The sequence below is a fragment of the Arachis hypogaea genome, chromosome 2 (assembly GCF_003086295.3).
Source record: "Arachis hypogaea cultivar Tifrunner chromosome 2, arahy.Tifrunner.gnm2.J5K5, whole genome shotgun sequence".
Classification (NCBI taxonomy): Eukaryota; Viridiplantae; Streptophyta; class Magnoliopsida; order Fabales; family Fabaceae; genus Arachis; species Arachis hypogaea.
Genome location: NC_092037.1, coordinates 100,731,387 through 100,803,130, shown reverse-complemented (window position 1 = coordinate 100,803,130; position 71,744 = coordinate 100,731,387). Strand labels below are relative to the sequence as shown.

At 35.3% G+C, this 71,744-nt stretch overlaps 8 protein-coding genes and 2 pseudogenes across 9 annotated transcripts in view; 8 read left to right on the top strand and 2 right to left on the bottom strand.

Annotated features, from left to right (window-relative positions):
- The window catches only part of LOC112729853 (putative disease resistance RPP13-like protein 1), a 5,309-nt gene extending 1,561 nt beyond the window's left edge, over window positions 1-3,748 (top strand). The window contains exons 1-3 of one of the 2 annotated variants that reach the window (XR_003814661.2): window positions 1-2,967; window positions 3,163-3,233; window positions 3,338-3,748. The exon at window positions 1-2,967 is cut by the window's left edge and continues 1,561 nt beyond it. Coding sequence is in view for 1 of the 2 variants with exons in the window: in XM_025779998.3 (XP_025635783.1) it covers window positions 1-2,971 (2,971 nt within the window). In the remaining variant the exon portion in view is untranslated. Of the gene's footprint in view, window positions 3,075-3,162; window positions 3,234-3,337 lie in introns of those variants that run through there. The other variant, XM_025779998.3, reaches the window with a different exon arrangement.
- Window positions 3,749-12,500: 8,752 nt separating this feature from the next.
- LOC112757566 (putative disease resistance RPP13-like protein 1) lies at window positions 12,501-17,520 on the top strand. Its single transcript, XM_025806126.3, has 3 exons — window positions 12,501-16,595; window positions 16,725-16,917; window positions 17,007-17,520. The coding sequence occupies exon 1, from the start codon at window positions 12,871-12,873 to the stop codon at window positions 16,576-16,578; it is 3,708 nt and encodes a 1,235-aa protein (XP_025661911.1). The 5' UTR covers window positions 12,501-12,870; the 3' UTR covers window positions 16,579-16,595; window positions 16,725-16,917; window positions 17,007-17,520.
- A 1,562-nt stretch (window positions 17,521-19,082) lies between these two features.
- On the top strand, window positions 19,083-23,396 carry LOC112757558 (putative disease resistance RPP13-like protein 1). The gene is made up of 2 exons (XM_072222051.1): window positions 19,083-22,915; window positions 23,017-23,396. Coding segments are annotated over exons 1-2 (3,708 nt in total). The 5' UTR covers window positions 19,083-19,208; the 3' UTR covers window positions 23,018-23,396.
- Window positions 23,397-35,420: 12,024 nt separating this feature from the next.
- On the top strand, window positions 35,421-40,206 carry LOC112757583 (putative disease resistance RPP13-like protein 1). Its single transcript, XM_072222128.1, has 4 exons — window positions 35,421-39,024; window positions 39,086-39,434; window positions 39,548-39,635; window positions 39,858-40,206. The coding sequence occupies exon 1, from the start codon at window positions 35,693-35,695 to the stop codon at window positions 37,916-37,918; it is 2,226 nt and encodes a 741-aa protein (XP_072078229.1). The 5' UTR covers window positions 35,421-35,692; the 3' UTR covers window positions 37,919-39,024; window positions 39,086-39,434; window positions 39,548-39,635; window positions 39,858-40,206.
- LOC140173016 (putative disease resistance protein At3g14460) lies at window positions 38,086-39,964 on the top strand. The gene is made up of 2 exons (XM_072210765.1): window positions 38,086-39,328; window positions 39,858-39,964. The coding sequence occupies exons 1-2, from the start codon at window positions 38,086-38,088 to the stop codon at window positions 39,962-39,964; spliced, it is 1,350 nt and encodes a 449-aa protein (XP_072066866.1).
- A 752-nt stretch (window positions 40,207-40,958) lies between the features above and the next one.
- Window positions 40,959-45,832, top strand: LOC112729847 (putative disease resistance RPP13-like protein 1). Its single transcript, XM_029293605.2, has 3 exons — window positions 40,959-45,067; window positions 45,304-45,415; window positions 45,497-45,832. Exon 1 carries the CDS (start codon window positions 41,364-41,366, stop codon window positions 45,048-45,050), a length of 3,687 nt encoding a protein of 1,228 aa, XP_029149438.1. The 5' UTR covers window positions 40,959-41,363; the 3' UTR covers window positions 45,051-45,067; window positions 45,304-45,415; window positions 45,497-45,832.
- Window positions 45,833-47,121: 1,289 nt separating this feature from the next.
- LOC140180822 (putative disease resistance protein At3g14460) lies at window positions 47,122-50,387 on the top strand. The gene is made up of 4 exons (XM_072222122.1): window positions 47,122-48,554; window positions 48,657-48,833; window positions 48,990-49,200; window positions 49,638-50,387. The coding sequence occupies exons 1-2, from the start codon at window positions 47,418-47,420 to the stop codon at window positions 48,735-48,737; spliced, it is 1,218 nt and encodes a 405-aa protein (XP_072078223.1). The 5' UTR covers window positions 47,122-47,417; the 3' UTR covers window positions 48,738-48,833; window positions 48,990-49,200; window positions 49,638-50,387.
- Window positions 50,388-52,277: 1,890 nt separating this feature from the next.
- LOC112757548 (nuclear transcription factor Y subunit A-2-like) lies at window positions 52,278-55,357 on the top strand (annotated as a pseudogene).
- Window positions 55,358-55,827: 470 nt separating this feature from the next.
- Window positions 55,828-60,483, bottom strand: LOC112729836 (putative disease resistance RPP13-like protein 1). The gene is made up of 3 exons (XM_025779983.3): window positions 56,546-60,483; window positions 56,257-56,346; window positions 55,828-56,152 (listed from the first exon to the last, which is right to left on the bottom strand). Coding segments are annotated over exons 1-2 (3,699 nt in total). The 5' UTR covers window positions 60,244-60,483; the 3' UTR covers window positions 55,828-56,152; window positions 56,257-56,345.
- A 7,530-nt stretch (window positions 60,484-68,013) lies between these two features.
- On the bottom strand, window positions 68,014-70,835 carry LOC112757538 (pentatricopeptide repeat-containing protein At2g02980, chloroplastic-like; annotated as a pseudogene).
- Window positions 70,836-71,744: the final 909 nt, after the last annotated feature.

The following is a 71,744-nucleotide window of genomic DNA, read 5'->3' as shown; positions in this document are numbered from 1 at the left end:
AATAACTTCAAGTTCTTGTAACTTGACAGATTTGAATTTACTTCAGCTTGATTTAAAAGAAAAGTTGTCCAGGCAAAAGTTCTTTATTGTCTTGGACGATGTCTGGAATGAAAACTATGATGATTGGAATACACTTCTAAAACCTTTTCAGAAAGGGGTTAAGGGAAGTAAAATTCTCATAACTACTAGAAATAAAAATGTGGCTTTTGTAGTGCAAACTGTGTCACCTTATGAACTAAGTTTATTGTCTGACGAAGATTGTTGCTCAGTGTTTTCAAAGCATGCACGTCTTTCAACTGTTTCTGTGGAGAATCTAGCCCTCGAAAAAATCGGCAGAGATATCGTAAAGAAGTGTGATGGATTGCCCTTGGCAGCTCAAGCCCTTGGAAGCATATTGCGTGGAAATTCTGATATCAGATATTGGAATCATTTACTGAAGAGTGAAATCTGGGAACTCTCCAATGACAAAATCAATGCTGTTCCAGCGTTAAGGATAAGTTATTATTTTCTTCCTTCATATTTGAAGCAGTGCTTTATTTATTGTTCCTTGTATCCTAAGGACTATGAATTTAGCAAAGATGAATTGATGTTGTTATGGATGGCAGAAAATTTTTTACAAACAGTAGAAAAAAAGACTATAGAAGAAGTTGGTGGTGAATATTTTGATGAATTAATTGCGAGATCGTTTTTGCAACCTCATAGTACCAAGGAAAATAAATTTGTGATGCATGATCTGGTGCATGATTTAGCAATGACATGTGGTGGAGAATTCTATTTCAGAGCTGAAGAGCTTCGGAATGCAGTTGAGGTTGATATTAAAGCTCGTCATTTGTCACATAACGCCAAAGGCAATTATCCAATGTCAAATCTTTTGGGAGTTTGTGATAGACTAAAACATACAAGGACATTTCTTGAAATCAATTTGAACAAGCGGATTCCATTCAATATGGAAAATGTACCTTGTATCATGTTGTCACAGTTGAAGTACCTGAGAACTTTGTCGTTCAAAAGCTTTCCTGTTGAGTCAATGCCTGATTCAATGGGTGAGTTGATTCATCTGCGTTACTTGGATCTCTCTTGGACGGACATTGTGGCATTGCCAGAGTCATTGGGTAACCTATACAATTTGCAGACCTTGAAGTTGTATTCCTGTAGCAATCTGAAAATGCTACCTGTTGGCATGAAAGACCTTGTCAATTTGCGCCATCTTGATATTAGAGTGACTCAGTTACGTGAGATGCCGAAAGGCATGAGCAATTTAAAAAGTTTGCAGTTTTTAAGTGATTACATTGTTGGAAAGCATGAAGAAAACAAGATTAAAGAATTGGGAGCACTTGCAGATCTACACGAATCAATTTCCATTGGCAAATTGGAGAATGTGGTGAACAGCAGTGAAGCTTTGGAGGCAAGAATGTCCAATAAGGATGGCATTGATTCTATAACGTTAACTTGGTCATCGAATGAAGAGGAGAATACAGTTGATTCCGAAATGGAAAGAGATATACTTGACAAGCTGCAACCTCACATTAATTTGAAAGAGTTACAGATCAAGGGTTACAGGGGTACAAGATTTCCAGACTGGGTGGGACATTCTTCCTACCACAACATCACCAAAATAACACTGGTTGGTTGCAGGAGTTGCTGCATGCTTCCTTCGCTTGGACAGTTGCCCTCTTTGAAGCACCTTGAAATTTTATATTTTGAAAGTGTGGGGATTGTGGGTGCTGAGTTTTACTTTTACCTGAATGGTGAATCTTGTTTGAAGACACCACCATTCCCATTGCTTGAAAGTCTTTCGTTTTATTCAATGCGTTGTTGGAAGGAGTGGCATTCATTGGAGTTCAATGCGTTTCCTCGACTTAAGCATCTCAGCATAAGTGAGTGTCCGATGTTGAGAGGAGATTTGCCGAATCATCTACCATCTTTGCAATCACTTGAGATTAGCCAATGCAAGCAGCTGAGTTGGTGTGTTCCAAGATCTCCTGGAATGACCTCTTTAAGGATAAAAGGCCCCAATGAAGTGAGAATTGGGGAGCTACCTCCTTTACTGCGTGAGCTATCAGTTGCAGGAAACCATCACGTGGAGTCGGTGGTAGAGGCCATAATGCACATGCAACTGATTTGCCTGACGTCTTTATCCATTTTAGGTTGTTCTTCCCACATATGGTTTCCGGTGGGTAGTATTCCCGCATCACTTCAAAAGTTGACGATTCAGAATTGCAGAAAATTAGAATTCCAAATGAATGGCCAACATCACTCGCTGCAGGAACTATTTATAGAGAACAGCTGTGATTCAGTTACATCCTTCTCGTTGTTGGATTCCTTTCCGAATCTCGTGCGTGTTAATATCAACTTCTGTGACTACATGGAGTGTATTGTAGTGTCACGCTCTCTTCCATGTCTCCGTTCTTTATGTATCTTCGGGTGTGGGAGGTTGAAATATGTGTCAACGCTATGGATGGCAGCACCTCAGCTAGAGCATCTCACATTACTGGGTTGCCCAGAGGTTGATTTGTCTCCTACTGGGGATGGGGTTCCACACTGCAGCCTCAGATCTCTTGAAATCAGCTACAGCAAGAAACTGGTGAGCTCTGCAGCATTCAAGAATTCGCAATTTCATGGGCTTACTTATCTTTCCATTCATGGTGAATACTGCGAGAGTGTGAAGTCCCTCCCAAAGGAAGGTTGGTTGCCTGCCTCGCTTGAGTTTCTCACACTGTTTCACATGAAAAGTGTGGAGACGTTGGAATGCAAGGGACTTGCCCACCTCACCTCCCTCCAGAAACTACGTATTGAGCATTGCTCCAAGTTGAAGAATATGGAGGGAGAAAAGCTGCCTGCCTCTCTAATACAACTCATCATCTTAGGAAGCCCTTTGCTGGCCAAACGATGTGAGAAGAAGGATCCACAGCTTTGGCCCAAAATCTCCCACATCCCCGCCATTCAAGTTGATGACACATGGATTTGGTAATCCAACAACTTCAACACATACACACAAAACATTATTCTTATTTATGTTTTTCATCATGATTTATACTCTGCATATAAACTGACTCACGACTTTTCATTCTTCATTCTCTCTACAATTTTCTTATTCTTCATTTTTAATCATTCTTATACATGTGCTATACCATTCCTTAACACTTGTACCTTCTCATACAGATTATCCATCCACCCAACAATTTCAATCATTGCAATACACCGGCTGATTGCTGAGAAATAAGACAGTAATAGTAAGATTTTTATATACTTTATAATGTTCGAATAACATTCATTACTCAAAAAATATGATAACTTATATGTGGTGGTAACACGTGAGACTGAAACTTTCATGCAGAAAGCAACTGAGCAACAAGGGAGACCCATAATCATGGATACAATTGAGCAAACTGACCATTGCATTGGAAAATTTAATTCATTAGCTTCTTTATTTTCTCTTGGAACCTACCCTTTTGAAGATTGAGACTTTTGGTTTGGTTTCTACTTTCTAGAAACCTCATGGTGATGCTCCTTTTTGGAAGATTCATGTTAGCACATTCTTTTGCAGACATATATTTACTTTTTGGGATTTTTGAATTTTTTTTTAGATGTATCATGTCAGTTATATTGGTGACTTACCTTGGCGTTTATGTATTGGAGGAGTGTGATTATTGTGTTGCACCATTGAGCCTTTGTGCACCTTTTTTTCTGTTTTATTGTGTATTGGTGACAAAGAATTGCCTCTAATTAATAACATTATTTTCCCATATTTTTTTTGTTAGTATTTCGTGAAACTAAAAGTCTTTGCATGACAATGTCAATTTGAAATTATCAAATGATGTCACTTTAACTAAAAAACAATAAACAATTTACAAGTTATTATAAACATATCAGTATAAAAAAAATTAAAAAGCAAAACATTACCTTAGCTTTTTGTGTAAAAGTACTAGTTTTTTATTGGAAATATTCAATCCATTTCAATTCTTTGTGTTTCTGTTAATTATACAGAAGATATGTATGCTACTATAGTAAGATTAATTAATTAATTAGAAATTTTCGTGTAATATTGTAATTCACTTTCGAAGTGTTTCTGTTAATTATGCAGAACGGATAAATAAAGTAGAAACTGAAAAGAAACTAGTTGTAATGTGTATTTGTCAAATGTCTTATTTTTATTTCTAACAAAGATGGCATTATATATTATTTGACAAAGTCAAAAATCCATAAATAGAATACCAAACCTAGGCATGATAGTAAAAAGCACACCAAATAAAAAAACTACAAATTCATGCTGTTATTTTAACACAATACACACATCATAGTTCATTAGTCTTTCTGCTTCAAAATATCAAGCTTTTGCAGAAAGACAATTACATTACTATTTATATTTTAATATTATAATTATATAATTATATACTCCATCTATTTCAAAAAGTCTGTTACTTTAGAAATTTGATATGTTAATAACTCATTGTATCTAGATACAAATTGTACTCAGATACATTGAATTGTTAATGTGCAAAATTTTTAAAGTAACAAATATTTTTAAAGCTGATGGAGTATATAATTGAGTCAAAGATGAGTTGCCTGAGTAAGAAAATAGCATTTTCCATCTGGCCTGACATGGATACGAGGATTTTGGTGCAATGCTACACCAAGACTCGCTTAATATCCTTGCCAAATCAAACATTAAGGTTGCAGCAGTTTCCGGCGGCAGCCGAAACCCATTTCGGGGGGATGATCGTGCCATGTCCATGTCCAGTGTCCATCATATTTGCAAGAGAGTGCACAGTAGTTCCAATGTGTACATCAATTCCTCCTTTTCCTAGAAAGGGAAAACAAGAAATGAAACTTATTATGTCCATGAATAATTAAATAAGTTACCAAATAAGAACATGAATTTCTTTTATTTTTGAGAACTTTGTACCATAGGCTGAGTGAATCCAAGCTCAAAAATGGTTCCGAGGGTCAGCAATTGATGGCTGCAAAGATAATGTTGCTTGAGACTTTTGTGCGTCACCTGAAATTTTGCAAACTTCTGCAGAAGATTTTTTCATTGGTTAGCCAAAGATAATTTACAATATAAAATAGGACATGTTTATCTGATATAATTTCATTCAATCAAGAATTTCCCTGATGGCTTGAGCATCTATAACTTTAGAATCACAATGAAAAGTTGTTTCTACTTTGTAGAATAATGCATAATTATCTCAATTTTCAATTATCCTAAATCCTAATTAAGATTTAAGTACATTTTTCTTCATTATCTGTCTCTTACTGATATGGCTTCCTCCTAAGGATTAATTAGTGGAAGCCGACCACTTCTACACTATTTCCCTAAAACAAGTGAATTGTATAACACCTATTTACATATTTAGTTTATCATAATCCAATCTAGCATGATTATTATATAGAGAGGAGCCACAATCATGGACACAATCCAAGAGATTCAAGAGAGGCATGACAAAGTGACTGATATAGAGAGGAGCCTCAATGAGCTTCATCAAGTGCTTAAGAAACCTAATGTCATAAGTGGTATGGATGCCTGAACTAATGATGTTTTTATTTCAAGAAAATGAAAAGTTCATTTCATGAAAATTTGTATACTCCCAAAGAAGAAATATATACTTCATCATGTTGGAATAGGTAAGAGTGAAACTTTCTTGCAGAAAGAAATTGAGCAACAAGGGAGAGCCACAATCGTGATCACAATCCAAGAGATTCAAGAGAGGCATTATACATGACTATTGCATGGGAAAATTTAATACCTTAGCTTGTTTTTTTTTTTTTTTCTTTTGGGAACCTACCCTTTTGAAGATTGAGACTCTTGGCTTGGTTTCAAGTTTTTAGATACCTCCTGGTCATGGTCCATTTTGGAAGATTCATATGTAGGTACTTTCTTTTGCAGACATGTATTTATTTTTTTGGGATTTTTGAATTTTTCTTTAGATGTATCATATGCTATATTGGTGAATTGTGGCCTTGGCGTTTGTATAATGGAGGAGTGTGATTAATTATTTTGCACCATTAAGCCGTTGCTAATTATATAGTAATAGAATTTCTAGGTAAATTTTTTTTTGCATACATATTAAACAAGTTTAATTAGTTTTCAAAATTAGCTAGTTACTAGAATGGAATTTTGGAGCGAAAATTGATGTATAAATATGATGAAAAATATATTCTTTTTTTTTAACATCTGTGTTGGTATATATAGTTTACCACCCAAGACTTCTGATGCTGTCTCCACTCTAATTAAGACTTTTTTTTTTTATTTATCATCAAATCTTGTTGGCATGTTAAATAGGCACTTATATACACATTATAATTAGTAACATAATTAATCAACAAATATGATAATTTTTATGTGGTGGGAACAGGTGAGAGTAAAACCTTGCAAAAAGCAATTCTATGAACATGGACGTTGTTGGTGTCGTCCTTGTCTCTCTTGTTGATTTTGCTGCCATAAATAGGTGTTCTTTTATTATTATTATTTTTGGAAAACAAATCTAAAATAGAGAAAACAAAAAAGTGTGAAGATGAAATGATACAGAGTGATGAAATGAGAGAGAAATTGAGTGAGAGAAGCATGTGAGTTTGATAAAGTGATTTTGTTATAATGGTGAATCACACATTTACACTATGCATTTAGACTATATATAGTAAAGGCATAACAGCTATTTCTGCTACTAACAATGTAACTAACTAGTCCTAGTCAGCATAGAGAAATTACAAATGAGTCCTTAATAAGGATATTAACTTAACTAACTATAGATCAAGCTATGTCAGTAAGAGTGAATAGTAAAAATACTCTTACTCCCCAATACAGAGGAAAAGAGAAAAAGAAAGAGTATAAAAATTGGAAAAAGAAAAAGAATAATTAAAGAAAGAGTATAAGAGGTTTAATAAGAAAAGAAAAATTGTATTCGGAGAGAAAATATTATTACTAGTAAAATAGATGATAATTAAAAACGTATGTCTGAAAAGTTATTGTATCTTGTAAAATAATAATTGAGGTGAATTTTTTTAATTTTAAATTAGAACTAGAATGTGACCCGCGCGATGCGCGGGACAGTAAATTAATAATAGTATATAATAAATATTAAAAATTATTATGTTTTGTAGAATTAAATGAAATATGTATAAACTAAAAATAAATTTAAATGATATTTTATTTAAAAAAAATGGTAGTACAAAGTATTTGGATGTTAGAATTGATTTTTGTATTTGGTTTAATTGATGGAATTGGTCTTCTTATGTGACACTCGTCTTCTTTTTTTTATTGGTTGCTGTTAGAGTTGTTGCTTTCTTCTTTCTGTCATAGGTTGTTGTGAAGGCATGTTCCTTATGAATTGGTGAGTTGTGTGCACTTCCTTTTGTGTTGTTTGCTCCCTCTTTGCATGTATGGTCTTCTTCCGAAAATGTGTCTTGAATTTGTATCGTTTTTTTTTCTCCTCAACCTCTTCATAGGTATGTGATCTTCGTCTAATGATATTAGTGTTGGCGAAGTTGGTTCCTATAATCAATGAATAATATAAATTAGAAATAAAAATGATGTTTTAAATAAGTGATTTTTTTAGTATTACTTGTTTTACTTGTTGTAATGGGTGTTGCTGTTCAGTGTTTTTAGTTGAAACAAATGTCTTGGTAACAGTATATTGTTGAGAACCTTCTTTGAGATTAAACTCATTTAGTTTGACTTCAAAAATAAGTGTGAGGTTGCACAAGTTTTTCAATTGGGGTGGTGCTTCAAGATCATTACTTTTCGGAGTGTGATTAGATTTGAAGCAGTTGTGTCCAAAAATTTTTTTGCTTCGCCATCAAATAATACAAAAGTTGCTGTAGCACTTTGATCTGAAACCTTTAATTGAATTCTGAATCTAAAATAAGTATTGGGTTAATAACTAATAATTTGCTAAATGAGATTATGAAAAGTATATAAAGTTACCTTATGGTTGGATATTGTGGTGTTTGATTACATGTGCCACAGATGTAGTTGTCTCCTTTTTTATATGCTTTCTTATGATACTTTTCACATTCAACATAGTTCCATCCAAATTTGTCATCAATTCCGTTTATAATTGCTAAAATTGTAAAGATCTTTTCCTATTCCAATATTCCATTTATGTTATCATTAGGTATATTGTATTTGAGTAAGAATGAATGTATGATGCATGTTGTGAGTTTTTTTGTCATACCTGATAATCAGATTCCCATTGCATAGCCATTAGATCTTGAATAGTTATTCGATTTCTAATCATTCTACTCTGAAGATTTGTATTGGCATTGTCTTGGCTTGGTATCTCTATTACTTCTTCATGTTGATCAGTCCTGTTTAGGAATTTTTTTATATTTATTAAATTGAATAATTAAATAAATGAATTAATTTTTGAGAGATTTATTAGTTATGAAATACCCATAAGTCAGCTGTGTGAATTCTTCAATTTCTGGATTGATATAGATTTTTGTACTTGAAGTTGTGCTAACCTAATAATCACCTAATATTATAATATAATAGGTTATATAAAATAAGATTGTGTTGTATTGTGTCAATTAATGTATTATATAAAATATAATTCTTTGAACTAAAAAAAACAATAAATTAAAATTTTTTGAAAAAGATCATACCTTTATATTCACTAACCAATGTTGATGTGAGTGTAACAATTTTTTGGCCCTTAATTTGTGTTGTAATTTCTTTATTTATCTGATTTGAGAGATTTCTCCACAACGTGACTTTCAACACGATGTTCCTAAAATTAATAGTATTTTATTAATAACTATATATCTAAATGAAAAATGAATTGGTTGTATATTTTTTTACTCTTTGAGTATCAATTCCATTCTTCGTATTTTTGTGGGTTTTCCTTTAACATCTACTTGTTCTTCTTCTCCTATTACATGCAGTTTTTCAATGACATCTATAATAAAAAGAACAAAAATGTGTTGATTTTTTTTAATAAATTATTTTTAATAAGAATAATTGAAATAATATAAAATAAAATTACCTGTTAAAATTTGTCTTTGACCCACTCTGTCAGATAATGTTTCAAGTGATGCAAATTTAAAATAGTGTTGGAGAATGTTCAAAATTAGATCTTTGATTTCTTTCACAATAGTTGTTATTAAAAAATTTGTTTTTATAGTACCTTTAATTGCTCTATACAAATCATTTGCATCTTCTATTTTCAATTTTTTTATAGTATAAACTTTTCCTTCTTCTAACAAAATTTTGAATTTGTTTATCATATTTTTCTTCACAATTACATGAAGAGGTGTTCTCTCCAGTGTTAGTAAATCATTGTTAACAATTAGTTAAAAAAAATGATTGCGTTTATTTTTTAAAATTATTAGAAAAGGAACAATGATTATCAAATTGAGAGAAGTTTAACTTTAACGATATTAAAATACAATTATATATAAAGTATTATAAAATAATATTAAAAGTATAAAAAACAAAAATAATTAAAAAAATTTTTAAAATTCAATTTAAAAATAGAATAAATTTGTTTATTTTGTACCTTTTCATCTAATATAATCATTTCTAAGAAAATAGGCTCCTCTTTATTTTTGGGTGTTAATATTTTTCATAGACAAACTATGCGAACTTTGATAAACCAATTGTCCGTATGTTTGGTTATATTGTCCAATGAATGATGCTCCATTGAGTAAGTTTGAGATGTTGTATAGTTTGGAAAGAAATTTCTTATGGTAAATTTGATGTTATTTTAAAGAATAGTGATTAGAGACTTATATAAGTAGTTCAAATAGTATATAATTTAAATATTTGTAACATAAAATTTATTATGATTAATAATATTATTATGACATTTATTATATGGATATTTATTACATTTAATGATTGAGTTTATAGAAATTAATAAATTAATTATTGGTGTTATAAAGTTATTATATTATTTATAACGGTAAGATATAATAAATATAAGAATATAGATTTAATATCTTTATAGGTTACAAACTTAAATTCAAAATTTATAATTTAAAAAGACTTGGTTGAAGAATATTTGTATATTATATGAATTTAATAAAAAACTTCTAGATTTATATGGATTTAATATAAAACTTTTAGGCTATTTGCAAATGTTTAAGTTTTAGGAAGTTTTAGAATACTTCACCTACATGAATAAAATACACCCGATGCTTGATGTGACTATATGATACTCTTTTTGTATTGTAGAGATCCAAAGTTGAGACCTATGTTCGCTGAAATAATGGCAGTAGTGAAGTAATATGCAATAATAAATTAATTATTAGTATAATAAATTTATTGTATTATTTATAACGGTAAGATATAATAAATATAGGAATATGATTTCAATGTCTTTATATGTTACAAATTTAATTTCAAAAATTTTAATTTAAAAAGACTTGATTAAAAAATATTTGTATATTATATGGACTTAATTAAAAATTTTTAGACTAATATTAATAAAAAATATTAGTCCTTAACGTTTCTCTTTGAACAATTAATATATACTAACGTACCGAAAATGGTAAAAAGTTTATTAGCAGTAATTCAAAATTAATATTCTAATTACTTAATTAAATGATTTCATAAAATTTTGCAGTTAAAATAGAAGCCAGTACATCTTCTTTCTGCCCATTTTTTCTTATCCCACTTTTAAAGCAATTTATTAATTAATAATAGTATTTTTATCTGTAATCATGAATAATACCAATTATTCCTAATAAAATACATAAATTAGCAAGTTGAATTAGATAATATCATATTATTAAATGTTATCGATTCTTGGTAGATCAAATTGAATGCCGATGTCTTAATGCTAAAGATGACCAAGCATTCCACCTAATATAATATTGTCACATTTAAATATATATGTTTTAGTGAAGTAATATGCAATAATAATGATATAAATTTATTTACTAACTAATAAATTATTATAAGCTTTAAAATGTAACTTTAACCTATTTAAATTGTTATATGTGATTAAGAATATTACATAAATTTCATAGACCAATTTTAAGTGGTTTAAATTATGATTTATAAATGATATGATTAAGAATTTTGTAAAAGAAAAAAAATAAAAAACTGTAGCATAATATATAAATAAATTTAGAAGTATACAAAACTAAGGAAAAAATATCCTTAAATTCAACCCATGGTTATATGTGTAATGTCTAAAAAGAAGTATTGAGATTTAATTTTTGGACCAGTTAGAGCATTGTAGAGGTCGACCTTATTCCGAAGCGTGTTATACCTGTAGATACAATCATTTTCACAAAAATTATGTATGAAAAATTTTAGAAGAAAGAAATATAAATATTACTCTAGACGTAAGAAATTTATTACTTATGAAGAAATATATTATCGCAAGTTTTTTCAAAGGAGTTTGATATGAAATTACTCATCGACTCACAATGTGTAAGAGATGACTTACTTTATAGAAGATATATTCTCATGAGTTTGTTGAAATGCCATTGATATGGAATCAAGTACTGCAAACATAAACGACTGGTAAAGAATAAGTTTATGAATAAAAAAGATAAAAGATAGATTAAGTATATCTACTTTTAATTTCTTATATAAAATTACCTCAATGTTGTAATCCTTAGGAAAATACTTGGTACGAATTTTCTTTGTTAGACGAATTTTCTTAGTTGGCCTGGTTTCTGCAATTGATGCAATGCGGAGAGGTGCCAAGAAGAAGAGGGTTTCGAGAAGCATGAGAAGAGTAAAATTTGATTCGAGGAAAACACAATGGCTCATACCGGAAGAGCATGGAGGAAATAGGATACTGGTACAGAGAGTGCCAAGAAGAAGAGGGTTTCGAGAAGCATGAGAAGAGTAAGGAGTTTTCAGGCGAGAAGCACGAGAAAAGTAATGAACTCTTTGGTTTTCAGAGGTTTTTTTGGGGTAAATGTTAATTTGTGTTTTTGTTGTTTTTTATTCTGTTTTTTAGTTTTTTTTTTTAATTTGAAAATAGAAGTTGATTTGGCAAGATTTGAGTGGTTGAAATTTGGCAAGATTTGATTGGTTGTTTCTAAAATTTTGCCATGTAAGCAATATTGCTGACATGGCGTTAGTAGAATAAGAGGAATAACTTAGAAGTAATGTGGTGCATGCTTATATATCTACTTTTATATATTAAGAATAGATTCAATTTGCTTTGAAGAATCAAAAGATATTTTTTAATTCTCTAAAAAGTGAAAAAAACTCTAGAAAATACCAATAACTAATACAGGACATAATAATTGACGGTAGAAATAATCTATTCAAACATAAAAACAATGAGAGATTGCCAGCTAATAGAAATTTCTTTGCAGTGACAATATAATTATATCATCAGTGATTAATGATATAGTAGAACTACAGCTTGTTTTTAGTTTACTAATTGGTAATGGGCTACAGCATGTTCTTCAACTACTCAAATAATTCAACAACAAAGCTTATCTACTCAATAATTATCAGGGAACAGTTAAATACAAACAATAAAATAAACAATAAAATCCTTGAGAATCAATAAACTTGAAAGTTTCCAGCTCAATCCAATAAAAAAAGAGAAGGCAGCATTAAGTATCATGATTTGATGAAGAGTTAGTTACATAGACTTTCCTAAGCATGTGACCAATTGTGTATCTTTATTCTTTCCCCATTTGACAGCTCTTGTTATAAGTTATATCAGATCTTAAACAAAGGAAGCAGATCACAAAAACATGCATTATTAATGAAACTAAGATCATGAGCTCATGAAGTCAACTTCACTCACAGCACATAAAAGCAAACACTTCCCTTAGCTTCTGTTTGAGAAAATCCAGAGACTACATTGCAAACTGCAAACCCTTCTCTCATCCATCACCTTTCTTTCTTCGTTCTGATCCAATCTGATCTGCTGCTGCAGTTGAGATTCAATCATGGCTGCAAAACTTGATGGTGGAGCTTATCTCACTTCTTTTGTTGATGCTATTTTAGACAAGTTGTCTTCAATACTTGAAGATGACTCTGTCCTCGACTCTGTCCTGGAATTGCTTGAAAGGTTGCAGAATAGTCTTTATGATGCTGGACCTGTTCTTGATGATGCTGAGCAGAAGCAGTTCACTGACAAGAGAGTCAAGAAGTGGCTTGTTGATCTCCAAGATGCTCTCTATTTTGCTGATGACTTGCTCGATGAACTCTCCACTAAGGCCGCCATCGCGGCCACTCAAGGTGATCCAGGTAACTCTTCTTCCTGGTCTCGTCATGTTGATTCATATATTGATGATAGTGGTGTCAACGTCATCGAAAAAATAGTTGGCAAACTAGAGTCTCTTGTAAAAAGAAAAGCTAAACTGGGTCTAGAAAAGAGTGCCAAGTTGGACACATCATGGAGAATTCCATCCACATCTCTCGTTGTAAGTTCTGACATATTCGGTCGGGACAAAGAGAAGAGAGAGATAATCAAATTGTTGCTAGATGATTCTGAATCACCTCTTACTCTGATCCCAATTTGGGGTATGGGTGGAATAGGAAAAACTGCTCTGGCTCAACTGGTTTACAGTGATGCTGAAGTAGTGGGAAAATTTGACACTAGAGCATGGGTGTGTGTTGCTGAAAATTTTAATCCTATTAGCCTTACAAGAACTATACTAGAGAAAATAACTTGTAGTTCTTATAAGAGGGATGATTTTGATTCACTTCAAACTCATCTGAAACAAAAGTTGATAGGAAAAACATTCTTAGTTGTTTTAGATGATGTCTGGCATGATCAACAAGACATTTGGGAGGATCTTCTAAAACCTTTTCGCTACGGTAATCATGGAAGTAAAATTCTTTTGACAACCCGTAGTGAAAAGGTTGCTTCTGTGGTTGCAACTACCGATCTACATTACCAACTGAGTTTGTTGTCTAATGAAGATTGCTGGTTAGTATTTTCAAAACACGCACGTCTTTCTGCTGACTCTATGAAGAATCCAACTCTGCAAAAAGTCGGCAAAGATATTGTAAAGAAGTGTGATGGATTGCCCTTGGCAGCTCAAGCACTCGGAGGCTTATTGCGTGGAAATTATGAAGTCAAGTCTTGGAATCATATATTGAAGAACGAGATCTGGAAATCCTCCAATGACAAGATAAAAATTGTTCCAGCCTTGAGAGTTAGTTATTATTATCTTCCTTCTTGTCTAAAAAAGTGTTTTGTTTATTGTTCCATATATCCCAAGAGTTATGAATTTGATAAAGATGAATTGATCTTGTTATGGATGGCGGAGAATCTCTTACAACCAATAGGAGAAAAGAGTCTAGAAGAAGTTGGTGACGAATATTTTGATGAATTATTTGTGAGGTCATTTTTCCAACCTCATAGTACTAATGAAAAGACATTTGTGATGCATGATCTTGTGCATGATTTGGCAATGATCTATGCTGGAGAATTCTGTTTTAGAGCAGAAGAGCATGAAAATGCTGTTGAGATTGATATTAAAGCTCGTCATTTATCACATAATGCTAAAGGCAATTATCCAATCTCAAAACTTGTAGGAGTTTGTGATAGAGTAGAACATACAAGAACATTTCTTGAAATCAATTTGTCACCAAATATCCCATTTGACATGGAAAACACACCTTGTATCTTGTTGTCAAAATTGAAGCGCCTTAGAGCTTTGTCGTTCAAATGCTTTCCTCTTGAGTCAGTGCCTGATTCAATAGGTGAGTTGATTCATTTGCGTTACTTGGATCTCTCTGGAACCTACATTGTGACATTGCCCGAGTCTTTGGGTAATCTTTACAATTTGCAGACCTTGAAGCTGATTGGATGTGAAAAATTGAAAATGCTTCCGGATGGCATGCAAAATCTTGTAAATTTAAGGCATCTTGATATTAGAGCAACTTGTTTGCGCAAGATGCCGAAAGGCATGAGCAAATTGAAAAGTTTGCAGTTTCTAAGCGACTTTGTCATTGGGAAGCATGAAGAGAACAAGATCAAAGAACTGGGAGCACTTGCAAATCTGCGCGAATCAATTTCCATTGACAAATTGGAGAATGTGGTCGACAGCAGTGAAGCTTGGGAGGCAAGAATGTTCGATAAGGATGGCATTGACTCTTTGAAGTTGAGTTGGTGGTCACATAAAAGTATGGAAGAAGTTTTTGCTTTTGCTGTCAAAAAGAAGGATGCAGCTGATTCCCAAATTGAAAGAGATATACTTGACAAGTTACAACCTCACAGTAATTTGAAAGAAGTAGAGATCAGTGGCTACAGAGGCACAACATTTCCAGATTGGTTGGAAAATTCTTCCTACCACAACATCACCACACTAACCCTGCAACATTGCAATAAATGTTCTGTGCTTCCTTCATTTGGACAATTGCCCTCTTTAAAGCACCTTACAATTTCAGATTTTAAAAGTCTGAAAACTGTGGGTGCTGAGTTTTACAAGGGTGGATCTTGTTTGGAGACACCCTTTCCAGTGCTTGAAACTCTTACATTTTGCTCAATTAGTGACTGGGTGAAGTGGGATTCAATGGAGTTCAATGCATTCCCTCGACTTGCGGAGCTTACCTTAAGTGACTGTCCCATGTTGACAGGAGATTTGCCCTATCATCTACCATCTTTGCAATCACTTACTATTGACAATTCCAAGGATCTTCGCTGTTGTCTTCCAATAGCTCCTGCAATGGCCTCTTTAAACATAGTTGGTGGCGGAGAAGTGAGTATTAGCGAGCTACCTCCTTTACTGCGTAAACTATCAATTCATGGAATTGATCAAGTGGAGCCAGTGGTTAAGGCCTTTCGGAATATGCAACTGACTTGCCTCACGTCTTTATGCATCTCAGATTGCTCCTTCCACATATCATTTCCAGTGAGTAGTATTCCTGCATCACTACAAGAGTTGACAATATCGGGTTGCGCAAAATTAGAACTCGAAATGGATGGGCATCACAAGTCCCTGCAGTCACTGAGTATAATTTACTACTATGATTCAGCTACATCCTTCTCTTGGGATGCCTTTCCGAATCTCGTGCGTCTCAACATCAGGAAGTGTAAAGAGATGGAGTCTATTGTGGTGTCACGGTCTCTTTCATGTCTCCGTTCTTTACATATATCCAGTTGTCAGAGTTTGAAGTCAGTGTCGACGCTGTGGATGGCAGCACCTCAGCTAGAGGATCTCAAAATAGTGGATTGCCCAGAGATCGAATTGTGTCCTACAGGGGATGGGCATCCACACCATAGCCTCAGATCTCTTACCATCAACTACTCCAAACTAATCAGTTGTGCAGCATTCATGAATTTGCAATTTTATGGGCTTACTCATCTTCGCATTTTGGGTGAATATAAGGAGAGTGTGAAGTGCCTCCCAAAGGAAGGCTGGTTGCCTGCCTCACTTGAGTCTCTCAGACTTTTTAACATTAAAAGTGTGGAGACGTTGGAATGCAAGGGACTTGCCCACCTCAACTGCCTCCAACAATTAAGTATATATCATTGCTCCAAGTTGAAGAATATTGAGGGAGAAAAGCTGCCTGCCTCTCTAAAACAACTCATCATCAAAGGGACTCCTTTGCTGGGTAAACGGTGCGAGAAGAAGGATCCTGAGGTTTGGCCTAAAATCTCCCATATCCACGGCATTCAAGTTGATAACAGATGGATTTTGTAATCCAACAACTTCAACAGGTAACTGTTTCTTTATATATATTTTCATTCTTCATTCTGTTTACAATATTCTTCTTCTTCATTCTTATTAATGTCTTATATCAGTCATTCCTTAATCACACAGTTAACACTTTGTAACTTCTCATACAGCTTATCCATGGAGCTAACGTCACAACTTCTGCAGCTATGGTTTTTCTTTTTCTGCATGAAATATACTCAATCATTGCAATACGCAGAGGGGAATGCTGAGAAGTAAGACAACAAATTTCCTGACAAGATTCAAGGTCCCTGCCAAGATAGAAACTTTCACACACAATGGACTTCTCACTATCACTGCATTCATGTAAGTGCTTAAGAAATATATATATATATATAATGTTCGAATAACATTGATTACTCAAATGATAACTTAGATGTGAAACTTTCTTCCAGAAAGCTATTGAGCAAACAAGGGAGAGCCACAATCATGGACACAATCCAAGATATTCAAGAGAGGCATGAGAGTGATTAAGAAAAGGAGCCCAAATGAGCTTCATCAAGTGTTGTTGGACATGCCTGTTTCGGTCCAATCACAAGGTGATCAACTAGATCACATAGAAAGCCACGTGGCCAGAGCCAATTCGTACATCTGCTGCAGGGTCAATCAGCTCCAGCTTGAGGAAGTGCCAAAGGAATACCAGGAACAGACCTCATTGCCATCATAATATTGACCATTATCATATTGATATAGTCCTTCTTATTGGTAAAATAAAATTTACCTTTAGAATTTCGATTCATGTGTATGTTACTCTTAATTTTTTTTTCTAAACCATTTGATAAGAAATTTCAGACACACGAACTAAAGTTTAGCAGATAAATTCATTTTTGCTTTAGTTATTGGGGTTTATACATAGCACACTCTTAAATACACGTATTATTGGGGTAAATTCATCATTTGCCACTCTAATCCCTTGGCCATTATTCTTTTGCATACACGTATTTATTTTCCCCCCCTCTATTTTATTGTGCATTGTTGATTAAGAATTGTATGTTTCATTAGAAAAATAAAAAAAAAATAGTCAATAATGCAGCAACAACTATGTTTATCCCACTAAATATAAGTGAAAAGTTAAATAGTAACAATAAGATCTTTGGCAATGAATAAAAGTTGAAATTTCCTCCTCAAACCATCAAATAAGAGAAGAAATAGAAAATAGGAAGACATGTGAAGGCAGCACTGAGTATCATTCAAAACAACATCCCATGGAATTTTTCATCAGAAAATGGTTAATATAATTCAAAATTCGTAATGTTATTTTTTTAACATATGTTTTAACATTACTTTTTTTAAAAGAAATTGTTAACAGATGTCTAAATTTTCTTAATTTTGTACACTTTCTGTATAACAAATATTTTTAGAAAATTGACCAAATATAGAGATGGTTGGAGACCGATCAAGTATTTTCAAATTGTAAAAAGACACTTTGTCATTAGAATAAATGGTCAAAGACCAAAAAAAATATTTATTCTTTTTATTCAAGATAATAGATATGATAAGAATTACTATAATTCAGTTGTTAAAGAATTAGTAAAAAAAATTAAAAGAATCAGGTTTAACTCTATCCAATAATTAGAAAGAACAAAAAAACCAAATATAAGAGAGACTAAGAAAAACCAAAATAGTTATTTCAATTTTCGAATACTCACTATAATATGTACAAATTATTATTATTATTATTATTATTATTATTATTATTATTATTATTATTATTATTATTATTCCACACACACACAAAATAAAAGTGATAAACTTTGAAATGCTGAAAGTATTAACTTCTTGAACAAATTGATCTGGTTGATGGACTAGGCATGATGTATTGGAAGCATCATAGAGATAATGTGAAACCAGATTCTGCTATCAAAACAGAATTAGTTGAAGTTAGTTATGAATTTCCGGATATAGTAATAATTTTCCAAATTCTAAATCAAACTTCAGATTCATTTTTCATTGCTTTCTATTCTCTTCTTCCTCCGCCATTTTGTCTAAGATTTCTTCAAACCAGAAATAGCCAGCATTTTCTGCCATTCTGTCTAAGCTTGAGAATAAATCACCTCAAATAATTGTCCTCTGAAATCACTGAAAAGGAAACATAGTGTAATTTATTTATTTTTGGTGGCGTACCCAAATGCTTCCTAGCATTCCGCGTGATCACCTCAGAACACGATCATAAAGTTCATCAAAGTCAACTTCATCTAAAAAATAGTAAAGTTAATTTTTATGAAAAAAGAAATAAAAATCTAACAAAATGAAAGGAGAAAAATTATCTTACTTATAAGCCATTAAACATTAACGGTGGAAAGTAATACACATTATTCACCTATAGTTGTTGTGTGGTTAAGGTGAGAAGAGTTTTAATATAAAATTGATAATCTCATTAGATAACAAATAGAGAAAATAGAGAAAAAAGTATAAGAATTTTTTTGATAAATATTTTTTTATATATTTAGAGGGAAGTGTTCTCCCTTATAAGAAGAAGAGAATATTATTGTAATCTTCTTGTAATAGAGAGACTCTGCCAACCCTTTCATCCATCACCTTTCTTTCTTTTTTTTTTGTTCTGATCCCATCTGATCTGCTGCACTAGAGATTCACCCATGGCTGCAAAACCTTATGGGGGAGCTTACCTCTCTCCCTTGGTTGAGGTTGTTTTGGACAACCTGTCTTCAATGTTTGAAGATGACTCTGTCCTCAACGGAAACCACTCTGCCCTTGAGTTGCTTGGAAGGTTGCAGAATTGTCTGTATAATGTTGGACCTGCTCTTGATGATGCTGAGCTGAAGCAGTTCAGTGACAAGAAAGTGAAGGAGTGGCTTGTTGATCTTCAAGATGCTCTCTATATGGCCGATGACTTGCTCGATGAGATCTCCACTAAAGCCGCCATCGCTGCCACTAAAAGGAATGCAGGTAACTCTTCTTCATGGTCTCATCTTGTTGATTCATATATAGAAGATACTGGTGACATAGAAAAAATAGTTCGAAGACTAGAGACTGTCGTAGCAGGCAAAATTTCACTTCCTCTGAAGGAGGTTGCAAAGTTGGACATGTCATGGAGAATTCCATCCACATTTCTTGTTGAACCACCGGAAATATGTGGCAGGAAAGAAGACAAGGAGGCCATACTGAAACTGTTGTTGGATGATGATGATGCTGCTGATGTTGATTTATCTGTCATTCCCATTGTGGGCATGGGCGGAATAGGAAAGACTACTTTGGCCCAGTTGGTTTACCACGATGACAAAGTGAAGGAGAGTTTTGATTTTCGAGGTTGGGTTTGTGTGTCGGAAGAGTTTAATGTTGTCAAGGTCACCAAGACTATAATTGAGGCAATAGTTTCGTGGCGTTATGACTTGACAGATTTGAATTTACTTCAGCATGATTTAAAAGAAGAGTTGTCGAGGAAAAAGTTCTTCATTGTCTTGGACGATGTATGGGATAAAAATTATGATGATTTGAATAGGTTTCTAAAACCTTTTCAGAAAGGGGTTAAGGGAAGTAAAATTCTCATAACTACAAGAAATAAAAACGTGGCTTCTGTAGTGCAGACTATTTCACCTCATGAACTAAGTCCATTGTCTGATGAAGATTGTTGGTTGGTGTTTTCAAAGCATGCACGTCTTTCAACTATTTCTTTGGAGAATCCAACCCTGGAAAAAATCGGCAGAGATATGGTAAAGAGGTGTGATGGATTGCCCTTGGCAGCTCAAGCCCTTGGAGGCTTATTGCGTGGAAATTCGGATATCAGGTCTTGGAATCATTTACTAAAGAGTGAAATCTGGGAACTTTCATATGACAAGACAAATGTTGTTCCAGCATTAAGAATAAGTTATTATTTTCTTCCTTCATATTTGAAGCAGTGCTTTATTTATTGTTCCTTGTATCCCAAGAACTATGAATTTAGCAAGGATGAATTGATATTGTTATGGATGGCTGAGAATTTTTTGCAACCAGTAGATAAAAAGACTGTGGAAGAAGTTGGTGGTGAATATTTTGATGAATTAATTGCGAGATCATTTTTCCAACCTCACAATACCCATGAAAAGACATTTGTGATGCATAATCTTGTGCATGATTTAGCAATGACGTGGGCTGGAGAATTCTATTTCAGAGCGAAAGAGCTTCGGAATGCAGTTGAGGTTGATATTAAAGCTCGTCATTTGTCACATAATGCCAAAGGCAATTATCCAATGTCAAAACTTTTGGGAGTTTGCGATACAGTAAAACATACAAGGACATTTCTTGAAATCAATTTGGAGACATGGATCCCATTTAACATAGAAAACGCAACTTGTATCTTGTTGTCACAGTTGAAGTATCTGAGAGCGCTGTCGTTGAAACGCTTTCCTCTTGAGTCAGTACCTGATTCAATAGGTGAGTTGATTCATTTGCGTTACTTGGATATCTCTGAGACCAAGATTGTGACATTGCCAGAGTCATTGGGTAACCTATACAATTTGCAGACCTTGAAGTTGAATACCTGTTTGAGTCTGATAACGCTACCTGTTGGCATGAAAGACCTTGTAAATTTGCGTCATCTTGATATTTATGGGACTGGGTTTCAGTATGAGATGCCGAAAGGCATGAGCAATTTGAAAAGTTTGCAGTTTTTAAGTAATTTTGTTGTTGGAAAGCATGAAGAAAACAAGATTAAAGAATTGGGAGCACTTGCAGATCCACACAAATCAATTTCCATTTGGAAATTGGAGAATGTGGTGAACAGCAGTGAAGCTTTGGAGGCAAGAATGTGTGATAAGGATGGCATTGATTCTATGGTGTTGGGTTGGTCGTGGCATAGAGAGAATAGAGTTGATTCCGAAATGGAAAGAGATATACTTGACAAGTTACGACCTCACACTAATTTGAAAGAGTTACAGATAGAGAGTTACAGGGGTACAAGATTTCCAGATTGGGTGGGACATTCTTCCTACCACAACATCACCAAAATAACACTGGATGGTTGCAGGAGTTGCTGTATGCTTCCTTCATTTGGACAGTTGCCCTCGTTGAAGCACCTATCAATTTCACATTTTAAAAGTCTGGAAAGTGTGGGTGCTGAGTTTTACTTTAACCAGAATGGTGAATCTTGTTTGGAGACACCACCATTCCCAATGCTTGAAACTCTTAAGTTTTATTTAATGCCTTACTGGAAGGAGTGGCGTTCATTGGAGTTCAATGCGTTTCCGAGACTTAGGGAGTTTTCAATACAGCGTTGTCCCATGTTGATACGAGATTTGCCCAATCATCTACCATCTTTGCAGTCACTTACTATTGAGACTTCCGGGCAGCTGAGGTGTTGTGTTCCAAAAGCTCCTGCAATGACCTCTTTAAGCATATTTGTATACGGGAATGAAGTGAGAATTAGAGAGCTACCTCCTTTACTGCGTCAACTATCAATTGGAGGAATCGGTCAAGTGGAGCCGGGTGTGAAGGCCATAATGCATATGCAACTGAGTTGCCTCACTTCTTTATGCATCTCAGATTCTTCCTCCCACATATTGTTTCCAGTGAGTGCTATTCCCCCATCACTACAAGAGTTGACGATCGAGAATTGTGGAGAATCATTTGAATTCCAAATGGATGGGCAACATCACTCGCTGCAGAAACTATCCATAGGGAACAGCTGTGATTCACATACATCCTTCTCGTTATTGGATGCCTTTCCAAATCTCGTGAGTGTTCATATCAGCGGTTGCCAAAAGATGGAGTCTCTTGTGGTGTCACGCTCTCTTTCTTGTCTCCTTTCTTTATATATCTTCTTTTGTCGGAGTTTGAAATCTGTGTCAACGCTATGGATGGCAGCACCTCAGCTTGAGAAACTCTCATTAGTGGATTGCCGAGAGATTGATTTGTGTGATACAGGGCATCCACACCGTAGCCTGAGATATCTTGAAATCATCTACAGCGAGAAACTAGTGAGCTCTGCAGCATTCATGCATCCGCAGTTTCATGGGATTACTAGTCTTATCTTTTATTGTGAAATTGCTGATTACAGTGAGTGTGTGAAGAGCTTCCCAAAGGAAGGTTGGTTGCCTGCCTCCCTTGAGTCCCTCACAATTAAAGGCCTTAGCAGTGTGGGGACTTTGGAATGCAAGGGACTTGCCCACCTCACCACCCTCCAGGAACTGCGTATTGACTATTGTGTCAAGTTGGAGAATATAGAGGGAGAAAAGCTGCCTGCCTCTCTAATAAAACTCGGCATCTATGACAGCCCTTTGCTGGCCGAACGATGCGAGAAGAAGGATCCACAGATTTGGCCCAAAATCTCCCACATCCCCGCCATTCAAGTTGATCGCAGATGGATTTGGTAATCCAACAACATTCTTCATTCTCTCTACAATATTCTTATTCTTCATTCAGTCATTCTTATTAATGTGTTATACTGTTATATCATACCTTCTCATACAGATTATCCATAGACCCAACAACACAGGGATGAATGCTGAGAAATAAGACAAGAATAGTAAGATTTTTATATACTTTATAATTTGATTACTCAAAAAACATGATAACAGCTGAGACTGAAACCTTCATGCAGAAAGCAATCGAGCAACAATACGATTGAGCAAGTGACCCATTGCTTTGGAAAATTTAATACCTTAGCTTCTTTGTTTCCTTTTGGAATCCACACTTTTAAACATTGAGACTTTTGGTTTGGTTTCTGTTTTCTAGAAATTTCATGTTTTACAATCTGTTGCGGATATGTATTTGAATTTTTGGGATTTTTGAATTTGATTTCAATGTGTCATATGCTACTATATTCGGTGAATTGCCTTGGCGTTTATATATTGCACCAGTGTGATCAATTGTTTTGCACCATAGTGAAGTCGGGTTTATGATTAGTGTACACTAAAATTAGCCATCAAAATTAGTCACTAGTATAAAATACATGTTAAAATATAAATACACATTAAAAATAAATTAAACCACTATATATTTATACACAAATATATTAGTGGATAATTTTAGTGACTGATTTTAATATACAAATAGCATTTCTCAAATCTAAATGCCTCTAATTAAGAACATTACTTTTCTCGTATTCTTTTATTAGTATTTCACGAAACTAAGAGTCTTTGCTTGACAATATCAATTTAAAATTATCAAGTGATGTCACTTTAAGTTAGAGTAGTTGATTATTTATTATAAACATATCTATATAAAAAATTAAAAAATAAAAATATTATTTTAGCTTCTTGTCTATTAATCTATTAATAATATATTAAAATAGAACTCACAGTCCTATCTAAATATATTGTTAGCTTTTTAATTTTTTATTACTAAGCTACGTTAGCTTAAATAACCAACTGGTATATCTTATCTAATTAAATTATTTTTTTATTTTTCTGTTTCTATTTAAAATATTTTTTAATTCTTTTACAAAATAAAAAGATTTGCTGCTCTTGTTATATTTATTATGTAATAAAAAAATCAGTTACTCTATATTTTCAATATTAATATTAATTTGTAAAATTCCTAAAATATTTTTATTTTTTTTTTCAAACTAAATCTTAATCCTAATTTTTTTAAATTAAACCCACTAACACTCACTCTTTCACATACACTTCATTCCACTCAGAGAAGACAAAACAAAAGAGAGAAAGAGAATGATAAAGAGAAATAATACTCATTTTAAATTTCAAGTCAATCTAACGGTGAACAAATGAAAAACTGCTGTTTAAAATTTTCTGCTTTACGTAAAAATAAAAATTCTGTTTTTCTTCTTTTCTATCACTTTGATGGCTAGTTGGTTACTCTCTCACTCTCGAAAAAATCCCAAAAAAGATGTGACACAATATATTCTTAATATATAAAAGTAGATGGATAAGTTTACCTACATTATTTTCAAGACATCTTTCTCTTCCTATTAATGTCATGTCAACATCGCTTATTCGACAATATTTTAGAATCAACAAAATTTGTAACCTACAAAAACATTGAATCCATATCCATATATTTATGAGTGAATACCCCATTCGACCCTTGACAATTATCTCGAAAGGACAACGAAACCCCCAAGAAAAAAAACACCCAACCCGGCCTTTGATCTTTTTTTTTTTGGACTGATCCCCTGTGCCAAAAAAAATAACATTGACTTTTTTGGCACAGGGGCTAATCAGTCCCATAAAAGTAAAGCTCATGGGCCGGGTTGGTATTTTTTTTTGTTAAGGGCCTCGTTGTCTTTTGAGATAATTGTTAGAGGCTATTTTGGGTTTTTCCCTATATTTTTATTATATCTTGCCATTATAAATAGGGATGGCAAAGCGGGTCGGTCCGCCCCGCCTAGGCCTGCACCATAAATGGGGCGGACCAACTAAAGTGGGTTCAAAATGCTAGCCCGTCTCGTTTTATAGCGAATTGGCGGGCCAGCAGACTGTTTGTTTTTTTGAAAAATAAAATTTATTAAAATTAATCAAAAAATAATAATTAAGAAATTAAATACAAATAAAAAATAGTCAAATTATAATATAAATTTTTCACTATCTTTTTTTAATTTTTAACTTCAATAAAATTGTTTAAAATAATATTTGTCAATAGAATCATCTTTATTTTAAAAAATAAGTCATATAATTTAAGTATATATACGAAATTGTAAAATAAAATAAATAAAGTTAATAACTAAAAGAAGAATAAAAATAAAAATGAAAAAAAAAGTGTTTGAAAATTATATAATTATTAATTTTGTAGTAGTAATCACTCTTTTATTTAATAAAAAAATTCTTGGCCCAGCGGACCGGCCCGCCCCGCGCCGCCAAAACCTGCAAATTTGGCAGTACGGGTATTGGCAGATTTTTTTTAATTCTGCGAGTTCCAAAATCTAGCCAGACCCGCCTTTTTTAGCGGGTTCTGCGGGTCGGCCCAACGGATTCGACCCGTTTTGCCACCCCTTATAAACAATACAATAAATTTATGACCCCAATAATTAATTTATTAATTTCTAGAAATAACTCATTAAATGTAATAAACATCCATATTACAAATGTCATAATAATATTATTAATCATAAAAATTTTACGTTACAAATATTCAAATTCTATACTATTTGAATTACTTATGTAAGTCTCTTATCACTATTTCTTGAAATAACATCAAATTTAGCACAAAAAATTTATTTTCGAACTACATAACATATCAAACTTACTCAATAGAGCATCATTCTTTGGATAATATCACCAAATAAAGTAACAAACAGACAATTGGTTTATCAAAATTCGCGTGGTTCGTTTATGAGAAACATTAACACCCACAAATGAAGAGGAGCCTCTTTGCTTAGAAATGATTATATTAGATAAAACAGTACAAAACAAACATATTTATTGTATTTTTAAATTGATTATATTAGATAAAAAGGTACAAAACAAACATATTTATTGTATTTTTAAATTGAATTTACGAAAAAATAACATTAATTATTTTTGCTTTTTATACTTTTTATATTATTTTATAATACTTTATATATAATTGTATTTTAATATCGTTAAAATTATACTTTTTTCAATATGCTATGCATTATTCCTTTTCTAATAATCTCTCACTGAAAACCTTTTGAAGACGATGTTCTCACTTTCCTATGGACTTCTCTTTTCAGAATGGACGAAAAAGCTGATGAAGTTTTTTTGATAAATTCTTAACTACTGTTTCTGTGTGTACATATTATAATTTTTTCTCGCCTTTATCATTATAATTTTTGATGGTTCCAGTGGCTAAGAGAAGGGGGGTTGAATCTTAACCCCTTTTTCGCTTGCTAACATTTGCTGGACTTAGAAGAAACTTTTTTGTTTTTAGCTCGTCCCTAGCCACGAGACATTTTCATTTTGTCTCGTCACTTGACACGAGACATTTTTTATTTTTTATCTGAACAGTAAAAACAGAATTGAAGTAGGAAGAGAGAGAAGATTACACCCAGATATATCCTGGTTCAGCTGCTAAGTGCAGTGCAGCCTACATCCAGTCTCCATCACAACAATGATGGAATTTCACTATAATCATCCAGATTACAAATTGTAAAGTGCTAACCCAACTTACAAGGGGATTCCCACAGAATCATGAAACACAACATAGATGAACAAAGGAACTCTAAGACATCTATGACTTTTTCTTTTAATTTTGCACTCTTTGTCTTTTTTCTCTCTATGGCTTTTTCATACAAACCTCACTGTTTGCCTTTTTCCATGAGACTCAAGACATGACAAAATTAAACAGAAAAATATTAAACAGAAAACATTGAAGGAGAAGAGAAATCTGTTAGCTCAGGTAGCTCTGAGAACTCTGTGCCTTGCACTCTCAAATTTTCTCCTTGAATCAAACCATGACTGTTCACCCCTTTTATAGAGAAGTGAAGCCTTCACAGTTGAAACACAAACCCGAGCTCAGCTTCTTTTCCTTCAAAAAAACAACCGGTTCGGCCACAGAGAGAGAAGAGGTAACTTATGCAAAAACCAACATGCAAATACCTTTAGTCCTTCCTTGGTCATCACTCTTCATCAATCCGAGCGCTCCATCCTTGGCTTTCTCTCCAAGATGGATTTCTGGCCCTTGATGCTTCATGATGATGATGGCTTCATCTGCTCCAATCTCTGCCTCTTCCATCACTTCGCCACTCTAGCTACTTCCTGTAGTGGTTGAGCAGAATCAGAGACAAGCCATGCCTCCAAAGATCTCACCTTGCTGGCCGAATCTTCTTCCTTCTTTTTGAGTATGAAGGATCCGAGATTACCTCACCAAATCTTACCATATTTGGTGATTATCTCAGCCACAGCATACTTTTGGTTTTCTTTTTTCTGCCATCATTAGCTTGATGGTCTTGATGCATGCAGTTTCTTCTTTTCGGTGAGTGTAGCTTAACTTAGCTTCCAAGGTTTCCTGTATAATAACCGAAGAAAGAAGAAGAAAAAGATGAGAGAGAAAAGAGAATCTGAAAAAAAAGCAATTTCAAAGTGGTTAAAATAATTAATTGACAATAGCTTGCTTTTGCTTCCCTTAGAGTGGCGTGTAGCATTAATCGTAATGATTCCCATCAAATCAAAGTCAAGTTCTCTCTCATGTTTCCCATGCTAGTGAATTAAATTTCAAATCCTTCCAAAGAGTGAAATGGAATTCGTTGGAAGCATTGAGGCTTTTTCTTTGCTTCATGGATTCGGATAAAGCATGGAAACATTCATTAATGTTGGGCTTGGTAGCAATAGATTTCATTTTGGCCCAACTAGTAACATTTGCTTTCTTGATGAATTTTTTGGATCAAGCATTGAACAAATAGGAAAGCTTTCATTTGGGCTTGTAGTAATAATAACTCAATCTGGCCCAATAATAAGAACAATAATTCAGCCATAACAAACAAAACATTTTTGCATCAATGCTGAATGTATTCATGAAACAATTGGGCTTGCAATTTTTCTTTTTATTTTCGGCCCTTATTAAAAATCTGCATCACAAAATTATTAATTAACATATGTTAAATAAAAATCAAATTAATAATTTTGTAATTAATTATTTTAATAATGTTTGTTCATCATCAAAATTAAATTAGAGTTTTCCAAACTCATCAATCTCCCCCTTGATGACAAACATTATTAAAATTGAAATGGAAAGAAATTTAAAGATTGAGTAAAGACTACTCCCTTTGAATTTGAATTTCTCTCCCTTTCTAAATGTCACATGGCTCCCCCTTAATGTATACTTTCTTTACCAAGGGAAGCACTAATCCTGTGACATTTAAATCAAGCTACAAGTAACAATGTTATTCAACATATTAATTTTGAAATGTTGAATGCTTGATTTATGAGCAGATTAGAATGATATACAAAACTTATTTGCTATCACAAGTTTGATTTTCTGCTCAATATACACATCAACTAAGCACAAACATTGTTGATAAAAAAAATTCAATTATTTTCCAGTCAAAGTATCAGAGCCATATCATTCAAGTAAGGAAAATAATTTTTGAATCACACATGAACAAAACATGGCAGCTGTTAGATATTACAGTTTAAAGGAACTGCAAAAAATAAATTTTTCAAATCAACATGTTTATTAAGATGAGTAAGAATATTCCTATTTCAATAAAGGCATGTTCATCAAGATAAATCAACATCCAGGCATTTATATAATCAGAATGATTTATTTTTCAAACAACATCATAAACTACTAAATGCCAAATGCATTTTCAGTAATGCACTATCAACATGCATTCTCTAAACAAGGGTGATCATAAATTTTCACTTGAAAATTTCATCCCCTGTTTCAGCAGATCCTTCCCTTTCATTAGTTTCAATTTCAATTTTGGAAACTAATTTTCCTCCCCCTTTTGTCATCAAGGGGCACCTGCACAAAGTATGAAAAACACAACAAAATATCCATAACAGAGTACCAAGAGTGTATCAAAGTATCATAGAGCAGTGAGTATCAAGTCATGCTCATACAAAAAAACAGATTGAGCCTAATGGAGCCAATATCAAATAACAGAAAAGAAATAGTCATTAATCATCAGACAAATTGAGATCAGAGTCTCCAACATCTTCTTCACTGCCAACTCCCAAATCCTTCTCCAAGATTTCCAGCATCATACCCACTCTCTCTTTACATCTTCCCCAAGCCCGTTCATTTTCATAGGCTAGCTTGCGAGCAGCCCTATGAAATTGAACCATGAGTGTGGACATATTAGAGAATTCGGTGAGGATTTCTCTTATGGATTAAGTTGCTTTGGATGATTCAAACTGACTTTCAGGGTCGCTGTCTATTGGCATTGTCTTCTTACTTTTGGTTCCTTTTACAGCACCACCTCCTTTGATCATAGAAAATTTGTTCTCCACAGCCTCATTTGTTAAATCTACCTTATAGTACTCAAAAATACACGTGAGAAATATTTCATAAGGTAAATTAGCCTTTTTTGTACTTCTTACAGACTCCCACATATGTCTAATCATGAGATAAGCAAATGAAATAGGAGAAGAAGTAACAAGGGCAAAAATTATTAAAGAATCAGGTACGGTTACCCTATTGTGAAAACCACTTTGTGGAGTTAAAATGTAGGTAGTGATGCGATGCAGCAATGAGTTGGTTGGTCCAAGAGCTTTGTGAGTAGGAACAGTGCCATCTAATCCAGACATGTTTGCACAGATATGAGAGAGAACTTGCTTGTAAGTAAGCCCAACATGATCATCCCATTTGTCACTCATGTATACCCTCGGTCCTTCATCCGTGTAGCCAAGAGCAGCACTGATGGTTTCAGTATTCAGAGCGATATGCACACGTTTCACATAGGAGTGAAGACTACCATCAATCAGTCTAATATTTGCATAAAATTGCCTAACCAATTTTGGATAAACCATTTTGTGAGTGTGGAGCAATGGGGACCATTTGATGTTGTCAAACAGAGGTTGCAAGATGATTCCTTTGGCTGCCAGTTGATCAAGATTCACCAAGTATGAGGGACAGATATGCCTCTTTTCCAAAACCTCTTGATGGAATTCATAGAATGCACAAGTCAAGAATCTGGATGGATCATAGTGGGAGTGTGGCTTGTGAAATTTGTTCTTGAATTTCAGTGACTCAAGATTTGCCGGTTCCTTGGTTTCATGCAACATGAAACCTTTGGGCTTCTGAGAGCTTCTGCCTGATGTGTGTGGTGTAGCCTTCTTTGGTGAATGCAGCGGTGGGGAAGGAACGGGTGAGGTTTGAGACGATTCTTCTTCAACACTGGGCTCCTTGTTTTTGCCATGGCCAGAACTCTTGTGAGCAATCTTCTTTCTCATGGTGGGTGGTTGTTTGGCAGATTGAAAGGGAGAGGAAGAAGATGTAGAGTGAATGTGAATATGTGTGTGTGATTGTGGAGTGAACTGTTTTTGAGAGAGACTGATTCTTCCACTTTTTCTTGATGCAGTTTTCTTTTTCATTATGTGAAGAGAGATAATGAGGGTGGAAGAGGAAGGGTTGGCCGAAGGTGGAGAGTGGAGGGAGATTAAGGAAGCAGTAAATGTTGATTGGAGAGAGATAATGGGGGTGGTTAATAGTCATCATGCGCGGTTATTAACCAAAGCGGTTTCCCAAGGATTTGAAAAGAAGGTTCCCTGAATCAAGGGATTAGTTGAAAAAGAAGGATTTGATTTGACATTATCCCTCTTTCAACTAGATATGATAGGACAACTTTGAGATTTGGTTTTCAAAAAATGAATAATTAACAAAACAGTTAGAGATGGGTCAAAGGGATTTTGTGGGGCCCATTGGAATTTGTTTCTGCGCAGTCTCCCCCTTAAGCATAGCTCTCCCATCATGCATTTATTTTTATCTCGTCTATTCCTGCGAGATAAAATTGAACAGAATCAGAAATTCACAAATTTTCAACATGATTTAAATCAATCATTCCTAAGCTTTTCCTTAACAAACAGAATCTATCTTCACAGAGGGGTTTTGTAAAAATATCAGCAAGTTGTTCTTCAAATTTTACAAATTGAATATCAATAGTACCCTTTTGCACATGTTCTCTAATAAAATGATATTTGATTTCAATGTGCTTTGTTCTTGAGTGCAGAACAGGATTTTTGGAAATATTTATTGCACTCATGTTATCACAAAATAAGGGTATGCTATTGATTTTTAGTTTGTAATCTTCCAATTGAGTTTTTAACCAAATTAATTGTGAACAACAAGCAGATGCGGATATATATTCAACTTCAGCTGTGGATAGAGCCACTGTGGCTTGTTTCTTGCTTGACCACATGTTGAGTGAGCTTCCAAGGAAGCAACACATGCCCGAGGTGCTCCTTCTATCCACTCGATCTCCCGCATAATCTGCATCACAAAACCCTACTGCACAAAAATCATCAGATTTTGGATACCACAAGCCATAATCACATGTTCCCTTAATATATCTAATGATGCGTTTAACGGCCGATAAATGGGATTCTTTTGGGTGAGATTGAAATCTTGAACATACACCCACACTTTGAACAATATCCAGTCTAGAGGATGTAAGATACATTAATGAACCAATCATTCCCCTATACCGTGTCTCATCCACATCTAGGCCATCATCATCCTTTTCAAGTTTAGTGTTAGGGTGCATTGGTGTTCCCATTGGTTTGGAATTTTCTAAGCCAAATTTCTTTATCAATTCTTTTGCATACTTGCCTTGGTGAATAAATATACCACTAGGCGTTTGTTTAATTTGGAGGCCAAGAAAGAAGGTTAGCTCTCCCATTAAACTCATTTCAAACTCGCTAGTCATGAGTTTTCCAAACTCTTCACACAAGGACTCATTGGCTGATCCAAACACAATATCATCCACATAAACTTGAACAAGAAGGATGTCATCATTAGAAACTTTAATGAACAAAGTAGTGTCGGTGGTTCCCCTTTGAAAATGATTTTCTAATAGGAAGGCACTAAGCCTTTCATACCAAGCTCTTGGAGCTTGTCTAAGGCCATAAAGAGCCTTTGAAAGTTTGAAAACATGATTTGGAAAATCTTTATGTTCAAAACCGGGGGGTTGAGCCACATACACTTCTCTATCAATAAAGCCATTAAGGAAAGCACATTTAACATCCATTTGAAACATTTTGAAACCTTTATGGGCAGCATAGGCAAGAAGCAACCTAATTTCTTCCATTCTAGCTACCGAAGCAAAAGACTCATCAAAATCTATTCCCTCTTCTTGATCGTAACCTTCGGCCACTAATCTAGCCTTGTTACGAACAACTTGTCCATCCTCACCAAGTTTATTTTTAAACACCCACTTAGTACCCGTTACCTTCTTACCATCCGGATAAGGTACTAAAGTCCAAACATTATTCTTGTCAAATTGAGCAAGTTCCTCTTGCATGGCCTTGACCCATGATGGATCTTCAAGAGCTTATTTGATATTGTTGGGCTCCATTTGTGACAAGAGAGCAAAGTTGCTAGGTTCGGTTTGCCTTTTGGTGGAGGATCTTGTGGTTACACCTTGAGAGGGATCACCAATGATGAAGTCATGAGGAAAACCCCTCATGGACTTTCATTCTCTAGGCTTTCGGACAGGTGTTGAGCTTTGATGATCTTCTGGTGGTCTCACTATTTCAGTTTCTCGTGTCTGCTCAGGAGACAAAATGGAAGTTTCTCCTTCGATCTGACGAGATAAAACTGGGCTGACAGATTCTTCATTTTGCACAGATTTGGGATTTTCTTTACTTGTTCCATCCTCTTCACAATCTGAATCATTATCCTTTACAATACTGGGAATTAAGTTAGAATCACAAAAGGTAACATGTATGGATTCCTTTATGGTCCTATACTCTTTGAGATAAACTCTATAGGCCTTGCTTGTGGTGAAATATCCAACAAACATTCCTTCATAGGATTTTGGATCAAATTTTCCAAGGTTTTTCTTATTGTTAAGTACAAAGCATTTGCATCCAAAAACATGAAAGTACTTAAGATTCGGAGGGGTTCCTTTCCATAGCTCATAAGGAGTTTTCTTTAACCCTTTTCTAATGATTGTTCTATTCAAAATATAACATGCTGTGTTCACAGCTTCAGCCCATAAAAATTTAGGAATTTCATTCTCACATAGCATGGCCCTAGTCATTTCTTGAAGGCTTCGATTCCTTCTTTCAACCACCCCATTTTGTTGGGGAGTTCTAGGGCATGAAAAATTATGAGAAATCCCAAAGTCATCACAGAATCTTTCAAAGTCTTGATTTTCAAATTCTCTTCCGTGATTACTTCTCAAATGGGCAATTTTCAAATCCTTTTCATTTTGAATTTTTTTGCAAAGGGTAGAGAAGGCATAAAATGCATCATTCTTATGAGCAAGGAAAAGTACCCAACCAAATCTAGAGTAATCATCAACCACCACAAGACCATAATGTTTACCTCCCAAACTTTGAGTTCTAGTAGGACCAAAAAGATCAATATGTAACATCTCCAATGGCCTTTTGGTTGAGATTCCATCTTTTAATTTAAAAGAGGATTTTACTTGTTTGCCCAATTGGCAAGCATCACAAGTAAGATCCTTATCAAACTTGATGTTTGGAATTCCTCTAACCAAATTCTTTTTGACTAGCTTAGAAATTTGGTACATGCTAGCATGACCCAACTTTCTATGCCAAAGCCATTTTTCAGATTCAAGAGAGGCAAAGCATGTTACATTTTGTTCCTTTAAATCCTCAAGAGTTAATCCATACATATTATTGCATCTTTTAGCTTCAAATAGAACATCCCCAGTTTTCTCACAAACAACTAAGCAAACAAGCTTCTTAAAAATAACTTCAAAACCCAAATCACACAATTGACTAACACTAAGCAAGTTATGTTTCAAGCCATGTACAAGAAGGACATCATTTATACAAGATGAGAGATTTTTACCCACTTTCCCAACAGCCACTATTTTTCCTTTTGCATCATCACCGAAAGTGACAAGTCCTCCATCATATTCATCAAGCTTTATGAAGAAGGTTGTCTTTCCGGTCATATGCCTAGAGCATCCGCTATCCATGTACCACATATTTTCTTTCTTCTTGGATGTTAGGCATACCTACAAAATAAGCTTAAGTGACCTTAGGTATCCAAATTTTCTTGGATCCTTTCACGTTAAACCATCTCTTATGTCCCAAATCATTGTAATCAAAAACAACTTTGTAAACTTTGTCACCAATCATTCTTTCACCAAAGAAACATTGAACTGGAAAATGACCACTTCGGTTACATAGTCTACAAAATCTTGGAGTTGCTGTTTTGTTAAAGTAAGTTGGGTCTTGATACTTTGTATCATTTGAAGATGAAGCAATGTTTTCAAAATGTGATTTTTCAGATTTATAAAATCCCAACCCAGCTTTATCATAAAGAGGTTTTTGACTAGCTAAGATTTGATCCAAATTTTCAGAACTTTGGGTGAACTTGGCTAAGTCTTCCTTAAGTCTTTTAACCTCTTTGAGCAACTCTTCATTTTGCTTAAAACAATTCACATATGCAAGGACAGAATGGTCACTTTCACAGCTTCTAACTTGAGCTTTTAGCTGCTTATTCTCTTCCACAAGATCACAAGCAGTTTCGGCCTCTCTTAGTTTTTCTTTGAGAAAATCATTTTCAGCTTTAAGAATGAAATTTTGTTGTTCAAGATATTGATTCTCAGTTAGAAAACATCTTAATTCAGCTATAACAAACAAAACATTTTTGCATCAATGCTGAATGTATTCATGAAACAATTGGCCTTGCAATTTTTCTTTTTATTTTCGGCCCTTATTAAAAATCTGCATCACAAAATTATTAATTAACATATGTTAAATGAAAATTAAATTAATAATTTTGTAATTAATTATTTTAATAATGTTTGTTCATCATCAAAATTAAATTAGAGTTTTCCAAACTCATCAATTTTATAAGAGGGATATGAGTTGTATGATTTGTATGTATCTAACATTTGCCTGTGTATAGGTAAATGCTATCATTAATAATTGTAAATATAATTAGAAAACTGCATGTACTAAGAGAAGAAGAAGTAGATATTAAAAGAAAATCGACAAAAATACAAAAAATAAAATTGATACTTAAAGAGTAAAAAAATATACAAATAATTCATTTTTTTATTTACATATATAATTATTAACAAAATACTAATAATTTTAGAAATATCGTATTGAAACTCACATTGTAAAAATTTAATATTCAAATTTTTTGTATTATAAATTAATTTAAATAAAATATTTTTTAAATTTAACTTTAATTTATACATATTTAATTTAATTTTATAAAACATAACAATTTTTAATATTTATTATATACGATCATTAATTTAGACGCCCAAAACATGAGACTTGGACCAAGGTGAGAAAAACGCCCAACAAAACCGTGACATTTTTTTCATTCGTTAATTCGAGGTTCCTCAATATTTTGCTGTCCAACAAAATTTTTTTTACAGCAATGGGTGAAAGACGACCATAAAGTTCATCAAGTCAACTTCACTCACCACCACCACCACACAATCCAAAGACTTGCCTTAGCTTCTGCTTCAGAAACCCAGAGAGTACTTGGCAAAGTGCTAACCCTTCCCTCTTCCATCGCCTTTCTTTCTTTGTTCTGAATTCTGACCTGCTGCACTTGGGATCCACCAATCATGGCTGAAAAACTCTATGGTGGAGCTTACCTCTCTCCCCTTGTTGATGCTGTTTTGGACAACACAATTTCAATACTTGAAGAAGACGACTCTTTCCTCGAAAGGAACAACTTGCTTGTTAGGTTGCAGAATTGTCTGTATGATGTTGCACCTGTTCTTGATGATGCTGAGCTGAAGCAGTTCACTGACAAGAGAGTCAAGAAGTGGCTTGTTGATCTCCAAGATGTTCTCTATTTCGCTGATGACTTGCTCGACGAACTCTCCACTAAAGCCGTTATTGCTGCCACTCAAAAGGATCCAGGTAACTCTTCTTCCTGGTCTCGTCTTGTTGATTCGTATATTGAAGATAATGGAGACATGGAAAAAGTAGTTGGCAAACTAGAGTCCATTGTAAGACGCAAACATTATCTTAGTCTGGAGAAGAGTGCCAAGGTGGACATGTCATGGAGAATTCCATCCATATCTCTCTTTGAACCATCGGAGATATGTGGCCGGAAAGAAGACAAGGAGGCCATACTGAAACTGTTGTTGGATGATGATGATGCTGCTGATGGTGATTTATCTGTCATTCCCATTGTGGGCATGGGCGGGATAGGAAAGACCACTTTGGCCCAATCGGTTTACCATGATGACAAAGTGAAGAAGAATTTCAAATTTCAAGCTTGGTTATGTGTGTCAGAAGAGTTTGATATTGTCAAGGTCACCAAGACTATAATCGAGGCAATAACTTCGAGTTCTTGTAATCTGACAGATTTGAATTTACTTCAGCTTGATTTAAAGGAAAAGTTGTCTAGGCAAAAGTTCTTTATTGTCTTGGACGATGTCTGGAATGAAAATTATGATGATTGGAATAAGCTTCTAAAACCTTTTCAGAAAGGAGTTAAGGGAAGTAAAATTCTCATAACTACTAGAAGTAAAAAGGTGGCTTCTGTAGTGCAAACCGTTTCACCTCTTGAACTAACTTCATTGTCTGATGAAGATAGTTGGTTGGTGTTTTCAAAGCATGCATGTCTTTCAACTATTTCTATGGAGAATCCAACCCTGGAAAATGTCGGCAAAGAGATCGTAAAGAAGTGTGGTGGATTGCCCTTGGCAGCTCAAGCTCTTGGAGGTTTATTGCGTGGAAATTCTGATGTCAAGTATTGGAATCATATATTGAAGACTGAGATCTGGGAACACTCCGATGGCAAAATAAATGTTGTTCCAGCATTAAAAATAAGTTATTACTTTCTTCCTTCATATTTGAAGGAATGCTTTGTTTATTGTTCCTTGTATCCCAAGGACTACGAATTTAGCAAAGATGAATTGGTATTGTTATGGATGGCTGAGAATTTTTTGCAACCAGTAGGTAAAAAGACTATGGAAGAAGTTGGTGGTGAATATTTTGATGAATTAATTGCGAGATCATTTTTCCAACCTCATCATACTCGCCAAAAGACGATTTTCATACCTCCCCACAAGACGTTTGTGATGCATGATCTCGTGCATGATTTAGCAATGATCTTTGCTGGAGAATTCTATTTCAGAGCTGAAGAGTTTCAGAATGCAAGTGAGGTTGATATTAAAACTCGTCGGTTGTCACATAATGCCAATGGCAATTATCCAATGTCAAAACTTTTGGGAGTTTGTGATAGAGTGAATCATACAAGGACATTTCTTGAAATCAATTTGAACGCGTGGATTCCGTTAAATATGGAAAATGCACCTTGTATCTTGTTGTCAAAGTTGAAGTACCTGAGAGCATTGTCGTTCAAATGCTTTCCTCTTGAGTCACTGCCGGATTCAATAGGTGGATTGATTCATCTACGTTACTTGGATCTGTCTCAGACCTGCATCGTGACATTGCCAGAGTCATTGTGTAACCTGTACAATTTGCAGACTTTGAAGCTGGTTGAATGTCGGGAATTACATATTCTTCCTGTTGGCATGAAAGATCTTATGAATTTGCGTCATCTTGATACTAGAGGGACTCATTTGTATGAGATGCCAAAAGGCTTAAGTAATTTGAAAAATTTGCAGTTTTTAAGTGACTATGTTGTCGGGAAACATGAAGAAAACAAGATTAAAGAATTGGGAGCACTTGCAGATCTACAGGAATCTATTTGCATTGGCAAATTGGAGAATGTGGTGAGCAGCAGTGAAGCTTTGGAGGCAAGAATGTTTGATAAAGATGGAATTAAGTCTTTGACGTTGGGTTGGCGGCTAGATGAAGATAAAAAAATATAGTTGATTCCCAAATTGTAAGAGAGATACTGGACAAGTTGCAACCTCACAGAAATTTGAAAGGACTAAAAATCTGGAATTACAGGGGTACAACATTTTCAGATTGGTTAGGACATTCTTCTTACCACAACATCACTAGGGTAGTTCTGTATCTTTGCAGGAATTGTTGTATGCTTCCTTCACTTGGACAGTTGCCCTCTTTGAAGCACCTTCAAATTGGATTTTTTGAAAGTCTGGGGATTGTGGGTGCTGAGTTTTACTTCTCCCTGAAAGATGAATGTTGTTTGGAGACACCACCGTTTCCAAAGCTCGAAACTCTCTCGTTTTCATCAATGGATTGCTGGAAGGAGTGGCGTTCATTGGAGTTCAATGCATTCCCTCGACTTAGGGAGCTTAAAATAAGTTCGTGTCCGATGTTGAGTGGAGATTTGCCGAATCATCTACCATCTTTGCAGTCACTTGAGATTGAGAATTGCGAGCAGCTGAGTTTTTGTGTTCCAAGAGCTCCTGCAATGACCTCTTTAATCATAAAAGGCGGGAGTGAAGTGAGAATTGGGGAGCTACCTCCTTTACTACGTCAAATATCAATTGAAGGAAGCCATCATCAAGTGGAGTGGGTTGTGGAGGCCATTACGCACACGCAACTGAGTTGCCTGACGTCATTATCCATCGCAGGTTGTTCCACCCAAATATGGTTTCCAGTGAGTGGTATTCCCGCATCTCTACAAGAGTTGACGATTCGGGATTGCAGAAAATTAGAATTCGAAATGGATGGGCAACATCACTCGCTGCAAAAACTATCAATACAGAACAGCTGTGATTCGGTTACATCCTTCTCGTTGGATGTCTTTCCGAATCTCAAGGAGGTTGGAATCATAAAGTGTGAAAAGATGGAGTGTATTGTGGTGTCAGGGTCTCTTTCATGTCTCCGTTCTTTAGGTATCGAGAATTGTGGGAGTTTGAAATCCATGTCGAGGCTATGGATGGCAGCACCTCAGCTAGAATTACTCGCATTAGTGGGTTGCCCAGAGATGGATTTGTCTGCTACAGGGGATGGGGATCCACACAGTAGCCTGAGAAATCTTGCCGTCGACTACAGCAAGAAACTGGTGAGCTCTGCAGCATTCATGAATTTGCAGTTTCATGGGCTTACTCAACTTAGCATTGTAGGTGGAAACGACAAGAGTGTGAGTGTGAAGTGTTTCCCAAAGGAAGGTTGGTTGCCTGCCTCGCTTGAGTCGCTCACATTGTATGACATTAAAAGTGTGGAGACGTTGGAATGCAAGGGACTTGCCCACCTCACCTCCCTCCAGAAACTAAGTATTCAGAGTTGTCTTAAGTTGGAGAATATGGAGGGAGAAAAGCTGCCTGCCTCTCTAACACAACTCATCATCTGTGGAACTCCTTTGCTGGGTAAACGGTGTGAGTTGAAGGACCCACAGCTTTGGCCCAAAATTTCCCACATCCCCCACATTCAAGTTGATTGGAGATGGATTTAGTAATCTAAAAACTTCAACAGGTATTTGTTTATACTCTGCATATAAATTCAGTCACTATTTTTCATTCTTTCTTAGTTGTTCATGTGCTATACCTTTCCTTACTTAACAGTAACACTTACACCTTCTCATACAGAATATCCATGGACCCGACAACACAACTTCTCCAGCTATGCTTTTGCTTTTACTGCATGAATAATATTGAGTCATTGCAATACACACAGGTGAGAATGCTGAGGAATTCTCACTATCACTGCTTTCATTTAAGTGCTTAAGAAACCTCATGTCATAAGTGGTATGGATAGCTGAACTAACGGTTTTTTTAGACAAAAGATCATTTCATGAAAATTTATATCTTCACAGACAAGGAATAAATATATACTTTATAATGTTTGAGTAACATTGATTACTTGAAAAATATGATAACTTATATGTGTTGGAAACAGGTGAGAGTGAAACTTCCATGCAGAAAGCAAATGAGCAACAAGAGAGAGCCACAATCATGGACACAATTGAGCAAGTGTTCATTGCATTGGAAAATTTAATACATTAGCTTCTTTATTTTCTTTTGGAACCTACCCTTCTGAAGATTGAGACTTTTAGTTTTGGTTTTTACTTTCTAGAAATTTCATGCTCATGGTTCTCTTTGGAAGATTCATGTTGGTACATTCTTTTGCAGACATGTTGTATTTTTTGGGAATTTTGTATTTGATTTGAATGTGTCATATGCTACTATATTGGTGAATTACCTTGGCGTTTATATATTGGAGCACTGTGATTAATTGTTTTGCACCATTAAGCCTTTGTGATTTAAGATTTTCTTTTTCTGTTTTTTGTGTATTCTGGACAAAGAATTGCCTCTAATTAAGAACATTACTTTTCTTATATTCTTAGTATTTCATGAAACTAAAAATCTTTGCTTGACAATGTCAATTTAAAATTATCAAATGATGTTACTTTAACTAAGGAACAATCAACAATTAACAACTTATTATAAACATATCAGTATAAAAAATTAAAAACATTAACTTAGCTTCTTATGTAGAAAGATAAGATTTTTATGACAAATATTTCATCTGTTTCAAAGTGTTTCTGTTAAATGTTAATTATGCAGAAGGTATAACTAAAGTAGCAACTAAAAAGAAACCAGTTATAATATTCATTTGTCAAATGTCTTATTTTTATTATCTTTTATATTGTAAAATTACTATCTATGTAAAATTGATGATGAGGCATAAGTATAGAAATCAATATAGCATAAGTTTATTCTATAATAGGTTTGTATTAATTTTTATATAATAAAAATAGATAAAGAGATAGATAGAGAGATTGATAGATTAATTGATTAAAAAATTTATAAGAAATTTAAGGGTTAATAACTATTTTAAAATATTTTTATAAAATTGTGAGAGAGATCAAATTAGACCAAATATGAGAGACCAAGAGGGATTAAAATAGTTGCGGTTGTTGTTGTCGTGGTTATTACTAATTTCTTGAACAAATTGATGTGGTTGCTGCATATCCACTATGCATCATGCATTGGAACCAAAAATCGTGGGAATGGATCTTTTCAATTGTTAAAAAAGATTGAAAGAATAAAGCATAATTTTTAACTTTATTATTTTTTCTCTCATATTTTTTTTGTTTTAGTTATAAAATTAATAGTAAAAGATCACAATGGAGAGTATTTTTTCATTCCTTAATTCGAGATTCCTCAATATTTTGCTGTCCAAAAAAAAAATGACAGCAATGGGTGAAAGACGACCATAAAGTTCATGAAGTCAACTTCAGTCACCACCACCACCACATGATCCAAAGACTTGCCTTAGCTTCTGCTTCAGAAACCCAGAGAGTACTTTGCAAACTGCTAACCCTTCCCTCTTCCATCGCCTTTCTTTCTTTGTTCTGAATTCTGATCCCATCTGATCTGCTGCACTTGAAATCCACCAATCATGGCTGAAAAACTCTATGGTGGAGCTTACCTCTCTCCCCTTGTTGATGCTGTTTTGGACAACACGACTTCAATACTTGAAGAAGACGACTCTTTCCTGGAAAGGAACAACTTGCTTGAAAGGTTGCAGACTTGTCTGTATGATGTTGGACCTGTTCTTGATGATGCTGAGCTGAAGCAGTTCACTAACAAGAGAGTCAAGAAGTGGCTTGTTGATCTCCAAGATGCTCTCTATATAGCCGATGACTTGCTCGATGAGATCTCTACTATAGCCGCCATCGATGTCACTCAAAGGGATCCAGGTAACTCTTCTTCCTGCTCTCGTCTTGTTGATTGGTATATTCAAGATAATGGCGACATGGAAAAAATAGTTGGCAAACTAGAGTCCGTTGTAAGACGCAAACATTATCTTGGTCTGGAGAAGAGTGCCAAGGTGGACATGTCATGGAGAATTCCATCCACATCTCTCCTTGAACCATCGGAGATATGTGGCCGTAAAGAAGACAAGGAGGCCATACTGAAACTGTTGTTGGATGATGATGATGCTGCTGATGGTGATTTATCTGTTATTCCCATTGTGGGCATGGGCGGAATAGGAAAGACCACTTTAGCCCAATTGCTTTACCATGATGACAAAGTGGAGAAGAATTTCAATTTTCAAGCTTGGGTATGTGTGTCAGAAGAGTTTGATATTGTCAAGGTCACCAAGACTATAATCGAGGCAATAACTTCGAGTTCTTGTAATCTGACAGATTTGAATTTACTTCAACATGATTTAAAGCAAACGTTGTCAAGGAAAAAGTTCTTTGTTGTCTTGGACGATGTATGGAATGAAAATTATGATGATTGGAATAGACTTCTAAAACCTTTTCAGAAAGGGGTTAAGGGAAGTAAAGTTCTCATAACTACTAGAAGTAAAAAAGTGGCTTCCGTAGTGCAAACTGTTTTACCTCATGAACTAAGTCTATTATCTGATGATGATTGTTGGTTGGTGTTTTCAAAACATGCACGTCTTTCAACTGTTTCTGTGGAGAATCCAACCCTGGAAAAAATTGGTAGAGATATCGTAAAGAAGTGTGATGGATTGCCCTTGGCAGCTCAAGCCCTTGGAGGCTTATTGCGTGGAAATTCAGATGTCAGGTATTGGAATCATTTGTTGAAGAGTGAGATCTGGGAACTTTCAGATGAAAAGATAAAGGTTGTTCCAGCATTAAGAATCAGTTATTATTATCTTCCTTCATACTTGAAGGAGTGCTTTGTTTATTGTTCCTTGTATCCCAAGGACTATAAGTTTGATAAAAATGAACTGATCTTGTTATGGATGGCGGAAAATTTTTTACAACCAGTAGGGAAAAAGACTTTAGAAGAAGTTGGTGTTGAATATTTTGATGAATTAATTGCAAGGTCATTTTTCCAACCTCATAATACTCTGGAAAAGGTTTTTGTAATGCATGATCTCATACATGATTTGGCTATGATTTTTGCTGGAGGATTCTATTTTAGAGCTGAAGAACTTGAGAATGCAGTTGAGGTTGATATTAAAACTCGTCGTTTGTCACATAATGCCAAAGGCAATTATCCAATGTCAAAATTTTTGGGAGTATGTGATAGAGTAAAACATACGAGGACATTTCTTGAAGTCAATTTGGAGTCATGGATCCCATTTAACATGGAAAATGCACCTTGTATCATGTTGTCACAGTTGAAGTACATGAGAGCTTTGTCGTTCAAAAGCTTTCCTCTTGAGTCAGTGCCTGATTCAATATGTGAGTTGATTCATTTGCGTTATTTGGATCTGTCTGAGACCTACATTGTGTCACTGCCGGTGTCTTTTGGTAGTCTGTACAATTTGCAGACCTTGAAGCTATTTCGATGTAAAAAACTGAAAATGCTTCCGGTTGGCATGAAAGATCTTGTAAATTTGCGCCATCTTGATATTAGAAAGACTTGTCTGTCTGAGATGCCGGAAGGCATGAGCAAATTGAAAAGTTTGCAGTTTTTAAGCGACTATGTTGTTGGGAAGTGTGAAGAGAACAAGATCACAGAATTGGGAAGACTTGCAAATTTACAGCAATGTATTTCCATTGCCAAATTGGAGAATGTGGTCAACGGCAGTGAAGCTTCGATGGCAAGAATGTTTGATAAGGATGGCATTAGCTCTTTGCTCTTGAGGTGGTCATTGGATAAAGATGAGAATACAGCTGATTCCCAAATAGAAAGAGAGATACTTAACAAGTTACAACCTCATAGTAATTTGAAAGGACTAGAAATCGTGGGTTATAGGGGTACAACATTTCCAGATTGGTTGGGACATTCTTCCTACCACAACATCACCAAAATAACATTGCATAGTTGCAGGAATTGTCGAATGCTTCCTTCACTTGGGCAGTTGCCCTTTTTGAAGAACCTATACATTTCAGAGTTTGACAGTGTGGGGATTGTGGATGCTGAGTTTTACTTTAACCAGAATGGTGAATCTTGTTTGGAGACACCACCATTCCCAATGCTTGAAACTCTTTGGTTTCAATCAATGCCTCACTGGAAGGAATGGCGTTCATTGGAGTTCAATGCATTTCCTCGACTTAGGGAGCTTACCATAAGGGAGTGTCCCATGTTGAGAGGAGATTTGCCCGGTCAACTACCATCTTTGCAATCACTTACTATTTTCAATTGCGAGCAGCTCAGTTGTTGTCTTCCAAGTGCTCCTGCAGTTAGCACTTTATACATTGATGGTGGTAATAAAGTGAGAATTCGGGAGCTACCTCCTTCACTGCGTCGTCTATCAATTGAAGGAAACCATCAAGTGGAGTCCGTGGTGGATGTCATTACGCACACGAAACTGATTTACCTCACGTCTTTATCCATCTCATGTTGTTCCTCCCACATTTGGTTTCCAGTGACTGCTATTCCCCCATCACTGCAACACTTGGCGATAGTGGATTGCAGAGAATTAGAATTCCAAATGGATGGCCAACACCACTCACTTCAGGAACTATACATACGTAGCAGCTGTGATTCATATAAATCTTTCTCGTTGTTGGATGCATTTCCAAATCTCAAGGATGTTGATATTATGGAGTGTGAAAAGATGGAGTCTATTGTGGTGTCAGGCTCACTTTCAAGTCTCCGTTCTTTATTCATCAAGAATTGTAGGAGTTTGAAATCCATATGGACAATATGGATGGCAACACCTCAGCTAGATGATCTGAGAATAGTGGGTTGCACAGAGATGGATTTGTCTGCTACAGGAGATACACACCGTAACTTGAGATCTCTTGCCATCAGCTACTGCGAGAAACTGGTGAGCAGTGCAGCATTCATGAATTCCCAATTTCATGGGCTTACAGATCTTTGGATTTCTGGTGAACATGATGAGAGTATGAAGTGCATCCCAAAGGAAGGTTGGTTGCCTGCCTCCCTTGAGTCTCTCACACTGTTTCGCATGAAAAGTGTGGAGACGTTGGAATGCAAGGGACTTGCCCACCTCACCTCCCTCCAACGTTTAACTATTGATGAATGTCCCAAGTTGGAGAATATGGAGGGTGAAAAGCTGCCTTCCTCTCTAATAAAACTAAGCATCTATAAAAGCCCTTTGCTGGGCAATCGATGTCAGAAGAAGGATCCACAGGTTTGGTCCAAAATCTCCCACATCCGCGCCATTAAAGTTGATAGCAGATGGATTTGGTAATCCAACAACTTCAACAGGTAATTATTTCTCTCTCTCTCTCTCTCTCTCTCTCTCTCTCTCTCTCATACACACACAACGTTATTCTTATTCCCGAAATATATTTATACTTTTCATCATGATTTATACTCTGCATATAAAGTGAGTCACGAGTTTTCATTCTTCATTCTGTCTACAGTATTCTTATTCTTCATTCAATCATTCTTATTAATCTCTTATAGCATTCCTTACTTAACACTTATACCTTCTCATACAGATTATCCATCGACCCAACAACACAACTTCTCCACCTATGCTTTCTCGCTGCATGAACAATATTCAATCATTGCAATACACAGGGCTAAATGCTGAGAAATAAGACTTGAACAGTAAGATTTTTTACGTACTTTATAATGTTCGAACAACATTGATTACTCAAAAAATATGATGACTTATATGTGGTGTAACAGCTGAGACTGAAACTTTCAGCAGAAAGCAATCCAGCAACAAGGGAGAGCCACAATCATGGACACAATTGAGCAAGTCACCATTTAACAGCTTCGCTTCTTTATTTCCTTTTGGAATATACCCTTTTGAACATTGAGAAATTTGGTTTCGTTTCTGCTTCCTAGAAATTTCATGGTCATGCTTCTTTTTGGAAGATTCATGTTGGTACCTTCTGTTGCAGACATGTATTTGAATTTTTGGGATTTTTGAATTTGATTAGAATGCGTCATATGCTACTATATTGGTGAATTACCTCGGCGTTTATTTATTGAAAGAGCGTTATTAATTGTTTTGCACCATTAAGCCTTTGTGATATAAGATATTCTTTCTTGTTTGTTGTGAATTGTGGACAACAAATTGCTTCTAATTAAGAACATTACTTTTCTCATATTCTTTTTATCAGTATTTCATGAAACTAAAACAATGAGAGATTGCCAGCTAATAGAAATTTCTTTCCATTGACTCTATAATTGTATCATCAGTGATAATCATATATAGTAGAACTACAGCTTGTTTTTAGTTTATTAATTGGTAATGGGCTACAGCATGTTCTTGAGCGAGATCTGGGAGTTCTCTGATGACAAGATAAATGTTATTCCAGCGTTAAGAATAAGTTATTATTATCTGCCTCCAGCGTTAAGAAAAATGCTTTGTTTATTGTTCCTTGTATCCCAAGGATTATGAATTTGATAAAGATGAATTAGTCTTGTTATGGATGGCAGAAAATTTTTTACAGCCAATAGGTAAAAAGACACTGGAATAAGTTGGTGATGAATATTTTGATGAATTAGTTACGAGATCATTTTTTTCAAGCTCGTAATACCGATGAAAAGATATTTGTTATGCATGATCTCGTGCATGATATGGCAATGATGTTTGCTGGAGAGTTCTATTTCAGGGCTGAAGAGCTTGAGAATGCTACTGAGATTAATATTAAAACTCGTCATTTATCACATAATGTTAAAGGCAATTATCCAATCTCAAAACTTTTGAGAGATTGTGACCGAGCGGAACATGCAAGGACATTTCTTGAAATCAAGTTGGAGCCATGGATCCCATCTGACATGGAAAACGCACCTTGTATCTTGTTGTCAAAGTTGAAGTTCCTGAGAGTGTTGTCATTCAAATGCTTTCCTCTTGAGTCACTGCCTGATTCAATAGGCGAGTTGATTCATTTGCGTTACTTGAATTTGTCTCAGACCTACATTGTGACATTGCCGGAGTCATTGAGTAAGCTGTACAATTTGCAGACCTTGAAGCTGGTTAGATGTGCAAATCTGAAAATGCTTCCTGTTGGCATGAAAGATCTCGTAAATTTGCGTCATCTTGATATCAGAGGGACTAGTTTGCATGAGATGCCGAAAGGCATGAGCAAATTAAAAGATTTGCAGTTCTTAAGTGATTACGTTGTTGGGAAGCATGGAGAGAACAAGATCAAAGAATTGGGAGCACTTGTCTATCTACACAAATCAATTTGCATTGACAAATTGGAGAATGTGGTGAACAGCACAGAAGCTTCGGAGGCAAGAATGCTTGATAAGGATGGCATTGATTCTTTGAGATTGAGTTGGTCATCGGACAGAAACGAGAATATAATTGATTCGGAAATAGAAAGAGATATACTGGACAAGTTACGACCTCACAGTAATTTGAAAGAACTGGAAATGTGGGGTTACAGGGGTACAACTTTCCAAATTGGTTGGGACATTCTTCCTACCGCAACATCACCAAAATAACACTGGGCAATCTATTTGTCGGTGGTTTTAAGAATTGTCGTATGCTTCCTTCACTTGGACAGTTACCCTCTTTGAAGCACCTATCAATTTCAGAGTTTGAAAGACTGGAGATTGTAGGTGCTGAGTTTTACTTTTGCCAGAAAGATACATGCTGTTTGGAGCACCGACACCATTTCCAATGCTTGAAACTCTTTCGTTTACGTCAATGCGTTGCTGGAAGGAATGGCGTGCGCTGGAGTACAATGCATTTCCTCGACTTAGGGAGCTTACCATAAGGAAGTGTCCCGTGTTGAGAGGAGATTTGCCGAATCATCTACCATCTTTGCATTCACTTACTATTAAGGATTGCAGGAATCTCAGTTGCTGTGTTCCAGAAGCTCCTGCGATGACTTCTTTGAGCATAGAAGGCGGCAATAAAGTGAAAATTGGGGAGCTACCTCCCTTACTGTGTCATCTATCAATTTCAGGAAAGCATCTATGGGATCCCGTGGTGGAGGCTATTATGAAGACGCAACTGACTTGCCTCACATATTTACACATCTCAGATTGTTCCTCCCACATATGGTTTCCTGTGAGTGCTATTCCTCCATCACTACAAGAGTTGAGGATATGGAATTGCAGAAAATTAGAATTCCAAGTGGAAGGCCAACACAACTCACTGCAGAAACTATGGATAGATAACAGCTGTGATTCAGTTACATCCTTCTCATTGGATGCCTTTCCAAATGTCAAGGATGTTGAAATCAGGGAGTGTGAAAAGATGGAGTCTATTGTGGTGTCTCGTTCTCTTTCATGTCTCCGTATTTTGACTATCCAGAGCTGTAGGAGTATGAAATCCATATCAACGCTATGGATGGCAGCACCTCAGCTAGAACAACTTCAAATACTGTGTTGCCCAGAGATGGATTTGTCTGCTACAGGGGATCCACACCGTAGTAGCCTGAGATTTCTTAACATCAGCTACAGCGAGAAACTAGTGAGTAGTGCAGCATTCATGAATTCCCAATTTCAAGGACTTACTCATCTTTCTATTGGACGTGAATGTGAGAGTGTGAAGTGTCTCCCAAAGGAAGGTTGGCTGCCTGCCTCCCTTGAGTCTCTCTTTCTGATGGGGATTGTAAGTGTGGAGACGTTGGAATGCAAGGGACTTGCCCACCTCACCTCCCTCCAAGAATTATGTATTTATCATTGTCCCAAGTTGAAGAACATTGAGGGAGAAAAGCTGCCTGCCTCTCTAATCAGACTCTACATCACAGCAACCCCTTTACAGCAACCCCTTTACTGGGTAAACTAAGCTGCCTGTCTCTCTCTCTCTCCCTCAAGATGTTATTAATGTCTTGTATCATTCCTTACCAACACAGTTAACGATTTATACATTCTCATACAGCTTATCCATGGACCCAACAAGATATCTTCTGCAGCTATGGTTTTGCTTTTGATGCTTAATAATGTTCTTGACAAGATTTAAGGTCCCTGCTGCCAAAATAGAAACTTCCACACAGGATGGAGTACTCATCCGTGATTGCTTTCAAATAAGTGGTCAACAAACCTGATGTCAAAATTGGTATGCACAACTGAAATGGATGGTTGCACTAATTTTCTTTTTTTAAGTTTAAATTTCATTTCATGGAAATTTATATATTCCCTAATAAGGAGTATATACTTTATAATGTTCCAATAAATAACTCAAAAAATATGATAATTTGTGGGGTGGGAACAGGTGAGAGTGAAACTTTCTTCCAGAATGCAATTCAGCAACAAGGGAGAGCAGCAATCATGGACACAATGCAAGAGATTCAAGAGAGGCATGACAATTTGAAATTATCAAATGATTTCACTTTAACTAAGAACAAGTAACAAGTTGACAACTTAGTATAAACATATCAGTATGACAAATTAAAGATCAAAAACATGATCTTGTGCGTAAAAATGTAAGATTTTTATGACAAATATTCATCTTTCAGTTCATAGTGTTTCTGTTAATAGTGCAGAAGATAGGCATGCTGCTATAGTAGGACTAAGTAATTAGATATTTCGGAGGTTAATAAAACAAAATGATGATACTAATCTGCATTAAATTATGTTTCAGCTTTGCATAATTTGACCTCATCATCTGAATTAGAGAAAGATGATGGCATTTATTCATTGTAATTTTGCTAGTACAGTGAATCGACAGTAATAATATGTACATGAAATTCAAACACTAGTCCAAATCATTACAATATTTATACTCTGCATATAAAGTATGAGTCACTAATTTTTCATTCTTCATTATCTTTTACATTATTGTTATTCTTCTTCTTTTTTTTAATGTCTTATTTCCTTCATTCTTTACTGACACAGTTAACACTTTTACCTTCTCATACAGCTTTTCCATGGAAGCCAACGAGAGAACTTCTGCAGTTACGATTTTGTTTTTGATGCATGAAGAATATTCCATCGTTGTAATACTCAGTGGGTAATTCTGAGAAACAAGACAAGGATAATAAGGTTCTTGAAGAATATCATGGTCCCTGCCAAAAATAGAAAACTTCTAAAGAAAATGGAATTCTCACCATGATTGCTTTCATATAAGAAACCTGATGGAAAAAGTGGTATGGATGGCTGAACTAACTTTTTTTTTCTTTTTGAAAAAAAAAATCATTTCATGAGAATTTAAAAAATCCCTAAGAAGGAATATATACTTTATACTATTCAAATAACTTTGATTACTAAAAAAGATATGAGAATTTGTATGTGGTGGGAACAGGAGAGAGTGAAACTTTCTTGCAGAAAGCAATTCAACAACAATCCATGATATTCAACAACAACAATTCATGTGTTCTTGGATATGGCTCTTTTGGTCTAATCACAAGGAAGTGCCAGAAGGATACCAGGAACAGGAAGTGGACCTTCATTGCCATCATTATAATGATCATTACCATATTGATTACAATCCTTCTTATTGTTCTAATAACTGATTACAGTCTCTTTCTCCATTAGTTGACACTTGACAGCAGCTCCTTGTTATTGGAGTTTAATTCATCATTAGTCACTCTAATACCATGACATTATTTTTCCTCCCTACATAGTCCTTTTTGGAAGATTAATGTTGGAGGAATGAGATTAATTGTTTTGCATCCTTAAGTCTTTATGGTCTAAGATTTTTTTTTTCTCGCTCTCTTTTATTGTGCATTTGATTAAGAATTGCATGTTTCGTTAGAAAAATAACAAAAATTAGTCAATAATGCAGCAACAACTATGTTTATCCCACAAATGATAAGTGAAGATTTAAATAGTAACAGTAAGATCTTTGAGAATCAATAAAAGTTTTCCACTTAAAATCATCAAATATGAGGCAATGAAAAATAGGAATACATGGGAAGGCAGCACTCTGTATCATCAAGAGTTATATACTTAGATTTCTCTCCTAAGAACGTCACAGACTTAGAAGTGCATCAACCAACTCTTATCATTCAAAACAACACGCCATGCTCTTCTTTTTTTTTTTTGTTTGTTAATTTGCTGCTATAAAACAGACAAAAGGAAGAGATAAAAATCAAAAATGGAAAGGAATTTCAATTAGTCCACTAATTGCTCTTTAAACATTTGTTATCAAAAAGGTCAAATGAGTTATAAGCTAAGGGTGTAACGCCGTTTGAAAAGTTTTAAAATTAATTTTTTTGAGCTTTTAACTTCTAAAAAGTAGTAGTATTAATGTCTGGTGCAATTTTTAAAACCAAATTGTAACTTTTTAAGAAGTTATTTATGAGCTTATAGAGAAGTTAAAAAAGATGATTTCTCTCATAATACTACTATTTTTTATTACATTTCTATAAAATAAACACTTTAGAGCTAAACACTCAAACACAAAATAACTTATTTATAAACTACTTTTAATATAACCATTTATTGTCTAAACTATTTTTGTCAAAAAGAGCTTAATTAAGCCATTTACCCAATCTGGACCTAAGTGTAACTCAGTAAATTTCCAACGGCCAAAAGTGACATGCAAAGGAAGGCAATTCACTGCTGCTGTTTTTGATAAAAGATATTACATCAAATTTGTTGCCCATTCCCATCTATTCTTAATATATAAAAGTCCACATTACTTTTAAAACATCTTTTTCTTTCTACTAATGCCACGTTAACAACATCGCTTACTTAGCAAAATATAAGAATCAACCACTCAATTTTTTCCAAATCAATTATTATTTCCAAAATATAAGAATCAACCACTCAATTTTTTCCAAATCAATTATTATTTCCAAATCAGTAAAATATATATATATATATATATATATATATATATATATATATACAAAAATTTGTAATCAAATTTGTAACCTAAAACATTGAATTTATATCCATATATTTATTATATCTCACCGTTATAAATAATACAACAAATTTATATTACAAATGTAATAATAATATTATTAATCATAATAAATTTTACGTTACAAATATTCAAATTCCATACTATTTAAACTATTTATATAAGTCTCTTATCACTATTTTTTCAAATAACATCAAATTTAGCACAAAAAAATTATTTTGGAACTACACAACATCTCAAACTTAGTCAATGTAGCATCATTCTTTGGACAATATCACCAAACAAAAGATAATTAGTTTATCAAAGTTAGCGTGGTTCATCTATGGAAAACATTAACACCCACAAATGAAGAAGAGTTTTTTACTTAGAAATGATTGATGGTTTCAGTGACTAAGGGAAGGGGGTTGAATCTTAGCCCATTTTTTCACTTCTGAACCATTGCTGGTCTTTGTAATACTTTCTGGAGATTTTTTTATTTTTGTCTTGTCCTAGCCACGAGACTTTTCTTTTTGTCTCGTCACTTGGCACGATATATTTTTCGATTTTATCTCCTGTGCAGCGGAAACAGAAATGGAGTAAAAGAGAAAAAAAAATTACACTCAAATATATCCTGATTCAGCTGCTAAGTGCAGTGCAGCCTACATTCAGTCTCCATCACAAATATGATGGAATTTCACTATAATCATTCTTGAAACTACCGTTCCTATATGGACATTAATGGCTGCACCAGCGGCGTGCAGTTTGGCGGCGAGCTCCAGTTCCGGGAACAAGGGAGACCAGAGCGTGACAGTGACGGAGCAAAGCAGGAGCAGCTCCACCAGCAGCTCTGACGAGCCTCCTCCCTTCAACCCAACGGCAACACAGCTCTAGTTGGCACCAGCGGCAGCCTCCTTCTACGGCAATGGCAGCAGAGGCGTCAACAGTGGTGACCGTTGCTTCCTCCTCCTCGAGCTCCGGTGAGACTAGACATCGAGCTCACCCCCTCTCTCTCTCCCGCAACGGCAACACTCAACCAGCCGGTGTCATCCCCACTTCATCCTCTCTCTTTTTTTTCTTTTTTCTTTCTTTCTCCTCCTCTGTCTCATTCTCTTCTCTTTTCGTTTCTTTTCCGAGTGTGTGGCGCGAGAGAGAGGGGTTTGTGCGCGTGTGAATAGGGTTAAGAGAAGAGAGAAAAATATCATGGAGTGGGTCCTACCATTCAATTTACTTATTTATTATTTATTGTTATTACGATTTTATTTAGTTATTACAGCAATGAAGGTGCATTTCCTGTTCCTGGTATTCTTGCAAGCTGGAGCTGCTGGACCAAAACAGCCATGCCAAGAACACTTGATGAAGCTTATTGAGACTCCTCTCTATATTAATCACTGTGTTATGCCTCTCTTCAATCTCTTGGATTGTGTCCATGATTGTTGTCTCCCTTGTTTCTCAATTTCTTTCTGCAACAAAGTTTAACCTTCCCACTACTTATAAGTTATCAAATTGTTTCTATTCCATCATAATAACCAAATAATGAAACAATTTTCATTCGAGCTTCCGAATAATGATTACATAGACCAACTTGCTTCTTCCACTAATAAGCAACAACAATTCTTGGATAAAGGACCTACACAACACAATTTACCATCTTTCCAGGTACTTGTTATTTTTTATTTATAATATTATTGTTCTTTACAATCTTTGTATATCAATTTAGTAATTTATATGAATTGTTAACGTTAGTAAGATATAGTTGTGATTAGTAAGTGACGATTTCATATATGCAAGTGCTAGTTATGCTTCATCTTTTTGGCACAAAAAATTTGGGAGATAGATATAACAATCATGCAAGATTGCATTATGATAAATTAAATAAACATGTAAATATGTGTTATACAATTCACTTATTTTGGGGAATTAGTGTAGAGGTGGTTGTCTTCCATTTATTAATCCTTAGGAGGAAGCCATATCAGTAAAAGAGACAGAGAATGAAGAAAAATGTACTTAAATTTTAATTAGGATTTAGGATAATTTAAAATTGGGATTATTGTGCATTATTATGCCACAAGTGATAGATTATAAAGTAGAAACAACTTTTCCTTGTGATTCTAAAGTTATATATACTCAGCAATCAGTGAAATTCTTGACTGAATGAAATTAAATTATCAGATAAACATGTCCTATGATATCTTGTAAATTTTTTTGGCTAACCAATGAAAAACTCTTCTGTAGAAGATTGCAAAATTTTAGGTGAAGAACAGAAGCCTCAAGCAACATTATATTTACAGCCATCAATTGCCTGGGAACCGTTTGGATTCACTCAGCCTATGATACAAAACTACAAAATTCTCAAAAATGAAATGAAATTCATTCTTGGTAACTTAATTATTCATGGATACATAAGTTTCATTTCTTGTTCTTTCCTTTCTAGATATGTGCAGAATATCCTTACATGGATCAATTTTATGGACTCTTCTCAGCTTATGCACCTCAAATTTTGGTTTGTATTCTCAAATCTATATATCTATCTATAAATCATATCAGTGTTCTTGTAATGCATGTCTCTGCATACAAGAATCTAAATTATAGTTATGAATGTGGAAAGTAACAATATTAACACAAAAAATAATAACATTGAAAATGTAAACCAGTAAATGACTGAAACTTTTAGCTTGATATTAAATTATAGTATAAATTACAAGAACCTCTTCTAAAATTAAGTGTGTTATTGCAGTGTGTATGTATGTCTGTACAGATATACGTATCTTCCAGTATTTATCAATGGATCTATGTATTTATGTAACATATTTGAATAAAGCAGGGGGCATATAATGCTGCCACTAAACTTGACATCAGATGATGGACCAACTTACGTGAATGCTAAGCAATACCATAGGCAGTCACGTGCTAAAGCTGTTCTTGCCAATAAACTCATAAAACGTCGCAAGGTTTGTGCATTCATCAAATAAAACAATTCAATTAATAAGCCAATTTAAGCCGAGAATGCAAAACTTTCTGTATTAGAAAAATAGCTGCAGTTACTTAAACTGGATTACTAGAATTTTTAGTATTAGAGTTATGCTATAAAGTGTTTGTGTTGCAGCCATATATGCATGAATCGTGCCATCTCCACGCGATGCGACGGCCAAGAGAATGTGGTGGCAGGTTCTTGAACACAAGAAACTCTGCCACCAACAATGGAAATGGCAAGATTGGAAGTGAAGCAAACAAAAAAGCACTTGGCCAACAACTACATTCTAGTGGTTCTCAGAGTTCTGAAGTCCTACAATCCTCCGCCGGATCCTTGAATTCGTTGAAGGAAACAAATGGAAGCAGTTCAAACATTTCATCAGAGGTGACAAGCATGTACTCATCAAGAGGAGGAATTGATAGATTTGCCATCAATCACATTGGAACTCCTATGCAGTCCCTTGCAGATATGATGGACACTGGACATGGACATGGCATGATCATGCCCCGAAATGGGTTTCGGCTGCGGCCGGAAACTGCTGCAACCTTAATGTTTGATCTGGCAAGGATATTAAGCGAGTTTTGGTGTAGCATTGCACCAAAATCCTCGTATCCTTGTCAGGCCAGATGGAAAATGCTATTTTCCTTTCTGGTGCTTAGGCAACTCATCCTTGGCTCAATTATATTCTCTATCAATCTTAAAAGTATGTTACTTTAAAATTTTGCATATTAACAATTCAGTGTATCTGAATACAATTTGCATCAAGATACAATGAGTTATTAATATATCAAACTTCTAAAGTTACAGATTTTTTGAAGAAGATGGAGTATATGTGTGTGCTTTTTATTATGTCTAGGTTTGGTGTTCTATTTATGAATTTTTGACTTTGTCAAGTAATGTATAATGTCTTCTTTGTTAGAAATAAAAAATAAGATATTTGACTAATGAATATTACAACAATTGGTTTCTTCTCCGTTGCTACTTTAGTTATACTTTCTGCATAATTAAAAAAAACACTTTGAAAGTGAATTACAATACTGCACGGAAATTTCTAATTAATTAATCTTACTATAATAGCATACATATCTTCTGTATAATTAACAGAAACACTAAAAATTGAAATGGATTGAATATTGGCAATAAAAATCTTGTATTTTTACACAAAAAGCTAAGGAAATGTTTTGCTTTTTAATTTTTTTTATACTGATATGTTTATAATAAGTAGTTAATTGTTTATTGTTGTTTAGTTAGAGTGACATCATTTATAATAAGATCACAAAGGCTCAATGGTGCAACACAATTAATCACACTCCTCCAATACATAAACTCCAAGGTAAGTCACCAATATAACAGACATGATACATCTAAAGAAAATTTCAAAAATCCCAAAACGTAAATATATGTCTGCAAAAAGAATGCGCTAACATGAATCTTCCAAAAAGGAGCATCACCATGAGGTTTGTAGAAAGTAGAAACTAAACCAAAAGTCTCAATCTTCAAAAGTGTATGTTCCAAAAGAAAATAAAGAAGCTAAGGACTTAAATTTTCCAATGCAATGGTCACTTTGCTCAATTGTGTCCATGATTATGGGTCTCCCTTGTTGCTCAGTTGCTTTCTGCATGAAAGTTTCAGTCTCACGTGTTACCACCACATATAAGTTATCACATTTTTTGAGTAATCAATGTTATTCAAACATTATAAAGTATATAAAAAACTTACTATTACTGTCTTATTTCTCAGCAATCAGCCCTGTGTATTGCAATGATTGAAATTGTTCATCGAAGTTGTGTTGTTGGGTCGATGGATAATCTGTATGAGAAGGTACAAGTGTTAAGTAAGGAATGGTATAGGACATCTATAAGAATGATAAAAAATGAAGAATAAGAATAATGTAGAGAGAATGAAGAATGAAAAGTCGTGAGTCAGTTTATATGCAGAGTATAAATCATGATGAAAAACATAAATAAGAATAATGTTGTGTGTGTATCTGTTGAAGTTGTTGGATTACCAAATCCAAGTGTCATCAACTTGAATGGCCGGGATGTGGGAGATTTTGGGCCAAAGTTGTGGATCCTTCATCTGACATCGTTTGCCCAGCAAAGGGCTTCCCCAGATGTTGAGTTGTATTAGAGAGGCAGGCAGCTTTTCTCCCACCATATTCTCCAACTTGTCACAATACCAAATACTTAGTTTCTGGAGGGAGGTGAGGTGGGCAAGTCCCTTGCATTCCAACGTCTCCACACTTTCAATGCCTTCCAGTGTGAGAGACTCAAGGGAGGAAGGCAACCAACCTTCCTTTGGGAGGGACTTCACACTGTCGCCGTATTCACCATGAATGGTAAGATGAGTAAGCCCATGAAATTGCGAATTCATGAATGCTGCAGAGCTCACCAGTTTCTCGCTGTAGCTGATTTCAAGAGATCTCAGGCTACAGTGTGGATCTTCATCCCCTGTAGGAGACAAATCAACCTCTGGGCAAGCCAGTATTTCAACATGCTGTAGCTGAGGTGCTGCCATCCATAGCGTTGACACAGATTTCAAACTCTCACAATCGCAGATACGTAAAGAACGGAGACATGGAAGAGAGCGTGAAACCACAATAGACTCCATATTTTCACAGTTCATGATACTAACACGCACGAGATTCGGAAAGGAATTCAACAACGAGAAGGATGTAACTGAATCACAGCTGTTCTCTATTGATAGTTTCTGCAGCGAGTGATGTTGCCCGTCCATTTGGAATTCTAATTCTCTGCAATACCATATTGTCAACTTTTGAAGTGATGGGGGAATAGCACTCACTGGAAACCATATGTGGGTGGAACAGTCTGCAATGTATAAAGATGTCAGGCAAGTCAATTGCATGTGCATTATGGCCTCTACCGCCGACTCCACGTGATGGTTTCCTTCAATTGATAGCTCACGTAGTAAAGGAGGTAGCTCCCCAATTCTCACTTCATTCCCGCCTTCTATACTTAAAGACGTCATTGCAGGAGATCTTGGAACACAACAACTCAGCTGCTTGCAATTCCTAATCTCAAGTGATTGCAAAGATGGTAGATGATTCGGCAAATCTCCTCTCAACATCGGACACTCCCTTATGGTGAGATGCCTAAGTTGAGGAAACCCATTGAACTCCAATGAACGCCACTCCTTCCAGCAACGCATTGAATAAAACGAAAGACTTTCAAGCATTGGGAATGGTGGTGTCCTCAAACAAGATTCACCGTTCTGGTTAAAGTAAAACTCAGCACCCACACTTGCCAGACTTCCAAAATCTGAAATTTGAAGGTGCTTCATAGAGGGGAACTGTCCAAGTGAAGGAAGCATAAAGCAACTGTTGCAACCAGTCAGTGTTATTTTGGTGATGTTGTGGTAGACAGAATGTCCCACCCAGTCTGGAAATCTTGTACCGCTGTAACCCTTGATCTTTAACTCTTTCAAATTAACGTGAGGTCGTAACTTGTCAAGTATATCTCTTTCCATTTCAGAATCAACTTTATTCTCGTCTTTATTCCACGACCAACTTAACATCATAGAATCAATGCCATCCTTATCAAACATTCTTGCCATCGAAGCTTCATTGCTGTTCACCACATTCTCCAACTCGTCAATGGAAATAAATTGGTGTAGATCTACAAGTGCTCCCAATTCTTTAATTTTGTTTTCTTCATGCTTTCCAACAACATAATCACTTAAAAACTGCAAACTTTTTAATTTGCTCATGCCTTTCGGCATCTCACATAACCTAGTCTCTCTAATATCAAGATGGCGCAAATTTACAAGGTCTTTCATGCCAACAGGTAGCAGTTTCAGCTTTCTACAGAAATACAACTTCAAGGTCTGCAAATTGTATAGGTTACCCAATGACTCTGGCAAAGCCACGATGTCCGTCCAAGAGAGATCCAAGTAACGCAGATGAATCAACTCACCTATTGAATCAGGCACTAACTCAAGAGGAAAGCTTTTGAACGACAAAGCTCTCAGGTACTTCAACTGTGACAATATGATACAAGGTGCATTTTCCACGTTAAATGGACTCCACTTGTTCAAATTGATTTCAAGAAATGTCCTTGTATGTTTTTGTCTATCACAAACTCCCAAAAGATTTGACATTGGATAATTGCCTTCGGCGTTATGTGACAAATGACGAGCTTTAATATCAACCTCAACTGCATTCCGAAGCTCTTCAGCTCTGAAATAGAATTCTCCAGCACATGTGATTGCTAAATCATGAACAAGATCATGCATCACAAATTTATTTTCCTCGGTACTATGAGGTTGCAAAAATGATCTCGCAATTAATTCATCAAAATATTCACCACCAACTTCTTCCATGGCCTTTTTTCCTACTGGTTGTAAAAAATTCTCTGCCATCCATAACAGCATCAATTCATCCTTGCTAAATTCATAGTCCTTGGGATACAAGGAACAATAAACAAAGCACTGCTTCAAATATGAAGGAAGAAAATAATAACTTATCCTTAACGCTGGAACAACATTTATTCTGTCATTGGAGAGTTCCCAGATTTCACTTTTCAGTAAATGATTCCAATATCTGATATCAGAATTTCCACGCAATATGCCTCCAAGGGCTTGAGCTGCCAAGGGCAATCCATCACACTTCTTTACGATATCTCTGCCGATTTTTTCCAGGGTTGGATTCTCGACAGAAACATTTGACAGACGTGCATGCTTTGTAAACACCAACCAACAATCTTCATCGGACAATGATCTTAGTTCATGAGGTGAAACAGTCTGCACTAAAGAAGCCACATTTTTGTTTCTAGTAGTTATGAGAATTTTACTTCCCTTAACCCCTTTTTGAAAAGGTTTTAGAAGCTTATCCCAATCACTATAATTTTCATTCCATACGTCGTCCAAGACAATGAAGAACTTTTGCCTCGACAACTTTTCCTTTAAATCAAGCTGAAGTAAATTCAAATCTGTCAAGTTACAAGAACTTGAAGTTATTGCCTCGATTACAGTCTTGGTGACCTTGACAACATCAAACTCTTCTGACACACAAACCCAACCTCGAAAATCAAAATTCTCCTTCACTTTGTCATCGTGGTAAAGCAATTGGGCCAAAGTAGTCTTTCCTATTCCGCCCATGCCCACGATGGGAATCACAGATAAATCACCATCAGCAGCATCATCATCATCCAACAACAGTTTCAGTATGGTCTCCTTGTCTTCTTTCCTGCCACATATCTCCGATGGTTCAACAAGACATGTGGATGGAATTCTCCATGACATGTCCACCTTGGCACTCTCCTTCAGACGAAGATAATTTTTGCGTCTTACAACAGACTCTAGTGTGCCAACTATTTTTTCCATGTCACCAGTATCTTCTATATATGAATCAACAAGGCAAGACCAGGAGGAAGAGTTACCTGGATCCCTTTGAGTGGCAGCAATAGCGGCTTTAGTAGAGAGTTCGTCAAGTAAGTCATCAGCCATAAAGAGAGCATCTTGGAGATCAACAAGCCACTTCTTGACTCTCTTGTCAGTGAACTGCTTCAGCTCAGCATCATCAAGAACTGGTCCAACATCATACAGACAATTTTGCAACCTTCCAAGCAACTCAAGGGAAGAGTAGTTTCCATTGGGGACTGAGTCATCTTCAGGTATTGAAGTAAGGTTGTCCAAAACAGCATCAACAAAGGGAGAGAGGTAAGCTCCACCATAAAGTTTTGCAGCCATGACTATATTGAGTCTCAAGTGCAGCGGATGAGATAACGACAAAGAAAGAAAGAGACAAAGAAAGGTGATGGATGAGGGAAGAAGGGTTTGCAGTTTAGAATGTAGTCTCTGGGTTTTCTCAAACAGAAGCTAAGGGAAGTGTTTGCTTTGTGTGTGGTGAGTGAAATTGACTTTGTCACTTGGTCTTCGTACAAAACCATTTTGGCGGAATAATGCTACTTTTAGGTACACCAATAAGTTGATTTTGAGAATTCTCACCTTTTCATATTTTATTCTCATTTCCCAATTATCATATTTTAGCATATAATTTGTTCCGTTTCCACAAATTTTGTTTATTGATTTATTATAAAGAAAAATAATTTACCAGAAACAATAAATTGTAACAAAAATATCCGTATTCAATTATTCATTTTCTTTTTATTCCATGAATATACATGGAGTTTTTTTTTTTAACCGATGCATCATACATGTTTGAAAATAACAACTTCGTTAATACATGTTTTTGTGCTTTACTACTTAATTACTGATTAGCGCTGCCTTCATATGTCGTCTTCTTCTTTTCTTATTGCTTCTCTTATTTTGAATTTTTGATGGTTTATGGTGGAAACTTTCACTTTTATTGATTCTCAAGGATTTTATTGTTTATTTTATTGTTACTAGTGGACATACTCTGTAGTGCATTAGCAATTAGTAAACTAAAAATTAGGTGTAGTTCCACTTTATCGCTAGTCAATGGTCATCAACAGATGATATAATTATAGTTATTGAAAAGAAATTTTTATAAGGTGGGGACTCTCTCATTGTTTTTTTTTTTTTCCTACAGATTTAGAAGAATATATCAATGATTCGACTGTATTAATATTTATTACAAGGGACAGGACGAAAATGACTTTTAAATATACATGTAAATAGCATTATCATTTTGGCTAAACATATATATTGTACTACTATTAGTTTGTCATGTTTTACAACAACTACATATTTATCTCACTCATTTCTCTTAGCAGCCATAGTTGAATCTCAAGTGAAGCAGATCAGAAGAAAGAAAGAAAGAAAGAAAGGTGATGAATGAAAGGGTTGGCAGTTTGCGAAGTACTCTCGGGGTTTTCTGAGGCATATACTATGGGAAGCGTTTGGTTTGTGTGGTGAGCCAAGGGTTAAGTACCAGTCAAATGACGCAACTAAATTATAGAGTTGAGATATAAATTTATAACCTCCAAATAAATTGAATTCATATTCCTATATTTATTATATCTTACCGTTATAAACAATACAATAAATTTATAACCGCAACAACTAATTTATTAATTTTTATAAACAACTCACTAAAGGTAATAAACATCCATATTACAAATGTCGTAATAATATTATTAATCATGTGGGAGTACGTACTCCTCATCTAGCGCCTGACGCGCTGCTAGGGTTTCACTGCGCCACCTCCATGGTTACACCTTTCTTTGTCTTTTCTTCGTCAAACTCTTTTCCATCTTCTTCTATTTTTTATTTTTTCTTAATTTCTTTTTCACTTAGCTCCCTAATTTTCGTTTTCCCTCCCAATTCATTGCTCTTTTAATTCATTCCATTTTCTAATTCACTCATTCCATATATCTTATGTCTCTTTGGAATTATTGAATACCAATTCTGATTTTCTCTACATCATAAACAACAAATCAGAGACTCAAAACCCTCATATAATTACTATGACGGTGGAGGGTGCCAGCCTTCAAGTAGCACCCAAAGAAATATGAAACTGCTCTCGTGGAATTGTCTGGGTTTGGGGAGACCCCTGACAATCCACAATCTTAAAGGGATTTGCAAATCCTACTCTCTCGAGGTTGGTTTTATCTGTGAAACAAAAAATCAATCTCGACAAGTTGAAGGAAAATTAAGATCTTGTGGTTTCAAGGAATGGTTTATTGTAGATCCGGATGGATTATCAGGGGGTTTGGCAATGGCATAGAGGGATGGTTGCACTGTTCAGCATGGTAGATTTTTTATTGCGGCATCAATTCTGACAGCTGGTTCTAATGATCCCTATGGTGTTCTAGGTGTTTATCTCAGTTCAAATGATCAACATAGAATGGCTCAATTTGCTGAATTAACTTCAGTCACCCAACAGTTCGATGGTAAGATTGTGTTAATGGGGATTTTAATGCCATTTCTAATCAATTGGAGAAAGAAGGTGGGGGTGCTAAATCTCCTTCTTCTATTGAAACCTTTAATAGTTTTATTGATGATAATTCCCTGGTTGATATTGGTATGGTCGGAAGACCATTCACTTGGTCAAATAGACGGAGGGGTGATGAGTTGATACAGGAAAAACTGGACCAATTTCTGGTAGGAGTTGATTGGCAGCAACTCTATCCCAATGCAACGGTTCTTAGACTGTCAGAATCAGGCTCGGATCATGCCCCTCTTATCCTAGACTCTAATCCGAGAACTGAGAGATCTAAACGCCGATTCAAATTCCAAGAAAGATGGTGTTCCAATGATGAAATACGGCAGATTGTTAGAGAGGTTTGGCATGAACAGATTGATGGTTCAGCCATGTATATCCTAGCTCAAAAAATAAAGCGTTGTCGGCATAAGATTGTCAAATGGCAGCAAGAACACAGATCTAATTCAAAGGTGGAGATTAATTTACTACAGTCGGAATTAGAGGAACTTCGTTTAGCAGGAATTCATGGAGGCGATATCATTTCAGAAATAGAGGACAAACTTGAAAAAGCATTGCAAAATGAGGAATCTTATTGGAAAGATAAGTCTAGAGTCAAATGGCTCAAATCTAGTGATCAGAATACAGCTTTCTTCCATCAGAAATTTAGAAATCGAACCCGAAGGAATAGAATTTGGCAACTAACTGGCAATGATGGTGAAATGGCTACTTTAAATGCTGGTATTGCTTATGTGGCTGAATCTTATTTCAAGGACATCTTTTCCTCCACTTGTCATGAGAACCCTGAACCTCTGTTTCCTGATTTTGAACCTAAGGTTACAGCTCACATGAACCGTAGGCTTCAAAGACCAGTGACTATGGAGGAAGTGAAACGCGCAACATTTAGCATTCATCCTCAAAGTGCCCCAGGAGATGATGGTATGACAGCAAAATTTTTTCAAAGCTTCTGGAACATACTTAGTGGTGATGTGTTTCGAGCAGTTAAGAGCTTCTTTTCTGGGGGCAGAATCTTGAAGGGTTTTAACCACACTCAGATCTGTCTTATTCCCAAGATTTCTGATGCTAAAGATATGACTCAGGTAAGACCAATAAGCCTATCTTCAGTCTTTTACAAGATTATCTCCAAAGTATTTGTACATAGGCTTCAGAGTATGATGAATAGACTAATTAGCCATACGCAAAGTGCTTTTATTAAAGGCAGATTAATCTCTGATAATATCCTAATTGCTCACGAGTGTATGCATTACTTGAAGAACAAAAAAAGGGGTCTCGAAAATGAAATGGCGCTAAAATTAGATATGAGTAAGGCATATGATAGGGTGGAATGCACTTTCTTTGGTTTATATTGGAGAAGTTTGGTTTTGACTCTCGATGGATCATGTGGATTTGAGAATTAGTGACAACTGTTTCTTATTCTGTTATTGTGGAAGGACAACCTTATGGTTTCTTCAAACCAAATAGAGGTATTCGACAAGGAGATCATCTATCCCCCTATCTTTTTCTTTTTTGTGCAGAAGGTCTCTCCTTCTTGCTACACAAGGCAGAACAAAACAGACTAATTCAGGGTCTTCAGATACATAGGCGATGTCCCAAGGTCAACCACCTCCTGTTTGCTGATGATTCCATTTTATTTTGTAAGGCTAATCCTGAAGCATGTTCAAATATCCTGCATTTATTGAATTCTTATGAAAGCATCAGTGGCCAGAGGGTAAATCTTAATAAATCTGCTGTATTCTTTAGCCACAACACTCCATCCACTACTCGTACACTACTGGCTAACTCTATGAATATTAATCATATTGGGGCTCAGGATAAATACCTTGGTTTGCCTTCTACAGTCTCTAAATCGAAAAAGGCTTCTTTTAGTATGATCAAAGAAAAGGTTCGGAAAAGAATCCAAGGGTGGAAGCGCAATCTTCTTTCGTCAGGTGGTAGACACGTATTGCTTAAGGCAGTGGGAGAAGCTATTCCTATTTATACATTGTCTTGCTTCAAGTTGCCTGATGGTTTAATTTCGGAAATTCACTCTCTACTTTCTCAGTTTTGGTGGGGACAAAAAGGTTCTGAAAGGAGGATGGCTTGGATTAGCTGGGACATTATGACTCGCTCACGAAAAGAAGGAGGCCTTGGATTTAAAGATCTCAGAATCCAAAATCTGGCGCTTTTAGGCAAACAGTTTTGGCGACTTGTAACACAACCTACTTCCTTATTATCCAAAATCTTAAGAGGTAAATACTTTAACAATGGTAATGCTATAACGGCAGAAATTGGAGTCTTACCTTCTTGGGGATGGAGGAGCATACTGGAAGGCCGAAAGATTGTTGAAAAAGGTCTTAATTGGGCTGTGGGTACTGGTGAGGATATCCGAACTTTTGAGGATCCTTGGCTGCCTCCTCCGTATCCTTTAATGATTTCTGACATGCCAAATAGACAGGCTATTTCTGAGTTATTTCCAAGAGTTAAAGATCTAATTACTGAAGATAGAAATTGGAATCAGAATCTCATTCAAGAACTATTTTCCCAAGACGTTGCAAACAGGATTTTGTCAGTTAAAATTCAGCAGAGTAGAGACAAATTGCAATGGGATTTGAACAAATCCAAGCAATATGATACAGCTTCAGGTTACAGAATTGGCTATTTATTTTACCATCCGCCTTTGGAGCTTTGCCCTAATTATATGCAACAGAAAAAGCCGTGGATTGATCTATGGAAGTTGAACTTGCCTCACAAAATTAAGCTATTTATCTGGAAAGCTCTCCATGGCCGACTTCCGGTGCTTGCTCAGATTCATCACCGCATCCCATCTATATCACCAATATGTCATTGCTGTCATGAAGCAACGGAAACAGTCACTCATTGTTTGATCGATTGCTCTAGAATTAAAGACGTATGGTCTCAGAGTTATCTTCGTGACTGTCTTCCCCCTCAGAGTTCTAACGACTTTTGGACATGGTGGACTGCATCAACAGAGATACTTAACCCGTTGAAGAATGCTGACCGTAATCCTCAATTGCTTGCCATCATTTGCTGGAACTGCTGGAAAGCTCGCAACCAGTTGATTTTTGAAGGTTCTACTTCTATGCCGTCTGCCATTCTAGCAAGCTCTGTCAAGTTGCTCCGTGAAATCCAAAGAACTCCCAGTTTAAGTCGTCATCTCCATGAGACAAGCTCTTAGATGCATTCAATTTGATTTATCATTATTTATTCTTTAAGATTTTTCTTCGTTTTTTGACCACGCACCGTTGGATGAATACCTTCAGTGTAGTGTTTTTGGGAAATCCCCACCTTTTATTATGCTGTCCTGCTTTTGGACATCTTTGTATTTCATTTTTTAATAATTAATGAAATATAACCTATTATCTTTGGAAAAAAAATATTATTAATCATAATAAATTTTACGTTATAAATATTTAAATTACATACCATTTAAACTACATATATAAGTCTCTTATCACTATTCCTTCACATAACATCAAATTTAGCACAAAAAAATTTATTTCCGAACTGCAATGAGAATCCGATGATCAGGTATGACAAAAAAAAATCACAACATGTATTATACATTCATACTTACTCAAATATCATATACCTAATGATAACATAAATTGAATATTGGAATAGGAAAAGATCTTCACAATTTTAGCAACTATAAACGAAATTGATGACAAATTAGGATGGAACTATGTTAAATGTAAAAAATGTTAGAAGAAAGCATATAAAAAAAAAGAAACAACTACATTTATGGCACATGTAATCAAACACCATAATATCAAACAATAAGGTAACTCTATATACTTTTCATAATCTCATCTATCCAATTATTAGTTGCTAGCCCAATACTTATTTTAGGTTCAGAATTCAATTAAAGGTTTTAGATCAAAGTGTTACAACAACTTTTGAACTATTTGATAGCGACCCAAAAAATTTATTGGACACAACTGCTTCAAATCTAATGACATTTCAGAAAAATAATGACATTGAAGCACCAGCCCATCAAGAGATTAAGGAGAAAGAAAATCATACAAATTCAAGACACATCTTCTAAAGAAGAACATACATACAAAGATGGAACCAAATAACACAATAGAAAGTGCATCAAACTCAACAATTCATAAAGAACATGTCTTCGCAAGAACCTACGACAAAAAGAAGAAAGCACAAACTCTAACAACCAACAAAAAAAAGGAGGACGAGCGCCACATAAGATGACTAAGTCCATCAACTAAAACAAATGTAAAAATCAAACTACCAAATAAAAATATCACTTTGTACAACTCCAACATCCAAATCTTTTGTACTACAAATTATTTAAAATAAAACACCTTTTAAATTTAGCTTCAATTTACACGTATTTAATTTATTTCTACAAAACATGACAATTTTTAATATTTATTATATACTACCATTGATTTACCGATCTCATTCTAGTTTTTATAAAATATGATAAGAATTGAATAACTTTTTTAAGAATTATAATTTTTCTCTCTTTTTATAAAAGGAGAACACTTCCCACTAAATATATAGAAAAATACCTCAATTTTTTTTTATATTTTTCACTATGACTTTTCTCTTTTTCGATGTTATTTGTTATCTAATGAGATTATCTATTTATGTTAAAATTCTTCTCACCTTAACCATACAATAACTATAGGTGGATAATGAATATTACTTTGGACAGTTAATGTTTGATAGCTTATAAGTAAGATAATTTTCTTCTTTCATTTTGTTAGATTTTTATTTCTTTTTCATAAAAATTAACTTTACTCTTTTTTTACATGAAGTTGACTTTGATGAACTTTATGATCGTCTTCTGAGGTGATCACTGATCATGCTGAATGCTAGCACACCACCAAAAATAAATAAATAAATAAATAACATTGTTTCCTTTTCAGTGATTTCAGAAGACAATTATTTGAGGTTATTTTATTCTCAATCTTAGACAGAATGGCAGAAAATGCTGGCTATTGCTGCTTTGAAGAAATCTTACAGAATGGCAGAGGAAGAGAAGAATAGAAAGCAATGAAAAATGAATCTGAAGTTTGATTTAGTATTTGGAAAATTATTACAAGCCTCGAGTCTTCTACCTAAATCAGAGGTTATATATATATATATATATATCTTTTGTAAGCATATTACCGGTTCACCAGTATACAAAAAAGGCTATATATATATGATTTACAGCAAATTAACATTAGCTAAATCATAATTTCAGCCATAAACTCGACTTTCAACAACAAATTCAAGATGTACTAATAATTTACAGCAATGAAATTGGAAGAGAAATAATAGGGCCGAAGCTGAAACTCATCTGGGCAGAGAGACGAAGCAACCGTTGATGAAAGACCTGGGCCGAAGCTGAACCCCTAAACCCAGACTCACGGCAGAGGAAGCGTTGATGGCCGAAGCAGGTTCACCAGTTAACCGTCGGTTCGCACACTGGTTTTTCGCCAGGCAATTTTTTATCTTAACTGGACCGGCTACCAATTCCTGGCTAACCCGGTTGAACCAGTCGATCCGGTTCGATTTTCAGAACCATGACTAATTAAAGTTTTGCACAACTAAAGATTAGTCATGTTAGTTTCCACTAATTCAAATTGCTAATTCCACGAAAACTATCATATATCATAAGCTGAAATACAAAAATCATCATTTACATAAACACGAGGGTCAAAATATACTAACAATAAGTTATATTACATTAGAATGAATCTGAGGTTCTAAACTATCCAAAGTATCCTTATTATATTACGTGATTTATAACATCCGTCTGTACAACTCTGTTGATTAATTACCTAAATTTGCCCAAGATGATGATAGTATTCCTATTCCTATTCCTCTCCCAGTGTTAAAGTAACAAATCTTTCTTCTTTTCGGCTGCATAGAGTTGGTATTCCAAGCACAAATAATAGCACTAAATTCTTTGGTCATGAATCAACCTATCATTTCAATATTGCAGAGAATCAATAAAATCCATTACCAGTAATCCCCAGAGGAACATTCCCCATCTTTGAAATGATGAAATCGCTGCACGTCTCTAACTATGATTTGCCTACCAAATATGAATGATATAAATTTAGCAGCATTGTGGCAATCCCCACAGACCCGAAGATTCTTCATGACACGAATAGTAGTTCCAGGAGGCGTATTCAGAAGCCCGTAAGTGATAGCTAGTTTCTCACTGTGATATCTGAGAATAATTTCTTTCTCTCCATCATCCATGTCTGCATGAAAAACTAGAGAGGTGTCAGGTACAGACCCAGCCAGCTTCAATTCCTTTACCAATTCGTCAAGTGTATGGTGCAATGCATTCGAAGTTGAATGAACACCATCCCCAGAGAAGAATTCATGCACAATATTGTTGACTTCTATAGAGCTACAACCAGGAATCTTCACCGCTCCTTTGTCTACCATCTTTTTCCTTAAGAAATTCACATCTTCCCATTTTTCATATCTTGCACACAAGTTTGACAGAACAACGTAGTCCCCACCATGTGAATCATCCAGCTCAAAGATTCTCTCAATTACTTGCTTTCCCATTTCAACATTGCCATGGCTGCTACAAGCAGATAGCAATGTCCTCCAGAGAATCGGTGTGGGCTTGATTGGGAGTTCGTCTATGAATTTATAGGCTTCATCTAGGCGTCCGGCTCGGCCAAGCAAATCTACCATACAACCATAATGCTTGATATGAGGAACAATCCCATACTCATTAGTCATACTATGGAAACACTCGTAGCCTTCCTCTACCAATCCATTGTGACTGCAGGCAGACAATACCGCTACAAAAGTTATCTCATCAGGCTGCACTTTCTCCTTCTTCATTTCTTCCAACATTGATACAGCACGGGAACCATGTCCGTGCGTCGCTTACGCGACAATCATCGCTGACCAAGCCTGCGTGTCCCCCCTGCGCACTTGCCTAAACACCAAAACTGCATCATCCAAGGGCATACATATCAATAAGTGCTGTGTTCACCTTTACATAGCGATTAAAGCCGTGCTTCTTGACATACTCATGTATCCACTTCCCCAAGTCCAATGATCCAACCAAAGTGCAACATGATAGCACGAGAAGCATGGTGACATCATTCGGCTTAAGTCCACTCCCCTGTAGTTCCCTGAAGAGAGCCAACGCCTCATTGGGCCTACTATTCCTAGCATAACTAGTAATGATAGCATTATATGCTACCACACATGGTTCATCAATCTTATCAAATACTCTCCTAGCAGTGTCAACCTCATTACACACAGTGTACATATTTATCAATGTTGGACACACGTAAGTGTTCTCACTTACCCCAATCTTCATAGCAAGGCAATGCAATTGCTTACCTTCCTGCAAAGCCTTAACCTTTGCACAAGCCTTGAAGAGCGAGGAAAATGTGTAACCATCAGGAAGGATTCCGGAGCGAAACACTTGGGAAAACATCAGAATTGCTCTAAACGGGTCATCAGAGTGCACGAACCCACGTGCAATTGTGTTGAAAAGGAGAATATCTGGTAGGGGAATTTGGTCGAACAGGTGGTGTGCATGGTCCAATGAAGCTGGTGTAGGTCTGACGGTGCATGAATTGATGATTTTGGTGATGACAGTGAGGTCATTTTGGAGATTGGTCTTGATGGTGTAGCCTTGTATCTGCTTCAGTTCTCTGAGAGAGGAGCATTTGGGTATGAGCGAAAGGAGGTATCGTAATGGCAGAAGTGCAGTTGTTGTTGATGTGTCTGTGTACGAGGGAAATTGTGGTGGGAGTCCAAGAACGGATAATGAAGATGGCATTTCTGTTATTGTGAATCTTCCAATTTTGCTGCTGCTTTTGCATTGAAGTGTTTCAGTGTTTGCGAGTGAATCAAGGACAATCTCAATTGCAAGGATCATAACAACAATTTAACAAATTAACAAGAACAATACCCGAATAAAAATCCATCAACTCAATAAAAAAAAAGGGGGACAATCTCAATCTCAAGGATCGCAACAACAACAATAATTTAGCAAATTAATAATCTGAGAAGAACACAGCAACCCAATAATCTCAAGGACAATAATAGGTACATAACAACAATTTGTCAAATAGACAAGAACAAGACCTGAATTAATCAAATCGCAGTAACCTAACAATTTAACAAAGTTTCAACTTAACACGTTCACTAACAGAAAATCACAAGGGATGGAACAGCAAGAACTGGAACAGCAACTTACTAATTAAAACAACAACCAACTAAAACAGTAACTGAACAATTAATACAAGAAAGAAGAAGGAAAAGAAATCACCTTAGTTTTCACATGTTCTGAAAATCAACAGAGGAGAGGGAGCTGGAGCTTTAAAACTCGACGGAGATGGCTGAAAGGAGCGCTGCACAGCGGCGGATGAGAGGCTGAACAGCCGCAGAACAGCGGCTGAATGATGGCTCGAACACGCGACGGAACAGAGGCTGAACAAAGACTGGAAGACAAGGGCCGCGGAACGGCGGCTGAACGGAGGCTTGAACACACGACGGAACCGAGGCAAACAGAGGGGAAGCACGCGGAAGGATAAAGTATTCTTCCACAATTCAAAAATACCTAATCAAACACCTATGTAACTTATTGGTTATGATGATGGGGATGATGACTATAAAGTGATTCAATGTGTATATTATATTTATAATAATTTTTTTTAGAAGAGCATGTTTTAATAATTTGATAAATTTATTGTCTAACAAATAATTATTGAAAGAAATTTGATCTTGAAATGACTAAAAAAGAAAATATAGATAAAATTTTTATAGCGTACTTAGATGGAGTATGTTACTGGTGGGGTAACGAATTTGTCACTAATGAATTCAAAAAATAAATACTTATGTCATTTAACCTCAACAATAAGACGTTTTGAACCACATCGATTGTTTGACCGCAAATAGATTATGCTAGCTTTATTAGAGTTTTGGTAGTGCTCAACGAATCTGTTACTCTTATTTCCTCTTTTAACGAGAATAGTCGCATGAAATATTTTTTTTAGGCGAAGTTGGTGTAGAAGAATCTTAGGTGAAGCTTTTCACAGTTGGACTTAGACCCGTTAAAGATCTTTGTTATCCAACTAGAATGAGACCCGCGCAATGCGCGAAAGGTAAATTAATGATAGTATATAATAAATATTAAAAATTGCTATATTTTGTAGAATTAAATTAAATATGTGTAAACTAAAGTTAAATTTGAAAGGTGTTTTGTTTAAAATAATTTGTAATACAAAAGATTTGAATGTTAGAGTTGTAGAAAATGACATTTTTATTTAGTAATTTGATTTTCGCATTTGTTTTAGTTGATGGATTTAGTCTTCTTATGTGGTGC

Bases quoted from the DNA above. Each gene is read 5' to 3' on its own strand.
- LOC112757566 (XM_025806126.3), top strand. From the start codon at position 12,871: ATGGCTGCAAAACTTGATGGTGGAGCTTATCTCACTTCTTTTGTTGAT.
- LOC112729836 (XM_025779983.3), bottom strand. From the start codon at position 60,243: ATGGCTGCAAAACTTTATGGTGGAGCTTACCTCTCTCCCTTTGTTGAT.
- LOC140180822 (XM_072222122.1), top strand. From the start codon at position 47,418: ATGCTGTTTGGAGCACCGACACCATTTCCAATGCTTGAAACTCTTTCG. The intron at 48,555-48,656 runs GTAAACTAAGCT...ATTCTCATACAG, and splicing joins TACAGCAACCCCTTTACTGG to CTTATCCATGGACCCAACAA.
- LOC140173016 (XM_072210765.1), top strand. From the start codon at position 38,086: ATGCTTCCTTCACTTGGACAGTTGCCCTCTTTGAAGCACCTTCAAATT. The intron at 39,329-39,857 runs GTAAACGGTGTG...TGTTGGAAACAG, and splicing joins CTGTGGAACTCCTTTGCTGG to GTGAGAGTGAAACTTCCATG.
- LOC112757558 (XM_072222051.1), top strand. From the start codon at position 19,209: ATGGCTGCAAAACCTTATGGGGGAGCTTACCTCTCTCCCTTGGTTGAG.
- LOC112757583 (XM_072222128.1), top strand. From the start codon at position 35,693: ATGGCTGAAAAACTCTATGGTGGAGCTTACCTCTCTCCCCTTGTTGAT.
- LOC112729847 (XM_029293605.2), top strand. From the start codon at position 41,364: ATGGCTGAAAAACTCTATGGTGGAGCTTACCTCTCTCCCCTTGTTGAT.